The sequence below is a fragment of the Polypterus senegalus genome, chromosome 1 (genome assembly GCF_016835505.1).
Source record: "Polypterus senegalus isolate Bchr_013 chromosome 1, ASM1683550v1, whole genome shotgun sequence".
Lineage (NCBI taxonomy): Eukaryota > Metazoa > Chordata > Cladistia > Polypteriformes > Polypteridae > Polypterus > Polypterus senegalus.
The window spans coordinates 33,144,642-33,212,132 of NC_053154.1; the positions used below are offsets into that span (position 1 = coordinate 33,144,642).

At 38.3% G+C, this 67,491-nt stretch overlaps 1 protein-coding gene across 1 annotated transcript; it reads left to right on the forward strand.

Moving 5' to 3' along the window:
• The first annotated feature begins 2,104 nt into the window (after positions 1–2,104).
• On the forward strand, positions 2,105–54,803 carry parp2 (poly (ADP-ribose) polymerase 2). Its single transcript, XM_039745757.1, has 19 exons — positions 2,105–2,398; positions 2,805–2,991; positions 3,339–3,475; positions 7,695–7,901; positions 8,123–8,308; positions 9,621–9,691; positions 13,839–13,889; positions 17,925–18,021; positions 18,104–18,179; positions 20,472–20,571; positions 26,749–26,899; positions 28,380–28,518; positions 29,638–29,701; positions 31,521–31,655; positions 32,791–32,918; positions 33,032–33,131; positions 36,748–36,846; positions 44,007–44,131; positions 54,094–54,803. The coding sequence occupies exons 1-19, from the start codon at positions 2,350–2,352 to the stop codon at positions 54,251–54,253; spliced, it is 2,262 nt and encodes a 753-aa protein (XP_039601691.1). The 5' UTR covers positions 2,105–2,349; the 3' UTR covers positions 54,254–54,803.
• Positions 54,804–67,491: the final 12,688 nt, after the last annotated feature.

Sequence of the window (67,491 nt, forward strand, 5' to 3'; positions counted from 1 at the left end):
TGACCTTCAGCTCTTCTAAATTGTTGGGTCTGGCGTATTGCATCTTCCTCTTCACAATATCCCATAGATTTTCTATGGGGTTAAGGTCAGGCGAGTTTGCTGGCCAATCAAGAACAGGGATACCATGGTTCTTAAACCAGGTACTGGTAGTTTTGGCACTTTGTGCAGATGCCAGGTCCTGTTGGAAAATGAAATCTGCATCTCCATAAAGTTCATCAGCAGCAGGAAGCATGAAGTGCTCCAAAACTTCCTGGTAGATGGCTGCGTTGACCTTGGACCTCAGAAAACACAATGGACCAACACCAGCAGATGACATGGCACCCCTAACCATCACTGACTACGGAAACTTTACACTGGACCTCAAGCAACGTGGATTCTGTGCCTCTCCTCTCTTTCTCCAGACTCTGGGACCTTGATTTCCAAAGGAAATGCAAAATTTACTTTCACCAGAGAACATAACTTTGGACCACTCAGCAGTTTTGTCTTTAGCCCAGGCGAGACGCTTCTGACGCTGTCTCTTGTTCAAGAGTGGCTTGACACAAGGAATGTGACAGCTGAAACCCATGTCTTGCATACGTCTGTGCGTGGTGGTTCTTGAAGCACTGACTCCAGCTGCAGTCCACTCTTTGTGAATCTCCCCCACAGTTTTGAATGGGTTTTGTTTCACAATCCTCTCCAGGGTGCGGTTATCCCTATTGCTTGTACACTTTTTTCTACCACATCTTGTCCTTCCCTTCGCCTCTCTATTAATGTGCTTGGACACAGAGCTCTGTGAACAGCCAGCCTCTTTAGCAATGACCTTTTGTGTCTTGCCCTCCTTGTGCAAGGTGTCAATGGTCGTCTTTTGGACAACTGTCAACTCAGCAGTCTTCCATATGATTGTGTAGCCTACAGAACTAGACTGAGAGACCATTTAAAGGCTTTTGCAGGTGTTTTGAGTTAATTAGCTGATTAGAGTATGGCACCAGGTGTCTTCAATATTGAACCTTTTCACAATATTCTAATTTTCCGAGATACTGAATTTGGGACTTTCATTAGTTGACAGTTATAATTATGAAAATTAGTACTAGGTTGTTGTACCGTGTTAGCCATTATGAATGTAGAATCTTGCCTGAAGAAGGGGCCTGAGTTGCCTCGAAAGCTTGCATATTGTAATCTTTTTAGTTAGCCAATAAAAGGTGTCATTTTGCTTGGCTTTTCTCTACAGTCATCAAAATTAAAAGAAATAAACATTTGAAATACATCACAGTCTGTGTGTAATGAATGAATCTAATATACAAGTTTCACTTTTTGAATGGAATTACTGAAATAAATCAACTTTGTCATGATATTCTAATTTTATGACTGGCACCTGTAAGTGTGCGCTCGTATTCACCTTGCAATGTGCTGGCGCCCCGTTCAGGATGTGTTCTTGCTTCGCACACGATGCATGCTGGGATGGGCGCAACCCTGAATGGACGGCATAATTACAACAATACAACAAAAAATTCTCAAAGTTCCAAACACTCCGTGGTCTGAGTTTATAACTAGTTTTAATTTCACAAAGACGTTTATCGTGTGGTGATTGGTTATGTGGAGAAAGAAAAAGAAAGGATAGGAACTGAGGCGGTGATTGGTAAACATCGAGATTAAAGTGGAAATGTCGAGAATAAAGTCAATATATCGACGACTTTATTCTTGACATAGTTTTTTTTTCTTCACTGTGCCCGTATTTTCTTTTCTTCACTATGGCCCTAATACGTTTCCGTAGGAAAGTCGAGTGCGACTGGGATTTTTTTTTATTTCTGTTGATGACGCAACACGAAATAACGCGAATTAAAAATACATCATTTGATCGTTACAGATTAGAAACTAGATTTTTTTAAAATTCTGGGCTATTTACTTTTGTTTCTGTTGTATAACGATTTATGATTCAAATACAATTTGGTACAATTCCCCTTTAAAATGTTTTGTTGTATTCCAGTACAGTTTGTTTCTGGTTACCATAAAATGATGTAAATCTGTCCAATCAACACGCGAGCTCTGGATTAGACACGCCTATATCAAAAGATAATTGGCTACTTTTTTTGTGAGTAACGCCCATATACCTCCGTTCGTGTTTCTTATTTTCTTTTCCCTCCTTTCTCCCCCACGAGGTGGTTTCGACTTGTTCTAGCTCTTTCTTAAAGACAGTTGCACATTTTTCTTCTCACACTTGCCAGAATCGAGGCCGGTTTAAAGTAATGCTGCAGCTGTAGAACGTTGATGGTGACGCCGTATGTAGTGTAAACGGACCTTTATCAGGGAGTCACGGTTATTGTAGCGAAGTGAACACAGCCTTCCTGGTCCTGGTTTAACTCGTTAGCAGTGATGTCCCGAAGGAGTAGTCGCAGTGGAACCCAGGCGGCCACAGTTAGAGGTACGGGACTATAAAACTCTTAATCAACTCGTTGGAATATGAAAGATGTGGCAGATTATCGAATTGCGTTTAAACGTTAATAAATAAATACGAGGTGTTTTACTTACATAATGGTACTAAAAACCGCCCCACTTGTTGTGACTTGAATTATTAAAATTGAACTTGGTATTCTTATTTCAGTCTTACTAAAATATATTTTGTATAATACGGTAGTAATTTCCAACATGTAATAAACGTAGGTAAATGAAATATCGATTACGTATTTAAAGTTAGTTATATAGATTTTTGATTTGTAGATTTACGATTAAGATTTTGACAGGTTTACTAGGTTAGGTTTAAATTTGTGTACGCACATGAACCTTCTGCTGATATGATACTTATAATTTGCCAATTTTTAATATTTTAGCTGGGCAAAAGCGTAAGATAAAGAAGGAGGATGATGAAGATGTAAAACCCGCAGTGGTCGTGAAAAAAGAAGAGGATGACGACGAGAGGTCAAATTCGGATATGCGTTGGGAGTGGGAAGGAGATGAACCTGGTGACTGGAGTGTGTTCTCAGATCATTTAAACTCTCAGATCGCAGATGCCTTCAGGTAGGCTAAAGCTTAGTACAACTCTTGAAACAAAAGTTACAGTCAGCACTCCAGAGGAAATTAATAATAAAACCAAAATGACAAACTAGTTTGTTGGTGCAAAAAAGCTACATTTTATCAAATTTTTTTTCTGGTTTCTTACATTTTTTTAAACATTTTTTTAATAATTAATAACATATTTGAATTTCTCATTTCTCAGCCCATAAAACACATAAAATTGTGATTTAATCCTGTACAGATATAAAAGGTAATATAAAGTTATGCTTGGACAGTATTGATTGAGTCTTACACTTTAAAAAGTTTTAAGTTTTCTTTCTGTAACTTCTTTTTTTCTCTACCCATTTCAGAAGTGGGAAGTCCTCAGTTAGTTTGACACCTGACTCCGGAGACGGGCTCAAAGTAGATTTAAAGAATATGACCCAGCAGAACATACAGTCAGGTGTCAAAAGGAAAATAAGAATCGCAGTTCGACAGCACAGCAAATGTAAGAACAATTTAGAAGAAAAAGAATTATAAATATAGTGGTTGTTGTCAGGCTCTTTCAAATTGTGGAGTTATCAAAGAAACAAGAATAGGTTTAATATCATTTAATTAATGTGCTTATCCAGGACAAATTTAGTTCAGATTAGGATGTATCACAATTACTTGCTTTACTTTTTTGCTGTTCATAAATTGTTACATTTCACATATAGTTTATGTTATTAAGATTGTTTCATGATATAATGTAAATAATTCAGTATAGTAATTATTTAAATTTTTGGCCTTGTCCCTAGTTAATTGGAAATTTTAGATAGATCAGAAATTTTGAGAGTGTGTCCAAGTGCCCTCCTATCATCTTTCAGATCATTCAGACTTAGGTCTTGGTTTGCAATCCATACTGGTTGGGTAGGAAGAGTTCTGAAGTGAATCAATCCGTTATATCATAGCTTTTATTTTAATCTGAGTTCTTAAAGTACACAGATGAAAGTCACATAGGTTAAAACATGTTAAGGGTAAATATTGGTTTATATCTTGATATTATTTAATATGGTGGTGGCTCTGAGGCTAATGGTCTGTGCTGGTGGTACCTGAAAGGTTGCTGGTTCAAATCCTGTTACTTCCTGAAGAGATCTGACCCAGCGCTCTGATCTCCAAAGATCATGCAAAAAGACAGTTTCCTCTTGGGAATTAATACAGTGTACTAAATACCCAAAAAATACCTCTGAAAGTTTCCTTCATACATCCATCCATCTATCCATCCATTTTCCAACCCGTTGAATCTGAACACAGGGTCATGGGGGGTCTGCTGGAGCCAATCCCAGCCAACCCAGGATGCGAGGCAGGAACCAATCCAGGGCAGGGTGCCAACCCACCGCAGGATACACATACCCACACTCACACACCAAGCACACACTAGGCACAATTTAGAATTGCTAATCCACCTAACCTGCATGTCTCTGGACTGTGGGAGGAAACCCACGCAGACACGAGGAGAACATGCAAACTCCATGAAGCAAACCCGGGTCTCCTAACCGTGAGGCAGCAGCGCTACCACTGCTCCACCGTGCCGCCCTTCCTTCATACAGACATCCATAAATCATCTTTCAGCTGCTTCCATTAGGGGTTCCCATAGCGGATCATCTTTTTCCATAACAGATATCATTAAATACTTGGAATAAATTGCCAAGTATTGTGGTGGACTGTGGTAGTACTTTAGGGACTTTCAAAACTTGATTACATGTTATTCTGGGAAAATTGGATATTTATTATTAACAAGGTTTGTTGAAGACTAGTTCTTGTCAAAATGGTTCTAATAACACTTTTTATCAAAAAGTCTGATTTTTTTAAATGTATTAAAACGTCACAACAAATAATGTAAACATGCTTTTCAAAAGAAGGTATTACTTTAAAACAGAAGATTTAATGAAACAATTGCAAGTGTAAATGTGTGCTATATCCATTTGTGTGACAGTGTCACTTAAAATTAATAAGTATATTATGTAAGAATAAATTTTGTCTTAATTTTTAAAATAGAATTGTTAATTTCTAACCTTGTCAGGTGTGGCATATTAAATATAAATACAAGGTTTGTGGGCCTCCTTGCTCGCACAGGCCTTTTCAGTTCTGCCCAGAAATGTTCATTTAGATTGAGGTTAGGGCTTTTTGATAGCCACTCCAAATTCCTTGACCTTGTTGTCCTTAAGCCATTTTGCCACAACTTTGGATATATGCCTGGGGTTGTTGTCCATTTGGACAACCCATTTACAACTGAGCATCATCTCTATGTAGTTTTCTTTTCTCATGATGCCATCTGTTTTTTAAAATGCACCAGTCCCTCCCGCAGCAAAGAACCACCACAACATGATGCTCCCACCCAATGCTTGACAGTTGGGGTGGTGTTCTTTGGCTTGCAAGCCACACCCTTTTTCCTCCAAACACAAAAATGGTCATTATGGATAAACAGTTCAGTTCAATGTTGGATTCACCAGACTAGAGGTCCCCATGTGCCATTGCAAATTGCAGTCTGGCTTTTTTATGGTGGCCCTGTAGCATAAGATTATTTTGACATAGGACTTGTTTTACTACCTGTTTCCTCCAACATGTTCACAAGGTCCTTTGTTGTTCTATGATTGATTGGCCCTTATTGTGTTTAAGTACATTCACCCTCTAGGAGAGAGAATGGTTCTCTTTCCTGAGTGGTTTGATGACTGTCTGGTTCCATGGTGTTTATAATTGCTTAGTACCGTTGGTACAGCTGAACATGGAACCTCCAGACATTTGGAACAAATTTGAGAAGGTCCACATTTTTGTTTCTGAAGTCTTAGCTGATTGCTTTTAATTTTCACATTGTCAAGCAAAAAGGCAGTGAGTTTGATGGTAGGCCTTAACATACATCCACATGTTGACTCCAGTTAGGTTAATTGGCCTTCAGAAGCTACTTGTCTAATTGCTTAAAGGCTTGACATCATTTTCTGGAAATTTCGGAGCTGCTTAAAGGTACAGTTAATAAAGTGTATTTAAACTTGTGACCTACTGGAACTGTGATATAGTAAATACAAGGTGAAATACTGTCAGTGAACATTGTTGGAAAAAATTTGTTTTGCCCTGCACAAATGTGCCAGCTTTGTATTTTGTTAGTAATCTGTGGAGGGGTTGTAAACTGAGTTTTAAAAGAATTCACTCCAAGTGTATGTAAATATCTGACATAAGCTGTATCTTAAATCAAGGTTTTTATTCTTTGTTGTGAGAAGATGGTTTTAATGTGTTTGTGTGTGTTTTGAATAACATCTTTAAGGGTGTACTTGACTTTAGTAGCAGCTTTAATTAATTTAGCACTAATTCAGGGAATATTTCAACATACAGGTGCATCTCAATAAATTAAGTTATCATCAAAGTTAATTTATTTCAGTAATTCAATTCAAAAAGTGACACTCATATATTATATAGATTCATATATTATATAGATTCATTACACACAGTGATATATTTCAAGAGTTTATTTCTTTTCATTTTGCTAATTAAGGGACTACAGGTAATGAAAGCCCAAAATTCAGTATCTCAGAAAATTGGCATATTTATGAAAAAGTTCAATATTGTAGACTCATGGTGTCACATTCCACTCAGCTAATTAACCCAAAACACCTGCAAAGGTGTCCTGAGCCTTTAAATGGTCATGGACAACCTCCACAAGGGAGGATAAGCCACAAAAAGTAATTGCTAAAGAAGCTGGGCTGTTCAGAGTGCTGTATTCAAGCATATTAATAGAAAGTGGAGTGGCAGGAAAAAATGTGGCATAAAAAGCTGCACAAGCAACAGGGATAACCACAGCCTTGAGAGGATTGTGAGGCACAGTCCATTCAAGAATTTGGGGGAGATTTACATGGAGTGGACTGCGGCTGGAGTTAGTGTTTCAAGAGCCACCACACACAGATATATTCAGGACGTGGGCTACAACTGACACATTCCTTCTGACAAGCCACTCCTGAACTAGAGACATGTCTTACCTTGGCCAAGGAGAAAATGGACTGGACTATTGCTCAGTGTTCCAAAGTCCTCTTTTCAGATGAAAGTAAATTTTTGCATTTCATTTGGAAATCAAGGGCTCAGAGTCTGGAGGAAGAGCGGAGAGGCACAGAATCCCAAGTTGCTTGAGGTCCAGTGTGTGCAAACTCACCTGAGCTAAACCCCATAGAGAATCTATGAGGTATTGTCGAGGAAGATGAGAGACACTAGACCGAACAATGCTGCTATTAAAGCATCCTGGGCTTCCATAACACCTTAGCAGTGCCACAGGCTGATCGCCACCATGCCACGCTGCATTGATGCAGTAATTGTGAATTTCCCATTAGGATTAATAAAGTATCTATCGATCGAGCGCAGAAGGAGCCCTGACCAAGTATTGAGTGTGTACATGGACATACTTTTTAGTAGGCCAACATTTCTGTATTAAAAATATTTTTTTTTTATTGGTCTCATGTAATATTCAAATTTTCTGAAATACTGAATTTTGAGTTTTCATTACCTGTAAGCCATAATCAGAAAAATGAAAAGAAATAAACGCTTGAAATATATTACTCTGTGTGTAATGAATCGAATTACTAAAATAAATTAACTTTTCGATGATATTCTAGTTTATTAAAATGCACCTGTAGGTGGAATAGTAGTTCATATTGTAAATTAACATACTACTAATATGGAACGTAACCAAATCTTGTCTGATTAAGATTTTAGCTGGCAGTGGGAGGAATCTGATGGAGATTGGATACCTTATGAGGCTAGGACATCTTTGCAGCTTGAGCAGGCATTGCAGAAAAATGAGAAAAGTCTTACACTTGCTTTGAAGAGGAATCAGTATATAATGGACTTGGTAAAAATGGTGCAAGTAAACAAGAAGACTAAATTTGAACGGAGAATTCAACGTGTGGAGTCTGGTATGGTGAATATTAGACTGTTTGCTAATGATTTAAGTAGACTTCTTATATTTTACTTTAATTATTCTTGAAGTATTCTTTCTTTACAGTACATTTCAAATTAGTTAAAAAAGTTATTTCAGATTTCTCATTCAACTTGTAGTTGGTAGTTGAACTACTTCTCTGGTTTATGTAGATGTAAGCTCTAAAAAATGTGTGATCAGACCAATATGTTTTTGTAGTGGCAGTGATACCAATTTCCACCAGTGAGAATGGTGATGGCGTTACCCGTGTATCCGTCTCTGATTCTTCAAAAAATGAAGAAGATGATGGCCCCTCTCCGAAGAAGAAGAAGAAGAATGTTACTGGAAGAAGTGGCAAAAATAGAAGAGTCTCTACTGTTCCTGTTAGCAACACTGATAAGAATGGTAGTAAAACCAATCTATGAATGAATTACCAAAATCTATATTTTTATGTGTGTGTGTTTATGTATGCATGTGTGTGTTTATATATAAAGTTGAGTAGTGCATGCCTCCTTGTGTATGTACATTATTTTGGAGTTTGACTTTTATACTTTTGTGTAGATTGTATAGATCAGTGTTTCCCAAACTCGATCCTGGGGACCCCCTGTGGCTGCAGGTTTTTGTTCCAACCAGATTCCTAATCAGTGACAACACCTGATAAAACTGAACACTTAATTAGCTGGTATTTTTTTTTCTTTTATTCGACATTCAGAAAAGCACAGCAGCATGATTTGTACATTTATAAGACATTTAGAAATATTTCTGCTTTTGCTATAGATTTAAATGCTTAACTCTCTTTTTTGATTTCATTATACTTTGCCCTTTCTCTGTGCATTTTTCCCCCTTCATTATATCTTAATAATGACAATTAAAAACGAGCAGAGCAGACACGCGGTCAAACAACACGGAATAATCAAAGGCTGCAACTACGTTAGAGTCAGACCCACTAATTAGTAAATAATGGATTGATTAAACAATTAGAACACCTTGAAAAGTAGAATGAAAATCAAGATGAAAATACTGTTAAAAAGAAAAAAAAAGACATTATTCCTATATAACTGCTTGGTACATTTTAATATTTTTTTTTAGTGAACTCAGTTTTTTAATTTCTATATTGTTCCCTAAACCCAGAACCTGGGAAATATCATCAGTTCAATTAATTAGCCCAGGAGTTCAATTAAAAACAGAAGCTGGTTGGAACAAAAACCTGTAGCCACAGGGGATCCCCAGGGCCGAGTTTGGGAAACACTGGTATAGATTACCATATTCATTTAATTTGTAGTGCTAAACTGATCTTTTATAAGTGAAAGTTTTGTTCACTCTGTAGTTAGTTTCTGTCAACTATCCAAGCTCAAGTTTATTTTCATTATATAAATATGTAGTGTACATAGTACATTGTACAATGAAATTCTTAATCACCGTAGAACAGTAACAACAATACTTACATTAGTAGTTTCAGGAACAGAAAAGTTCCTGTACTATTTGAGAAGAAGTTTCAGAGGCTTGTTGGCAATACAATACGTTCAGTTCTTGCTTCAAACTGCCCACATGAACTAGAAGCTAAAGCCAGTCTGCAGTTTTCCTGCCCACGGTGCACTCTTTATTTACTTCAGAAAGATATTTAATGTTTTAGATTGTTTGTAGAATGTGAATTTTATAAAGTTGATTTTTCAAAAGGTTCAACTTGTGTTGGATTTTTTTTTCTCCCTCTTGGCAGAAGTTGTGAAGAAGGTCGTTTTAAAAGGGAGAGTACCAGTGGATCCTGAATGCAAAACTAAAGTAGGCAAGGTAATTTAATCCATGAATTTATTATATATTCTTGCCTCTTCATCTGAAACTTAAAAGGGGTAAGCTAATTTTGCAGATAGTTGTGACAAGAGTACAAATAAGTGCTGGTAAGGTGATTTACAGTGGGTACGGAAAGTATTCAGACCCCCTTCAATTTTTCACTCTGTTATATTGCAGCCATTTGCTAAAATCATTTAAATAAATTTTTTTCCTCATTAATGTACACACCGCACCCCATATTTATTAGAAATTTTTGAAATTGTTGCAGATTTATTAAAAAAGAAAAACTGAAATATCACATGGTCCTAAGTATTCAGACCCTTTGCTCAGTATTTAGTAGAAGCACCCTTTTGAGCTAATACAGCCATGAGTCTTCTTGGGAAAGATGCAACAAGTTTTTCACACCTGGATTTGGGGATCCTCTGCCATTCCTCCTTGCAGATCCTCTCCAGTTCTGTCAGGTTGGATGGTAAACGGTGGTGGACATCCATTTTTAGGTCTCTCCAGAGATGCTTAATTGGGTTTAAGTCAGGGCTCTGGCTGGGCCATTCAAGAACAGTCATAGAGTTGTTGTGAAGCCACTCCTTCATTATTTTAGCTGTGTGCTTAGGGTCATTGTCTTGTTGGAAGGTAAACCTTCGGCCCAGTCTGAGGTCCTTAGCACTCTGGAGAAGGTTTTTGTCCAGGATATCCCTGTACTTGGCCGCATTCATCTTTTCCTTGATTGCAACCAGTCATCCTGTCCCTGCAGCTGAAAAACACCCCCACAACATGATTCTGTCACCGCCATGCTTCACTGTGGGGACTGTATTGGACAAGTGATGAGCAGTGCCTGGTTGTCTCCACACATACCACTTAGAATTAAGGCCAAAAAGTTCTATCTTAGTCTCATCAGACCAGAGAATCTTATTTCTCACCATCTCAGAGTCCTTCAGGTGTCTTTTAGCAAACTCCATGCAGGCTGTCATGTGTCTTGCCTCTCCTCAGTGTTTGGAGACAACAAAAACCTTCTCAGGAGTGCTAAGGACCTCAGTCTGGGCTGAAGGTTTACCTTCCAACAAGACAATGACCCTCAGCACACAGCTAAAATAACGAAGGAGTGGCTTCACAACAACTCTGCGACTGTTCTTGAATGGCCCAGCCAGAGCCCTGACTTCAACCCAATTGAGCATCTCTGGAGAGACCTAAAAATGGCTGTCCACCAACGTTTACCATCCAACCTGACAGAACTGGAGAGGATCTGCAAGGAGGAGTGGCAGAGGATCCCCAAATCCAGGTGTGAAAAACTTGTTGCATCTTTCCCAAGAAGACTCATAGCTGTATTAGCTCAAAAGGGTGCTTCTACTAAATACTGAGCAAAGGGTCTGAATACTTAGGACCATGTGATATTTCAGTTTTTCTTTTTTAATATATCTGCAACAATTTCAAAAAAATTTTTTTGTCTGTCAATATGGGGTGCTGTGTGTACATTAATGAGGAAAAAAATTAATTTAAATGATTTTAGCAAATGGCTGCAATATAACAAAGAGTGAAAAATTGAAGGGGGTCTGAATACTTTCTGTACCCACTGTATTTGCTTCTAGGTTGATATTGAGAATGGAACACATTCAGTTTTTCTCTTGGGCTTTACTTTGATGCAATAAGGTTGAGTACCAACAGTGGTGTGGAATATATATCATTTGTTATGGTATTGGATTAGATTAGGTAAATGTTGTTAATCCTGTAGGTAAATTCAGATGCATATAGCAGCAGAAATAAAAAAAAACAAACATATGTATACTCATAAGATAAACAATACAGCTAATAATTTAATCAATTGGTACATGTATATTGTGCAGATAATTAATAATGACCTTAATGATTACATCAGGATGAAGTGTTGAATTGCCTGATAGCAGTGCCCAGCAGACTCCTAGAGTACCACATTGAGGAGGTATTTTTCAGTGGCATCCAGTTTTGCCACCATCCCCCTTTCCATAACAGCTTCCAGTGTGTTTGGGGTTTGCCTTGTGATTGAGCATGCTTTCCTGATAAATTTGTTCAGGATTATGCTTTTGAGCTCAAGATGCTTCCCCAGGAGAGTGCAGTGTAAAACAACACATTGGTTACTATGGACTGATGGAACTTTCCAGCAGCTTGCTTGCATACATTAAAAGACTTTACTTTCCTTAGTTGAGGTAGAACTTTTTCAGCTGTTTGCTGCGTACATCAAAAGACCGGAGTCTCCGTAGGAAGTACAGTCTGCTTTGGCACTTCTTGTATAGCGCCACTGTGTTGTCAGACCAGTCCATTTTGTTGATTATGTGAACCCCCCGGTATTTGTAACTCTGTACCACTTCCATGTCCTCTTCCTGTATGTTGACTGGTCTCGGTGGCTCCTTGGCACACCAGTAGTCCACCACCAGCTCTTTTATTTTGCTAATGTTGAGTTGCATGTTGTCCCTGCACCACAAGAAGATGTCATCCACTGCCTTCCTATACTCTGACTCCTGTCCGTTATTAATGCAGTCTCCTGCACCACAAGATGAAGTCCTCCAAAACCTTCCTGTACTGTGACTCATCATTATTAATTCAGCCTATGATGGATGATTGATCTGAAAATTTCTGTAGATGGCAAGGGTTGTTACTGTGCTTAGCAGGACTGTTGTGTAGAGGGTAAAGAAAAAGGGAGATGAGAGTCGTCAGAGGTGCCTCCAGTATTGTGCACCAACATTTCTGACACACAGTCTCTAGACCCATAAACGGATGTATTTTGGTCAGATAGTTCATAATCCAGGAGATTGTGCGGGAATCAAGATTCAATTCCTTGAGCTTATTCCCCAGTTGATAAGGCAGAATGGTGTTAAAGGAACTGCAATAATCAAAGAATGGTATCCCGACTGTGGTGCTGGCTTTGTCAAAGTCGGAGTAGGCTCTGGAGCATATAAATCGGAGCATCCTCCTCATCTATATTTGCCTGATGGGCAAACTGCCTAGGATCCAGATGTTTAAGGACCAGTCTCTCTAAAGTCTCCATGATTTATGAAGTCAGAGTAACTGGGCATCAACCCAGCAGCAGGACCGGTATCTCCTCCTTTGTGTGATGAGAAACATAAGGAGCAGTGCCAGAGCCCTACAAAATGACCTCCAGCTGGCTTCTGGCATGAATGTTTCTAAAAAGATTTGTCAGAAACGGACTCTGAGGGTGGCAGGGAGGGCTCAACGTCCTCTAGTGAAACCTGTGCTCACAGCTCTTCACTGTGTAGCATCTTGGAGAATTCTACAATTGGCAGCTCCGCCATTGGTGCCCCATTCTCTTCACAGATGAGAAGAGGTTCACACTGAACACATGTGACAGATGTGAAAAAGTCTGGTTACACCGTGATGAACATTATGCAGCCTGCCTCATCATCCAGCCAGTTTGGCAGTGGGTCAGCGATGGTCTGGGGAGGTATATCCTTGCAGAATGGCACAGACCTCCACAAGCTTGGAAGTTAGGTACTGTGGTGAATTCCTCAGAGCCATTGTCGGATGTTATGCTGGTGCAGTGGGCCCTGGGTTCCTCCTGCTGCAGGACAATGGCCAGCCTCATGTAGCCAGAGCCAATTGAGAACCACTGTGACATTATGTATTGGGTGTATCCTATAATGCCACAAATAGTGCCATAGAGAGTCCCAGAGCTCACTGCCCTCATTTAGGTCTGGGAGGAGATCCCCCCAGGACATCTGCCATCTCATCATGAGCAAACCTAAATGTTGTTGAGTGTGCATACATGCACGTGGAGCCCATACACACTACTGAGTCACATTATGAGTAGCCTTGATGAAATTCATGCAAGTTGGATCAGCTTATGATTTCAGTTTTTGTTATTGATTTTTAGTGTGATGTTAAATTCGGCCCACAATGGGTTGGTGATTTTGATTGGAGTTACAAGGTATTACTTGTAAAGATTTCCCACTTGAATATTTTGTTCATCGAGATCCATTGTGTAATTTTATTTGTTTTCTTTTATGGGTATGTGTGGGTTGTTTTCATCTAGGGTTCACGGTTTATTTGGGTTTGTTAGGGTTTTTTGATTATTAATGTTAAATTCAGTGAACTTTTTATGTTCATTTGACATGCAGTCTGTGATTTGCATTAGTTGTAAAAAATTTTTTTGTATTCCTAGGCACGTGTGTATTGTGAAGGTGATGATATATATGACGTCATGTTGAATCAGGTAAGAAAACCATAAAGGTATAGATTATGTTGAAATATTAATTAAACTATTAAAGCTTTAGGTACAAATTTTCATATAGAAAGCATGGTAGAAGGTAAATTGTAGTCTTTGTTTTGTGTGTCAGCAATAATGCTTTTAATAATTGTTGGCATTAAAATAAATTTATAGCAATAAGACAATATGCATATACTACAACATTCAAATATTTTTATGCACTTGTTAAAAAAATACCAGGATTTTCCCACATGATTACTTTTTCAATCTCCAAATTGGTGTATATTGTGTTGGTTTGTCTGCATGGAATGAACATTAGATCAGTGATTCAGGCGCCGCCGCGAGTGGGAGCATTTCCAGCAGCTGCGTGTATGACTTTATCTTTCTACCTTTTTTTCTCTATTTTTCTCCATTTCACTGTTAACTCCTATCAGTTTCTTTTATGTGGAGTCATTCCCTGGACACTTTTTACTACTTTTTATGTGAATTTCCCCTTGGAATTAATAAAGTATCTATCTATCTATCTATCTATCTATCTATCTATCTATCTATCTATCTATCTATCTATCTATCTATCTATCTTTGTTTTATTGGGTTGATAGGTAAACTGTCAGTTCAATAGTTTTATAGTCAATTGTTACTATTATAGCAATTAGCCATCATATCTGTGTATATGAAATGTTTTTTTCTTGATGTAGCCTACACAAATTTAAATTCTATATACATATTACCATCCATCCATCCATCCATCCTCTTCCGCTTATCCGAGGTCGGGTCGCGGGAGCAGCAGCTTAAGCAGAGAGGCCCAGAGTTCCCTCTCCCCGGCCACTTCTTCCAGCTCTTCCGGGAGAATCCCAAAGGCGTTCCCAGGCCAGCCGGGAGACATAGTCCCTCCAGCGTGTCCTGGGTCTTCCCCGGGGCCTCCTCCCGGTTGGACGTGCCCGGAACACCTCACCAGGGAGGCGCCCAGGAGGCATCCTGATCAGATGCCCGAGCCACCTCATCTGACTCCTCTCGATGCGGAGGAGCAGCGGCTCTACTCTGAGCCCCTCCCGGATGACTGAGCTTCTCACCCTATCTTTAAGGGAAAGCCCAGACACCCTCCGGAGGAAACTCATTTCAGCCGCTTGTATTCGCGATCTCGTTCTTTCGGTCCCTACCCATAGCTCATGACCATAGGTGAGGGTAGGAGCGTAGATCGACTGGTAAATTGAGAGCTTTGCCTTACGGCTCAGCTCCTTTTCACCACGACAGACCGATGCAGAGCCGCATCACTGCGGATGCCGCACCGATCCGCCTGTCGATCTCACGCCCATTCTTCCCTCACTCGTGAACAAGACCCCGAGATACTTGAACTCCTCCACTTGGGGCAGGATCTCTCCCCCAACCCTGAGAGGGCACTCCACCCTTTTCCGGCTGAGGACCATGCTCTCGGATTTGGAGGTGCTGATTCTCATCCCAGCCGCTTCACACTCAGCTGCGAACCGATCCAGAGAGAGCTGAAGATCACGGCCTGATGAAGCAAACAGGACAACATCATCTGCAAAAGCAGTGACCCAATCCTGAGTCCACCAAACCGACCCCTTCAACACCCTGGTTGCGCTTAGAAATTCTGTCCATAAAAGTTATGAACAGAATCGGTGACAAAGGGCAGCCCTGGCGGAGTCCAACTCTCACTGGAAACGGGCTCGACTTACTGCCGGCAATGCGGACCAAGCTCTGACACCGGTTGTACAGAGACCGAACAGCTCTTATCAGGGGTCCGTACCCCATACTCCCGAGCACCCCCACAGGATTCCCGAGGGACACGGTCAATGCCTTTCCAAGTCCACAAAACACATGTAGACCGGTCGGGCAAACTCCCATGCACCCTCCAGGACTCTGCTAAGGGTGAAGAGCTGGTCCACTGTTCCGCGACCAGGACTAAAACCACACTGTTCCTCCTGAATCCGAGGTTCGACTATCCGACGGACCCTCCTCTCCAGAACCCCCGAATAGACTTTTCCAGGGAGGCTGAGGAGTGTAATCCCTCTATAGTTGGAACACACCCTCCGGTCCGCCAATCCAGAGGCACTGTCCCCGATGTCCATGCGATGTTGCAGAGACGTGTCAACCAAGACAGTCCTACAACTTCCAGAGCCTTAAGGAACTCCGGGCGTATCTCATCCACCCCCGGGGCCCTGCCACCAAGGAGTTTTTGACCACCTCGGTGACTTCAGTCCCAGAGATGGGAGAGCCCACCTCAGAGTCCCCAGGCTCTGCTTCCTCATTGGAAGGCATGTTAGTGGGATTGAGGAGGTCTTGAAGTACTCCTCCCACCGACCCTAACGCCCCGAAGTCGAGGTCAGCAGCGCACCATCCCCACCATATACGGTGTTGACACTGCACTGCTTCCCTCCTGAGACGCCGGACGGTGGACCAGAATCTCCTCGGCCGTCCAAAGTCGCTCTCCATGGCTCTCCAAACTCCTCCCATGCCCGAGTTTTGCCTCAGCAACAACCGAAGCCGCTCCGCTTGGCCTGCCGGTACCTATCAGCTGCCTCCAGAGACCCACAGGACAAAAAGTCCTATAGGACTCTTCTTCAGCTTGACGGCATCCCTCACGCGGTGTCCACCAACGGGTTCGGGATTGCCGCCACGACAGGCACCACCACCTTGCGGCCACAGCTCCGGTCAGCCGCCTCAACAATAGAGGCACGGAACATGGCCCATTCGACTCAATGTCCCCCACCTCCCTCGGGACGTGGTTGAAGTTCTGCCGGAGGTGGGAGTTGAAGCTACTTCTGACAGGGGACTCTGCCAGCCGCTCCCAGCAGACCCTCACAACACGCTTGGGCCTACCAGGTCTGACCGCATCTTCCCCACCATCGAAGCCAACTCACCACCAGGTGGTGATCAGTTGACAGCTCCTCCTCTCTTCACCCGAGTGTCCAAGACATATGGCCGCAAGTCCGATGACACGACCACAAAGTCGATCATCGACCTGAGGCCTAGGGTGTCCTGGTGCCAAGTGCACATATGAACACCCTTATGCTTGAACATGGTGTTCGTTATGGACAATCCATGATGAGCACAGAAGTCCAATAACAAAACACCACTCGGGTTCAGATCGGGGCCATTCCTCCCAATCACGCCCTTCCAGGTCTCACTGTCATTGCCCACGTGAGCATTGAAGTCTCCCAGCAAAACGAGGGAATCCCCAGAAGGTATGCCCTCTAGCAACCCCTCCAGAGACTCCAAAAAGGGTGGATACTCCAAACTGCTGTTTGGTGCATACGCACAAACAACAGTCAGGACCCTTCCCCCACCCGAAGGCGGAGGGAGGCCACCCTCTCGCCCACCGGGTAAACCCCAATGCACAGGCTCCAGTCGGGGCAATAAGTATGCCCACACCTGCTGGCCTCTCACCGGGGCAACTCCAGAGTGGTAGAGAGTCCAGCCCCTCTCAAGGAGATTGGTTCCAGAGTCCAAGTTGTGCGTCGAGGTGAGTCCGACTATATCTAGCCGAACCTCTCGACCTCGCACTAGCTCAGGCTCCTTCCCTTCAGAGAGGTGACATTCCACGTCCCAAGAGCCAGTTTTTGTAGCCGAGGATCAGACCACCAAGGTCCACGCCTTCGGCCACCACCCAACTCGCACTGCACCCAACCTCCTTGGCCTCTCCCATAGGTGGTGAGCCCATGGGGAGATACATATTACCTATAACATTAAGTTCTCATTTTTCAGCAGAAAAAAGCTGATTCAGATGTAGTTACACATTCTTGGACACATTCAGTTGTAGAACGAGTTACACAAAAAAAAAATGCACCTGCATTCCACTTCTCTTAAAATCGCATGTGATTTAAACTGATGAATAGTTTTAGACCAAACTTGAAAGTAAAATTATTGGAACTGTTATTGTAAGAGGGTAATGGTTAGCTGTTAAAAAAAGTATAGTGTGCCCATATTGTTTTTGAAGTGTATTTCTGTTTGAATCTTTCTTTCCTAAAAAGAGAGAAAAAGAAATTGAGAATAAACAAATCTTTTCTGTGTCCATATTAGACCAATGTCCAATACAACAACAACAAGTACTACCTCATACAGCTACTGCAAGATGACAGTGAACTTGTGTTCAGTGTTTGGATGAGATGGGGAAGAGGTAAGGATATTTAACACAGTCTGTGTGAGTTATTTAATGATCATTGATCCATCCTTGATTCTTGACTTTTTATTTTCCCCAGTTGGCAAGGTTGGACAGTCCTCCCTAGTGACTTGTGGGGGGGACCTTCTTAAGGCCAAAAACATATTTAAAAAGAAGTAAGTTGTAAATGTCTATTGAAAGTTAAATGTCATCCCTGTTTTAGTAGTTTTTTTCTAGTAATTTACTGAAAATGTTGCCTATGCTATATGTACAGTATGAAGTCTTTGTAGGCTTTTCTGGAGACTAAAATTCAAGCTTCCAAAGAATATCCAAAAGTGCACAATAAAAAATGAAAATACAGATTTAAATCCAAGGTTAATAGTTGTTTCATCTTGTTGGAAAGTTTATTGAGAAAGAGTTTGGCAGAATTAAAGCATACATTCAGCATTGTTGAAGTTATTTCTTCATAGTCAATGGTATATGTTAATTTGCCACATAAAAACTCTGTTCTAAAGTGAAGCATTTTTTGTAAATTTTAATGGTCAGTTCTTGCATGTTATAATGGGGCTCAAAGGAAACTCTTGTTCATACATGACGAAAAAGAAAAGATGTTCTTTGTAAGATTTAAAGCTTTTTTTTTTTTAGCCAAAATGTTATTGAGCATTGATTTGCATATTGAGGTTACGCACACATTGCATAACAGCATTTCCATGTTCTTTTAAGAAGGAATAAAGCTAACCTTTTTTGTGAGATTGAGCCATTTTAAAAGGAAACTTGGTTGTGCGCCTCACATCTTCACCAACTTCACCTTTTGCCTTACTCTGTGGTACCCTTGCTGTATCTGTTTTGTAGGCAGGTAGATAATAATAATTTAAAAATTCACAATTATAATTGCATATTTTCTTTCACTATATGGATAGACTGTTTGCTCCAGCTTGATTGCTAAAGCAGGTGTGCTTCAGTGAGAATACTAAGCTTGTGTAGCAGGCAGTGAAGTGACAAGAACTGAGCAGACATTATAGGCGTGCATCCAGTACTTGAACGGGAGAAAGTCAGTATGGGGTGTTGGTGTGTACTGCCCCACTTCAAATCCTGCATACATTCATCCATCTTTTTAACCCCTTTATCCAGGGCAGGGTTGCTGTCCCACTGGAGACTATCCCAGAAAGCACTGGATGCGAGGCAGGATCAGTCCTGGAATGGATGACAGTCCATCACAGTGCAAACACACAAACACTACAGGGCTACTTTAGCAATGCCAATTCACCCAAGTGTAATCTGGTTTAAGTCTGATAGTTCAGTGTAGATTTTTTAACATAGGCAGAGTGGTCTGTCCTTCCTTTTGCAAAGCCAAAGTTTTATGTTTTTTCTGCATGTTTTTATAGATTGATTACTACGAAAGTCAATGAATTTACATATTTATAAACATTGTGCTCGGTCCTTTTATTACAGTCATCTGCATAATTGATTCGTAATGCACTAAAAAAAATCAGTTGTTTTGGCCGTTTCAATCAACTTTTTTCTGATTTGTGATTGTGCATATGCAAGACGCAGCAAAAGTGGCTTGGCACTTTAAAAATATAAGGCTTTTACTAAAAATGCAATGCAGTGTAATCAGCTCAGTTCAGAGTTTCTGTTATGTGTGTAAAATATGATGAAACTCCTACATTCTATTTTCACTGTGCTGCCACTCATTGTGCATCTTGCTTTGTATCCTATTTACTGTATAATAAAATGTGCCAAGGTTTGTGTGCCCAGTTTCTCGGAACAATCTGATTGGCTAAGTATGGATTTGGTGTGATTAGTCAGTTTGGCTTTGGTGACATGGTGAAAGAGGAATTGAGAGTGTGAGATGTACGTGGAGTAGTAGTGGTGTATGGGCCATGCAGGAAGAGTCGTCAGGAAAGGCACTAAAGGTACATGTAGGTCTAGAGATAACAAATATTTTTATAAATACTCTTAACCCGTCAGTGACGGCTACTGTAGCTAGTGAAAAATGACTACACAAATTGTAATGAGCTTGGTGTTATTATAACGTTGCAGGCAAATAAAAGAGCAAGAAATGCATCTTTACCTCGAGAAGGTTGGACTAAGAATCTGTAATCAATTGGTTATTTCTAGCTTCATTCTATTATGAGGATGCATCATAAATGTAAGGGCACGTTTTCATAAATCAAAACCTTTGCCACTTCAAATTTGTTGTTATTTGGTTAATTTTAAGGCTTTTTCAATCATGTTTGGACTTAGGGTTCTGTAAGCCTCATTGTAAGATGCAAGAACGGAGTATTTTTGAATTAACACACATGAAAATGGTTTTATGTGGCAAATTATACGCTGATTGTGAGGAAATAACTTGCCCTTGAAAAATACCAAATTTATAGTTTATATTTAATTAAGGCTGACAACAATTGTCTGAATTGGAATAAAACAAACTGAAGTTTGATTCTTTTTTTTTTTCTTATAAAAAGATTTCTTGATAAGACTAAGAATGAGTGGGACAACAGAGAACATTTTGAAAAAGTTACTGGTAAATACGATATTGTAAAGATGGACTACAGCACAAACAAGGTAAAAAATTTGAGTTTTTACAATCTTTCATTTTAGGAGAAACCACCTATTTAACCCAAATAATTTAACTCACTAGAGTGTAGGCATGCCCAAAGCATCAGGCATTGTGTGCTGAAATACAGTTCACTTGGATAGCCTTAAAGGTCAAGTGGGGTTGCTGCCTGTTACGCGGGTTTATTAACACTGCTTGCTCATGTGACAGATCGACGGATATGAAACGGGGTCTTTTAATGCAGCCACTTAAATCATGTAGACTAGATTATTAAGTATGTACTGCAGTTAAATACTTTGCAATCATCAACCCAGTAGTGGCACCGATAACTCGCTTACATTTTTTTTCATTAGTAGTTTAAAACTGTTAAGACCAAAAAAGCAAAACATATATAAATGCAAATTTTATATATGATACATAGGGGTCAACAAAATACCTGAAACATAATGTGTAAAAGGAGTTTAACTTTTAAGTAACTAAACCCCAGTTAGAAATAAAAGTTGCAAAGGTGAGTCACATTAGGTTTATTGCCAATTATGAAATACAATTTGTGTTCTGACAGTTACCACCTTGATATGTAAGCTTTCATAGCAGCATAAGGGAACTAAAAGTTCCAAGTAGACCAAAATTTCAGTGCCCAAAGTCAAAAATTAATTCATTTATCATAGGTTTGTGACTGAGAAATAATGACACCATGTACAGAACAATTGAAAAACTGTGTCAGCAAAGAGAAACCGTGGTCCCAGGTCAAAGTTTGCAAATAGGCTTAGACAATTCAAAGAATAGCTCATCATATACTACAGCAAATGGTGAACCACAACCTCTGTGATCTGGTCTCAACGAAAATGCAAGCTTCACAAAGCTAGAATATGGTGTTCCCTATTCCAGGATGACTTACCAAACTGTGTAGTAAACAAGAGTGGGTTCATGAACACCAGAATGAGTTCAAATGCTTTCCAAGGCCATAGTCTGGTGCGATATATAAACATCATTAAACGTTTGTTCCAAGTAAGATTTCCATCTCTTCTTTCTTCTTTAGAGACAGGTACAGTACCCCACTTAACACAGTTCAGGAAGTGTGTGACCAAATTCCAAAAAGGAATAAAGCTGTTCTGAATGCAAAGGGTGTTCTTTGATATTAATATATTCTTAAGTCATTCTGTGCCTTCCCTCTGTATTCAAAAGTCAGTAATTAATTTGACCGCATGGGTGGCTGTTATGTAACTACATAACTATGTGACTTGTGAAAAAAAACTAAATAAAAGGTTGTTTTTGCTGCTTGTTCAATACACAAGATATTTAATTATTTTTCAGGTTATTTTAAATAGTTGAGTTTGGTATTCCTTGGTTTCAGAACATACACCCAAAAAGTATCTGATTTAAATTTTGCAATACAGTAATCCTTCCTCAATCGCAGGGGTTGCGTTCCAGAACCCAGTAATCCCTCCTCGATCGTGGGGGTTGCGTTCCAGAACCCCCCGCGATAGGTGAAAATCCGCGAAGTAGAAACCACATGTATGGTTATTTTTATATATTTTAATAATCCCTTATAAACTCTCCCACACTGTTAACAATATTAGAGCCCTCTAGACATGAAATAACACCCTTTAGTCAAAAGTTTAAACTGTGCTCCATGACAAGACAGAGATGGCAGTTCTTTCTCACAATTAAAAGAATGCAAACGTATCTTCTCTTCAAAGGAGCGCCGTCAGGAGCAGAGAATATCAGAGAGAGAGAGAGCGTGACAGAAAAGCAAAACAATCAAAAAATCAATACGTGCTGTTGGGTTTTTAAGTATGCGCACCGATAAAGCAGCCGCAAAGAAGGGAGCAATGTGAAGGTAGTCTTTCAGCATTTTTTAGAGTAGCATCCGTATCGTCTAGGCAAACAGCCCCTCTGCTCACACCCCCTCCGTCAGGCGCAGAGAATGTCAGAGAGAGTAAGAGAGACAGAGAAAAGCAAACAATCAAGCACCGCTCGGGAAGCACATCGTATATCATTGAGGAGTTTTATTTAATACGTAATACATGCTCTGATTGGGTAGCTTCTAAGCCATCCGCCAATAGCGTCCCTTGTATGAAATCAACTGGGCAAACAAACTGAGGAAGCATGTACTTTAAATTAAAAGACCCATTGTCCGCAGAAATCCGAGTTCTTATAATAAGTTATTATTATTTCTACAGATAAAAATTATAATAACCTAAAAAAAAACTACCAAATTAATTTTTAATCTCATGATTTCCATTTTTAAACTCTTAATTCAGAACAGCCATCATTAACAGTGAGGCATAGTACTTCCTACCATGGACTTTGTTACCATTTTCAATCAATTTGCACTTTTCCTGCAGTGAGTTACCTGCAGGCAGCAGGCACACTAAGGTCGGTCTTAAAAACCCACTGCTTGAAAGTTTCTGTCCCAAGTATACCTCCCAGCTGTGCTGTCACAGAAGAATATCTGCTTGCTTGACACTCTTGGTGATCCCTGAGCAAAGATATGGCACATGTTACTGAGTGTAACACACAGCTGTAAAATAAGCGCTATTGCAGTTAAGCATCTGTCCATTTAGCTGAGGATAGGGAGAACCTGTTTTTATTTTTTGATTTCCTGGCATCCAACTCTTAGATACTGTGTCATTATCAAAAACAATAGAATATTTGTTTAAGCTCAATGTTAACATTCAGTTGAGGAAAGGGAGAACCTGTTTTTATGTTTTGAATTCCCGGCATCTTATGTCTTCCTTTCTGCCATGTTGTCTCCGGTTTTACATCATTTGGGAGGGATAAATAACACTCTTGGATATCCCTCAACAAAGACAGCAATCCCTGTTGTGGGATCAATCATCAATTAGTGGTTGCTTTTTGTGCCATTACCATGTCTTTTCCAACTCTTAGACATTGTGTCATTATCAAAAACAATAGGATATTTATTTACGCACAAGGTTAACATACAATTAATCCTGTGGTTCATTTTAGTTTAAATTGTGATCTTATAATTTAAAGTACCATAATATTGCTACACTGTTGTTTTAAGTTTATAATAATACATATTTCCTTTCTGGACTTTATCAGTGCCAAGTTATTTACTAAATCAGGTTATGTAATTATCTTTATTTTAGTATAATGCATACACATGTTTAATTGGTACACACAAGCTTTAAGCAAGATTTTTAAATGTTATACCTTTCAGTGGTAAATGTGGCATGCCAAAGTAAACGCTTCACAAAACCTAGCTTTCTTTTGTAGTATTGCAAATTGCAAAATGCAATCTGATCGTTTAAGAAAATTCTTTCAGCAATATTTAATCCACAGAACTGCCAAGTTTTTATAATTGTGCCACATTTGATATATGATTGTAGTCTGTACTTAATTGAATGTTACAAGCAGATTTTTAAATAAAAAGCTACTTTTTCTGAAACTTTTGGAGTTCACGTGCCAATTTATACTGCAGAAAGAAACATGTTTTATGAATTGAAAGCAAAAATATGAGCTAATGTTTCTTCCTCCATTGTATTTTAGCTGATGAACCACAGGCCGCCTATTTAGTTTATGAGATTTAGAAGTGTGGAAAGCAACAATAAAAATGAACAAGTTGCTTTAGAGATGGTGATTTTAAAGTTTTGTAGAGTAAAAACAAAGGTTTTAGTGTATGGCCATTTAATACAGAAATATTGTAAGAAACTAAATGGCAATACATAATAAAGCAAAGTGAAATTTAGGTAAAAATAAGCTGGTGGTGCATAATCGTACATGCCATTTACATTTTTGGCTAATGCCTTTAACCAAAGCCACTTTGCAACATTTGAGATACAGTTGATTACATTTCTTTTTGAATTTGCAATTACAGCTTAGGCAAGTGAAGTGACCTGCTCATAGTCCAAAGCCACAGATTATTGACAACACTACTGTAAGAGTCATTCGAGAATCTTTATAGAAGTTGATTCAATCATTTCCTGTACCAAAGTCAGTCATTTTCTAATCTGCTTAGTCCTGAGCAGAGTCACAGGTGTCTGCTTAAGCCAGTACCAGTTAGCATTAGGGTATAAAGCAGGACAGACCCTTGGACAGGGCGCAAGACTATTTTGGGGTGAACACACAAACCTCAACCACACACCAGGGCCAAGTAGGATTGCCAGTTCACCTAACATGCACATTTTGAGACTGTGGGAGAAAACCAGAGCACCCAGAGGAAACCCATACAGACACAGGGAGAACATGCTACCTCCACGCAGGGAGGACCCAGGATGCCAACCTTGGTCTCCTTACTGTGAGGCAGCAGCACTGCCTGTACCATGGTGCCAAAACATATTCAAGTAGCACCAAGCAAAATGCACAAACTAAATTAGCAATTTTACTTTATATGCAGTAATTTTTTTTTTTTTTTAAAAAGATGTGATTTTAAAAATAATTATGTTACAAAAATGAATCTGCTAGACACAAGACCAAAACTTGTGCTAGGTAAGCCCAAGAAGGGTAGGCAGAAAAACGGCATTATATGTTTTTTGTTAGTCATAGGTTTGTAATGATACCAGAACTTCAAAGTTCAATTTCAATACTTCAAAAACATATTTAAATCAATTCTCTATAAATTAAAATCTTACCATTGATAAATAATAGAAATTTTAGTCATTAAATGCAAGTACTTTTAAGTACTTCAGTCCTTTATAAAAGTGTTGTAGAGTACAATTCTGTAAGCAATTAAAAGTAATACATGGAAACAGATACTCTTGCTGAGGTAGTACAATGAAATGTTACAAATGTCATTAACTGTTAATTCAATAGTTTTGTAAGCAGTATACATGGGATTTTTAAAACCAACATTAAAAATATTCCAATGAAAAGGTTATTAATGTGGTCTTTTGTTCAGAAAACAACACACTTAAATTGTGCACATTGCATTTTTTGTGTAAATAAACTCCAATTGTAGAGGTTTCAGTCATTTCAATGTGGTCCTCTGTGTACTTTTGTTAAGCTGCAGATGTGCTCTAACGTACTAAATATGCAAACTGAAGCACAGCTGGAAGTAGATCAGCACATAGGGGCTTAGCACCACTGTTTATGTAGTTGAGCACTGAAAGTAGCAGTATGTTACATTATATGGTAAATACAGTGCCCTTCATAACATTTGGGACAAAGACACATTTTTCCTTAATTTTTACCCCTCCACAGTTTAAAAGGGGTTGTCATTTCTATATACTGTGACTGAAATTATGCAAATACCCTTAAAATGATGTCTGTATTGTGCACTTTTTAATCAAGTTTGAATTGTTTGATTTGCAGTTTTAAACTCCTGAGCAGGTGGTCAGTCTAGGAAAAATGTGATTCTATCCCAAACATTATGCAGGCCACTATATGATGAAATACATAATATTAGAATCACACACAACAAAAGAAAGTAACGAGTTACAGCAGCAGATTTAATGGCAAAGTTTTAAAAGTTTGATTGAGTCCCTATAGTGCTATAAAAAGTATTGGCTCTGAATGAACTGCACAGAATAAAATTGACCTGCAGGTAAAAGTAATCAAACCCCAGTCTTGGTGTGTCAATTGTTTAACTGGCTATTAAAAAAAAAATAAAATAATAAAAAATACTTGCCACATTCCTACTGCCAATGAAATAATTTACAGGTTTATTCTTATAATGTTCCCATAATTTGGAAACAAGATTCCTTTCAAAATGTTTTTTGTTGAGTTTCTTGCAAATCTTGCATATGGGCTTGCATGTATATGGTTTTCTGTTCGGATTTGCCACCACTCTTGTTGCCCTTTGTCCATTAAGTTTTCCAGTGAAGGCTCCAATACTGCTGAAGCTGCCATCTTAACACTTGAGTGTATAAAAACGGGGCTGCAGTTCGAGCCATGCCAAACTGGAAGTGCATTCTTAGTGTACACTGTGAAATTGATACCATGAAAAATGGAGCAATTTTAAAATGTTAAAATTGATACTTTTTGATATTTCAATACTGTTGACAACTCTATTAAATTATTAGAAATGTCTTAAAGATTTGTTTGTAGCATTTGGTTTGTTGGTAGCATTTGGTTTGATTTTTTTGTCTTGAGCCACCTTGAAAATTTATTAACAAGTATTCACAAAGATCTAAAAGTAAAATTATAAATCCTTGTGCTTAATTTGCCTTATCTTAATTTTTAACCAATGCATGTTTAATTTTTTGTGTTTGATTTTTCAGGAAGAGGAAAGTACCTCACTAAAACCAAAGAAGTATAAAGACTCAAAACTTAAAGCCCAAGTGCAAGATCTCATTAATCTTATCTGCAACATTCAGGCAATGGAAGAGTGCATCTTAGAAATGAAGTTTGACACACAAAAAGCTCCTCTTGGTAAGAAGTTTAGTCAAATTTCCAACTGCTCTACTTAAAAGTTTAAACTAATGAAGTATACTGAATTTTATTTTTGTTTCATTTTCCTTATATTTTTACATTTGGAGTAAATGTAGCATTTCAGCCATTTCCCGTGGTGTTCTATACAGGAATTCTGTTAATTTTCAAATAATTTAGGTAATTTTGTCTTATTCTTGCATAAAATATGGCTAAAAATAAAAATGGCAGTAATTCTTGTTATATGTAACCCCCTCTCAAGCCATCTGCTATAAAGAATTACCATCCTGTCTCCCTTCCGCCATTCTTGTCCAGCACTCTAGAATGCATAGTACACAAACAACACTTGTTTTTTTTTTCTATCTGACAATAATGTACTTGACCCTGTTCAATGTGGATTCTGTAAGGGCAGTCTACTGAGACTGCACTGCTTTGAGGTACAAACGTTCTTAGATGCTCAACCTACTTCTCCCTTGTTTTCATCCTTCTTGACATTTCCTTAGCATTCAATACTGTTAACCACACCTTGGTTATCTCTTACTTCAATAAGCTCTGAATCTGTGGTTCTGCTTTGGACTGATTCAAGTCCCACCTTTCTCACCAGTTTCTTTTGTGTCTGCCTTCTATACAGAAACTCTCCACAGGCATACGTCAAAGATCAGTGCTGGGTCCGCTTCTCTTTACACTCACTACACTTTGTAGGCATTATTTCTTCTCATGGCTTCTCTTACCACCTCTACCACTTCCATGCTGATGATGCTCAGATATTCCTATCATTCCTCTCTTACATCCCACAGGTTTAAGCACAGATCTCCAGCTGTCTCCCTGCAGTCTCATCATGAGTGATTGCTCATTACTTTAAATTTAATCTTTCAAAGTCACGCATCTTGTACTTGCCTTCTGATTCTCCTTCCTCAGATTTGTCTTTAAGCATTGCTCTTAAACATTTCGCCCTTTCACCTTTATCCACAGTCAGGAATCCTGGCATAACTCTGGATTCCTCACTTTTAAAAATCCTTGAATGACACAATCGTGTCATTTCTTTCTTCATAATCTCATTAATTTGCCACACAACTCCTTGTTCAGGCACTGATTCTCTTTTTGCTGGATTATTGCAACTCTCTTTCCAGTGTTTCATTCAACTGCTATAAGACATCTTCAACTACTCCAGATTAAAGCAGGTCAACTGGTGTTCTCTGCTTCTCATTTCAGTTCCGGTACTCTTCTGCTTTGGTCTCTTCATTGGCTTCCTATTGCTACTAGAATCCAGTGCAAAACTCATTTGTCTTGACCTATGGTTCTCTATTGAGTTTAACACATGCAACTTATATTTCATTCTTGTATAAATTCTAACGTGCTTTGTAAGTTGCCTTGGATAAAGGTGTTGCTTAATAAATAAATTAATAAACATGTTAATATGTAACTTTAACATTTATGTGAGTGTGTGTATCATAAGATTAATGTTTGCCCACATTGTTTGAAGGCAAACTTACTGAAGAACAAATCAAGGCAGGATACATGTCTCTGAAGAAGATTGAAAACTGCATCAAGAAAAATGCAACAGGCAAAGAGTTGCTTGAAGCCTGTAATGAATTTTATACCCGCATTCCTCATGACTTTGGGTAATGTATTTGTTATATTTTCAGTCTATCCTTCGGGTATATTAAAGTTAACAAGTATATCAATAGTGATAATTATGCTATAGTTTGCTGTATTTGTTTGTTGCCAACCAACCAGATTTCCTTCTGTTTTGACTTGAATTTATTTTTGTCAAAGTAGGAATTTTTAAAGTAATACACTTAAATTTGAGTCTCATATCCTGATGAGATTACACAACTGTCATGAGTCAAATTGGAAACATTAATCAATTTAAGCTACCCATGCTGTGTGATTAAGATCTTCAAAGTAATGTTGTGAAATAGTAATTTTAATCCTGGAAAGAGCTACCATTGACCAAAAATGATCTCTTTATCCTGGTAAAAAGGATTGCATTCTTTATCAAGCATATTCCAGAAAATGTGTGGTGGTGTTGATGATATTTGCAAATATTTTTATAGGTTTACTGATGCTTTAGTGAGTCAAAACTAGTATTTTCCATTTACATGTAATGGTATATGTTCCTCTTTACCTTCTGAATATTATGGAGATAGCTATTTTTATTATTCCAGTCACCATGTTTTCTTGAGGCCCTGATCAAGATTAGAACTGACAAACCCAACAAACATTTCTGATTTTACTACCTATAAGCCATGTAACTTGAATATCTGAACCATCACTCCTGATCTGTTGAACTCTTCTCTTTGCTGTTTCTCTTCAGTTTCACAATTTATGCAAACAGCACAGTTTTGTGGAGTCAGTTTAGGCCTATTGGCAGGAACAACAGTTATGCTTGGGTCATATGTTTACTCAGTAACTGCTGGTGGTAATGGTATGAACAACATGTGTTTCTTATGTGTTTTGCCTGATGTGGCAAATTGGACTTAATCTTGTTGTAGTAATTGTCTGTTTGTATCTAGTCTTGTGTAAGAATGAATCTCATGTGAAACTTTTTTTCGTTTTACTCCTGGACATATCTGACCTCTGTGTACAGTGCAGTTTTTATGTTTATAGAGCTAAAACAAAAAAGTGATAAGCCTGCTCAGATAAAAAAAAAAAAAACATGTGAGGAGTATCTCATATTTTACTTTTTAAATAGCTTCTACACAAAGCAGATTTTTACTCAACAATGGTATTTTTTTCAGGTTACGAACTCCACCTATTATTCGAACAGAAAAAGAATTACAAGAAAAAATTGAACTTCTTCAGGTAAATATCACTACTACTTTACTAAATACCAATAATCATATTGTTAATAGTTTTCATCAATCCCCAAATAGTATTTGCCTAACCTTAAAGTTACCTTGCCAGTTGACTAAGGCCTTGTCAATAGCTAAAGCTGAGTATTTTCCTCTCCAATTCTGTTTTCTTGATGGAAGTCCTCATCTGTATATTCTGTACATTATATATTGTACAGGTATTTATTATCTGCTACTACTGAACCAAACAGTAGAGAGAATAACAAAGAGAAAGATGCAGACAGGATTTATTCTAGAAGACAGGACAACACAAATTTCATAGTGAATACAACAGACAAGGGTCCTAGCATTAAAATGTCGAAGCTTCCTCTAATAATAAGTGAGGATATCAAAAGACAAAACAGAATTTAGGCAAACTCAAACAAGCAAATGTTGTAACATGCCACAGAAAAGACAAAAATACTGTTCTTTAAAACCATATATACTGAAATGAGAATCAAGTGAAAAGAGAGCAAGCAAAAAAATTCTTTTGAAAGATTGGTATGTAAATTTATCTTCATCTAACTAAAAAGACACTTTTTATTGTCTAAGTAAAGTTACTAAGTAAGTCTGGTATTTTGCAGACATAAACAACATGCCATCCCATACCAAAATAAAGTAGCTCCATAGCTATTTTACTATCATGGCAATTAAAATACAGTACTTTAAAGGCTGCCTAAACTAAACGTTCTGTATAAATCCACAAATGGGGAGCCTAAAACTCACATTGCAAGAATAAGATTCTACAATTAGTCAAAGACTTCTTTTGAGATTGAAGAGTTTCACAAAAATGTAGCATGGACGACATGAATATGCTGTTTTACAACATGACCAATCTCAAGATGTGGATCAGTGCTCAGGAATGTTCTTAGCTTTATAATGAACATATTCAGTAAATTTTAAGGATTTTATTTTTAAATTTGGACTGTAGCCCCATAGACTACATGTTAAGCCACAAGAACAGTCACAGTATTTTTTTAAGTGAAGCAGATTTTATTAATCTTTAAAGAGATTTACCAGTTTCCCACAGCACATAAATGATTGTGAAAAAATAACTTTAGCTTAAAAATGCTGAAATATAATTTAATAGATTTGTCTCAGCTGAAAACCACACAGAAAATGATTTACAAAAAACTGTAGGCAGGTACAATATTGGGCAAATGCAACTACTGCTTTCAGCATTAAAAAGAAGCCATGTATTGAAAGGAAAATACCCAATACTTAATTGTTCTTTAATAGAATGTCATAAAAATAAAATTGCTTAAAGATGTTATAGCCAGTAATTGTAATAATATAACTTGTGATTTCAAGCCATCCTCACAACATTGCAGCTCTATCATAAAATTCTGCCATTATTACATCTTGGAAGATTTCTGCATTTTATGTGGAAAATTCTGTATTAGAGAGGTAGTATGCTGTTTCAAGGATCCCTCATTGCTTCATTGCTTGTTTATTGTTTTTTGAATTGAAATGTGTAGATTTACTTCATAGTTAATGTTGTATAACCTATTTCAGAAAAAAAACTGATTTATTTATTTGCAGGCTATAAACAGCGTAAATATAGTAATTTCTAAAACCTTGTGTTAAAAGAATAATTTAATTGTTTCACGTACATTTTTATTGTATATTTCACTTTATAATTCAGTATGTGGTGTATGTATATATATATATATATATATATATATATATATATATATATATATATATATATATTTGTGAATTTAGTTTAATGTTTTCCAAGGTAAATGGTAAAGTTTTTGAGAGTCTATTACCTGTTTTTTTTTCATTAGGCCCTAAGTGATATTGAATATGCTATCAAAATGGTCAAGTCAAGCTTGGACAGCTCTGAAAATCCACTTGACATACAGTATCAGTCACTTAAGTGTAGTTTGGAGCCTTTGGATCATAACAGTAAGGAGTTCAAGGTGAGAGCTGCTTCAAAATTGCATTTTTTTCAACCTGTGATTAATTTTACTTCAATTTAAAGTTTGGGTAATTTTCAAAATAATAAAAGTTAATATTAGCATGGTGTCTTATGTGGAAAACTTTAAATTCAGGTCTAAATATGACCGTTTTCATTGTCATTTTTATTTATTGTTTTTTTGTGTAGTGTAATGCTACAGGATGACAGCATCCTAATCAAAGATGAGACATACTAGAAAATGTAGTGTTTGAGATATCTGCCCTAAAATCTGACACCTATGTACTTTTCAAACAAGCTGTAAACAGGCTCCAGGCCTAGTTGTCTAATTTGCTCCTCTACGTAACCCCATATCCTTCAAAATCAGTTGTTTCTGTGGCCAACGATAACTGCTGTAGAAACTACTTAAATTAAATTCTTGCAATCTATTCTATTTAATCATAGGACCAGGCCTACTGATTAGCAAAATTTTGGCCTGAGTAGTTTTGAGATACACAATTTATTTAAATATACTGGTTCATACACCAGGAGATACACACATACAGAAACTACTGTGACATAAATTTTATTCCAGAATTTCTGTCTTCTCTTTATATTAAGTCAACAGTTGGGAGTCCAAATATTCTAAACCTGTTTAGATTACAGTAACATAGCATTCAGAATTATGTCTGTCAAATGTATGAATATATATACATGGCAGTTATATAATGCTCAATAAAAAAATAATTGGATTTGATATGGTGAAGCATATGTGAATCAAAACTCAAAACATTCAACATAAGAAAAGTGCTAATAATCATTCCCCAACAGCCCTGATTATAAAAAGTTTGATATCGCTTTATTAAAGTTATTCTTTTTTAGGACTGTCTGTTATGTTTCACTGAGCAGCATGTCATTGTAATGTTGTAGTTTTTGCCAAAAAATAAAAAATATATTCTCCCGATGAGATAAACCATTAATTGCTCAATTGCAATTTTTTTATATATAAATCAATTTCATTATGCATTTTTTGTGAACTGTACATTTGTCTCTATTATGCATTGCAGTTTTGATCTGCCTTAGCATATGTTAGTATTTGGGTAAAACACAGCAAGCTTAAGGAACCCATGTCATTTTCTCTTTATTATTCTCTTATTTAGATACTGGAGAGATGTTTGCTGTCAACTCATGCCTGCACACACTCTGATTACACCCTTACGCTTCTTGATGTCTTTAAGATGGAAAAACAGGGTGAGAAAGATGCTTTTCAACAAGACATTGGCAACAGGTAAGCATCTGTGACTTGTATATTAGCACACTTCTTTTTAAATTTTATTTCATGATTTGCATGTTTGTATGTGGTCTTGAAAACCTCTGTGTAATTTTTTTTTCCCCTGGCAGAATATTATTATGGCATGGATCACGTCTATCAAACTGGGTTGGAATACTGACTAAAGGCCTGAGGGTAGCACCACCTGAGGCTCCTGTTACCGGTTACATGGTGAGTATGACATGTCTGTCTTTCTGCCTCGGCGAGTGGTCGTTTTTCATGTTTCAATCTCAATACTAAATTTAAGCTATGCCTTAGTAGGATTGTCAAAGGTTATTGTTCCTTTTTAATAAGTTTGAAAAGCAAATATTAGAGGAGTTTGTGTTTGTTACTTAGCTTGCAGTGATCAATAAGTGAGGGGGAGGTGGGTCTGTTATCCAAACACTATTTCATCTCTACTTGCTTCATTATCGTGCATGAGAGGACTTCTAGAAATAGATTTTCTAAGAGTATTTTAGTAAACCTATACTTTGAACGTTATGAAAAAAGGACTTGGATACCTGTAATTTTTTTCATCGATATTATGATATCTGATTACAGATGTTCTTCAGCTCTCAATTCAAAAGATGAGGTGAATAACAAGATACAAAAAATATTTTTTTCAGTAGAGTATTCTGCTAATAGTAAACTACTAGAAAAATGTATGACCCATTAAATGAATTTGTAATCTTTTGTGGAATGAATTGAGAATTACAGAAGGGTCAAGAAGTAAGATTCCAGCAAATGGTGATTCAGTGATGATTCAGTCTTTTTTTAATTCTCTTGTCCTTTATTATATACAGCAACTTATTCTTACAGCCCTGATATTCCTAGTTATTTGTGTGCTCTGTCTTTATCATCTGTGAATAATTCTGCATTTGGTGTTAACATTTTCTGCTCAGTAGGAATATGCTTAGGTTTGGTGTATCCCACCAAGGGAAACTGGCTATATATTCTATTACATTGAATATCTTTACACCAAACTTTTCATCACAGTATTTTTATGGCCCCCACAGTTTCCCCATATGACACAAGTCTATAGAAATCTGGTTACTACGAAGTACATTCAGCAGATACCTTCATTACAATGAAGTGTTCAAAACACCTTGAAATGAATGAATCATCCACAGAGCAGTTAGTTCTGTGGTTGCAGCTCAGTTGTGCACAATGATCCCCGAACAGAATTTTTTTTTTTTTTTTTTTTAACAATGTTTTTCTTCGAACTTTGCTTGTACTGTTTTTTTGCTGTTTTTGTTTTTGGTGGTTTTCAGTGATGCCTTTTGCTTATTGCTCGTCAACATTTCAAAAACATCCATTGGAATTTAACTCATTGTCGCCCTCCTATAGAAATGGCAGACATGAAAAATCGATAACAGTTCATATTAGAGAAAAAAAACTTGACATTTTTCCAGCTCTCGATTGCGGCAAAAAGAAAAAAGACGTTGCCGTTAAATTTAGAATTTCGCCATCAACACTGTCAACTTTCCTGAAAGACTGAGCAAAAAAAGAAGTCGTCTCGGTATGTAAATGTATGCGAATGGCTGCATTTGAAGACATTGAAAAAGCAGTTTTTATGTGGTTAAGTGATGCTCATTTAAGAAACATTCCTATTAATGTGGCACTCATTCAAGAAAATGTGAGGTTTCTAAACTCTCTTGGGACCTCCGTCAATGGGACAACATGCCGAAGAGCGACCCGAAGTGCGATCACTGCGTCTGTGGAAGACAGTTTATCCATTGCCAGGGCAACAGCAGGCTCACGACTCTGCTGCGTCTCTCCGCCAAAGCAAACTCTATGGATGATGCAAGGAACATTGTAAATGCAGGGAATTACTTGGCCACTAACCTGGCCACGACCCTGCCTGACTGCTGTGTCTGTGTATAGGAGAGTGGCAGATCCCGCTACAATAAATAACTGTCCTGTTTCAAGCTGAATAAAGCTGGTTTTGCTAAAGTACTGAGACTCAGCCTCATGTTTTTGGGTACAAGACAGGGACTTATAGCGTGACCCATATCTTTTAGGATTCGCTTCAGTGGCCCATTCCCGTTGGGTGGGGGGGATTGGGGGGGAGGGGGGATCCCAAAAGAGTTCAGAAACCTCACAATATGAAGAAGAAGAAAAGGATGATTCTGATTGATAACTGCACTGCCCACAACATGCTTCCGTATTATAATGTTTGCGTTGAGTTTCTCCCACCCAATTGCACAGCAGTGCTTCAGCCATTGGATTTGGGCATCATTCGTATCCTGAAAGTGTATTATTGCAAGGAAATGCTGAAAAAAATTCTCTTCAGCATAACTTATAGACCGGAGAAGATTAAAATTAACACATAAGAAGTGATTACAGACGCCTGGACACAAGCTAAAGAAAGCACTATAGCAACAAATACAGAATCTCATTGTAACGAAATTTTCATTGCAACAAAATATTTTTCATGTACCTGGAAGTTCGTTGTAATGGAATTTTACCTGTATTTTTTGTACTTTGTTACAACATGAATTTGCAGTGTTGTTTTTATATTTTTCATTAATCATCATCATTTATGTAGATGTTTTAAATACAGTGTATACTGTAAACAGTCTCCTGCTCAGCCTGTTATATTTAGAAGTTACAGTTGTTTGAATAACTGTAACTTATATGACTCAAGAATATCTTGCCTGCCATTAAGCACTAGTGGAATATGTGTGGTAGACAGTGGAATAGGAAATAGTGTTTAGACAGAAGGAAGAAAGGATTCAGCTGAATACCTTTAAATCTTGGAAGCTAATTTCAGAGTTTATGTGGCTTGTATTTTCCTGCCTTGGACTCGAAAGGGAAACTTTTTAAATTGTGCCATATTGTTATTTTGTAAGATGCCTGATAAAGGCATCAGACCAATAATAATGTATCTAGTTATTAATTCTGAAACTCAGTGTAACAACACACACACACACACTCAGCATTTTTACATAGCACAAAACGTGTTTGCTCAAACTTTATTTAATGTTGCAGTAAAAATTTCAAACGAGATTTCATTTTTGTGTAAATGGCTAAAAAGCTTACTTTTAGTAATTGTTTGAAATATTAGTGGAAATGAGACATATCATTTAATTCACAAACGGTTGCTTCTTTGTAATTTGGTGGAAGTGATACCTGTCATATTTAATACTTAAACTGTTACTTCTTAGTAATTCAGATAATCCTTTTCCTATAGGTGGAGCTTCTATCATTTTTCACAGATGTTTATCATTTTATCTATAGAATTATTCTCTAGAGGCCACTGACCTGTTTAGTGGGCTCTATCTAATACTTTAAGGCCATGTCATGTTACCCAACTTTATCAAACAGGTTTGGTTTTTGTCTTAAGTCATTGGAGAGCTGGCAACCAGTGAGCTCTTAGCTTGTAGTACAATGCATTACAATTAGAAACTAACACAGGTTTTTTGGGCCTGACGCATAAACAGAAGAGAAACTTGTGTATCAGATTTATTTATTTTTTATTTTACACAACAGAATGCAGGAGGGGGGAAAAAGGGGCAGAGGTTGTGGCTAAACTTGCTGTACCAGTAAAGCCTTCACACCAGCACCAGCTAGTTAGGCAGTACATTATTGATTGGAAGAAAAAGACACAAACTTGCAATGTTCTGAGATGGGAGACTATGGTGGAAAATTGTCAAGAGTTTTGTAATTTGAAGTACCCTTTTTTGGACATTTTGAAAACCATCATTAAGAATTTCCAACAATGACTGCTATTAGTTATTTTCTCATAATTATTATACACAACAGTTAATTTGAAACTAATAAAGCTAACATAATCTTTCTTTTATAGTTTGGCAAAGGAATCTACTTTGCAGACATGTCCTCGAAAAGTGCCAACTATTGCTTTGCTAACCGACAGAAGAATGTGGGGCTGCTACTCCTTAGTGAGGTAAGGTGCTAAGTTCAGCTTGTTTAGCTTGTAATACTAATATTGTCTGATTGTAGTAAGGGAGAAATTTAGGAAATAGAGTTGACATTTGCACCAAAGAATTAAGAAATCCTTTGTATTTATTTGCAAAATTAATGATCTTGTCTTTTTTTCATACTTTGCAATAATACAATTTCTGCTGTAATTTAGTTAATTACCTTGTATTCAGATTCTGTCATTTAAGTGAATATTTGAACAGTGTTGTAAACCTCTTTCTAAGTTATTTACGTATTTGTAGTTAAGGGAAAAATGTGTAAACAGTTTTTATTAGTGTAAGAGTAGTTTTTGATGTTTACATACTCGGAGTAGCTATCTCCTACTGGCAAACATATACCTGAAATATATATAAAATGAGTAAAAACTTTCCTGATAAGGAGCAAATACCCTTTATCTTGGTACACAGTAAATCACAGGCTACTGTTGTAAAAATAAAATGTGCTTTTATTCTGCCCACTCTTCTTGAAAGTTGTGTTAACCTTAGCTAAGATATCCACAGTGGTTGGTGGTGACTATGCCCAGACCTTTTGGGCCAAGAGATTTAAATGAAGCCTTGCTCCCAGGTAACATATATGAGGTGGTGGTGTCATTATGAATACTACACCATGAGAAAAAAAAACCATCATCTTCAGTAATATTTTTCAGTTTTTAAATTGTAAATACTTCTCTGCCCACAGAGGTCTAGCATATCTGCTCAGAGACATCTTGAGTATGCTTGAAAGCTTGTGGTATAGCAGGTCCACAGCTAACTGAGTAGGGGCCATTCGTTTTAAATAAATAATTACCGCTCTCGCTGCGGCTTAGCGAGGAGTCTTTGGGCCATAGCATGCTACGGGGCGGTTCCACGGTGTGGCCGTTTCTCACCGAGTGCACAGGTGAGGAACTGCCCACATTCGTGATTGTCCCGTGGCTAATGCGGCAGCTGCTGTGGCCCTCGTCATTTTTAAAAGCAGTGCGAGCCGGTTCTGAGGGGAGATCAAGATCGAGGACGGAGAGAGAAGGAAATGGAGGTTGGAAGCAGGAAGGAGAGAGAGGAGAAAGAGCGCGAGCAAATCGGTGCAGCAGAAAGGAGGCGTGCAAATGCTTGCAGGCAGCTGAAGGCCGCCTGGGTGTTTGGCCAACACCTGGGAGAAGTGGCTGTGGTCACGCCCATAGAAGTTTGTTTTACAGGGCGGGAGTGACAGGGAAGATGCGGGAATCTCCGCAGACGGTAGCGGGAATCGGGACTTGGGAAGTAGTGTTCCCTGTGTGAGAGCCTTGGCCACAGTGTAATTCCCAAGTCATTGTCAGGGGAAAGCCGACCGGAGCTAAGGATCGGGAAGGTGACTGGCAGTGGTAGTAGCAGGTGTGAAGAAGGTCAACTGCAGAGTGAGCGTCTCCCTTGTTGTGGGGCCCTGATGGGTGAAGCAGGAGAGATGCTAGTTTTAAACGAAGGCACCGGGTTTGTCATTTGTTTTAAGACTGCTTCCTTAGAAACATTTTACCTCATTTTATAGGAGTGTGTTTTTCTTATTGTTTTTACCTCCACATATTTATATTGGATTATTTATTTATTTAATGAAGAACTTTGGCACTGCAATTTATTTATTTGAGCACTTTTGTTGGATTTTAAATAAAAGCACTGTTGCACTTTTTGCACCACCCCTTGCTCGAATTGTTTATTTGCCTTCACTGACTAGCTCACTTGGTTTCATTATTGACAGTGTTGGGTTCAAGTGCTCCTGTATAGCAATGGGAGTGTGGAGCCAGAACCCGCATCGTCACAAAGCTGTGTCAGATAATATCCTAAGGAACCGAAAAGAATGAATTTTTAGGACCTGCCCACATAGTAGAGCATAGTAACACATGATGAGGTATATATGGATAAGTACCCTGCAAGGTGTGTTAATTATGTAGTCATATTTATTGAGATAACAACCATCACTTAAATGCAAGTCGCTAGCATGAGGGCTATCTCTACTGAAATGAAAAATTTAATTCTTCATCTGCAGATATTACCATATTTCAGATTTTATTTAATACAGGGGAAACAGTCCATTTCAGAGTGCTTCCATATTTGTGCATATACTAACATAATTGTTCTAGATGCATGCTCATCTATGAACAAAGAACATTTGTTTATAGAATCTATTTCTATATAGGAAAGTCAAGTCTCTGACTGCCAAGAAGAATCATCGCTAGAGTGAGCTCACAAATACAGGAAAGCAAGTTGCAGCACATGTGACATTTGCCACAGTGTCTGGGGAAAAAACTTTGAACACATTCCAAACTATGAATATCCAAGGAAATATTAGATACAAAGGTTTGTGAAAAATTTCACATGCGGCATCAAAAGCAAGTCAGGCATGGCAATTATCTGAGATTCATGTTTGTAAAGCAGCATGCACATATATTACTTGGAGATGCAGTTTTATGTGTGTTCCAGTAATGAAATCAATGAACGGATGAGGGTATTTACAGTCATAGGAATCCTCTTGGTCCCCAGAAATATTTGTGTACAAAAACACTAAAACAAAAATGGGTTGGCCTGAAACTCTGGTGCTGATGAATGTGATTGGTTACATAACTTCATAAACTCCATCCCATGTATTATACACGTTGAGCCAAAATGAAGTACCCCACTTCTCAAGGTCATTGCACGAGGTAGAGACAGCTGAATGGGTTGGAGTGGGGGTCCTTTGATAGGCGATCCCTTGTAGTTTTCAGATGACAACATGCCTTGGTCTGGTGCTCTCTGTGCTTTCACTTTCAAAGCATTCTTCAAATAGAACAAATCCATCACTATGCAACGCGCCTTCCAAACGCATTTCAGTATTCCTCCTAACGGTGAGGTCCCAAATCGGGAAAACAATTCTTAAGTCGTTGGCTAAATTTAGACAGACGAGTATAACATAGAACAAAAAATCTCCAGACTGTCCTCGGACTGTATGAATGCCTGAAAACATCCAAGGTGTAAGGGCATCAATTTTGCAGTCTCCTAGACATTTAGCGCGCAGCACGTCTTTGAAGAGGATTTTGCATGAGGACCTTAATTTCAATCCATACAAAATGATGGTAGTGCAGGAACTCGCTAACAGAGACTGGGAGAGCCATAGAGAGTTGTGTGTGAACATTCTGCAAACTGCATCAAGATGCCATCGTCCTGTGCAGCGACGAGGCACATTTCCATTGGAAAGGTTGCATAAATAAGCAAACCGTTCGGTACTGGGATGAAACCAACTCTTGTGGACGTCATCAGAGGCCCCTGCACAGTGAGTGTGTTACAGGTTGTAGAATTTGGCATTGTAGGCCTTTACTTTTTTAAAGAGGAGTAAGCAATGATCACCGTCACTGCAGAACATTACATTGAAATGCTAGAGAACTTTTTGCGGCCCCAACTGGAAGAAATGGATGTGGTGGATGCCTGTTTTCAACAGGATGAAGCAACAGCTCATACGGCACAGAGATCCATGCAAGTTTTGACAGGAGATGTTTCCAGTGATGCTGATCTCCCTGCGCAGTCACGTCGGGTGGCCTTCACGTTACCTGATCTTGCTCCATGGGACTATTTCAAGTCTAAGGTATACACACCATCCTCAAAATCGTGAAGCCCTCAAGGTCACTATTTGCCACAACATCGCCGCTATTCCCCTTGAAATGGACGAATGAGTCATTCATGTGTTCAAAAATCGTCGTAAAGTGTGTATCGCTAATGAAAGACTCCCCCTTGAAGACTTAATTTTTAAAACACAGTGAAAAAAATCTATTTTGTATACCCTTTCTTGTGTTGTAATGAAATTTATTTTATCTTGTAGCGTTTTTGTAAAATAAATGTTTGAAATGTGGTGCTTCTCTTTGACTCACCCTGTGCTTTAAACTACTATATGATGCAGGCCATTGGTTGCCTCACAAATTGTAGTGCTTACTAGTTTAAAGTTATTAGAATTGCACATACTATTTACTTAAAATTTTACAGTAAAGGATGTCCGTCATTGCCGCAGTGCATAACCACTTTAGCCGAGATGTGACTCATTATAGAGCCTCGTGGCTAAGGATAGAAACATTGTCAAATAGTACTTCTTGGAGCAAAACATTTTTTTCAGTCTGTTACTAAATGCACTCCTGTTTACTAATATTTCATAAAGGGGTGAGAGTCATTGTCCAGGGTAGTAAGTAAGTACAGCCAGACTTGTGAGATTCATGTAGCCTTTTTAATCAGTTTATTTAGTCAGGGCATCACCTACGCTATGCCATTTTCCCAGCGCACTACTGCCTAGAACAATCCACTGGCTGCCACTACAGACTGGTAAAAAAACATGTAAAAAGGGCCTCAATACACCAAACAACCTCCACCTCCTTCGGAAATGGAGGCAACTCTGACCCTTCTTTTATACAGCCTGTGTGCTGGGACTCTACTCAAGCCTGTTGTTCAGATACACCTGAAGTATTTGTGCGTCTTCATCACCTCCACATCTTCACCATCACCATCACCACTGCTGATGCAACCCAATTTTGGCTGTGTTGCATCTGAAGTCTTGAGTGTAAATGGGAAGGGAGCCAATACATTTCTCTCTGGAATCACCTCTGCTGCTGAATGACCATGTCAGACACATGATTCTTGAGCCTCAAAAACTGTGGTCTACCAGTTGAGTAGTCCATTATCCAGGGTACAATGGTATGATTAACCTTTGTTGACTGGAGCTTCTCTCCCAGCAACTTTGGCTGTATGAAGAGAAGTCACAGAACAATATCCTCTCCCAGTTACCCTGTTTCTCTAAGTGGGAGTAAGATCTATTGAGTAGATTGATTACTAACTGTAGAGGGTTCAGTGGTCTTCACCAGGGCTTGCAAGTGAACCAATATTAGCTTTTCCAAGGTCTTAATATTGTGTAAAGTGAGAACCGCCCAAGGAACCAACTTACCTGAACCATTCTTTAACATTTCAGTATTTATTGCTCTGATGCTGATCCTTCTAATCATAAAATGGCTCATTACGATAGCAATTGACGAAAAGAGTACATAATTAATTGCAGAGTTACGGTATTCGAGGGTTTCTTTAGAGTGCCTCTTTGTCTTACACGATTTGGCTCAACAACTAATCGGCACATTGTCATCTCATAACAGGCTTAAGTTTCAAGTTTGGTATTTTTCCTTCCAGCTGTTTTAGCTCTAGACCATCCTCAAGAAATGTTGACATGCAGAGACACACCCATCATCGAGATATCAATGTTTTTGGTAGTGGGAACCTTACAAAGTCAAGATCCGTTGGAAATTGGAGAGAGAATTTTTTTTATGAATTTAGCGTTTTCGCTCCTCTCCCATAGATGATAGGTTATGGTTGGGGAGGGTGCAAATCATTAAAACACAAGAAGAGGATAGTCCTGAGTAAAGCACAAAGTACAAAAAAATTTTAATAAAATTATACCTACTACCTAACTAATTAACTCTGTTGGATGGAGCATCTTATGCCAATATTTACACTATTGTACTGTCGAAATTGCTCTACCAATTACTCCACCTGTCTGTTTGCAAATCCAAAGTGCTCTTAAGAGGAACATTGTATGCTTATTCCTTTAATACTTTCTAATGCAGGTACCCTTTATGTTTTTATTGTGGAATTTTTAATATACATCTGTAGCCCCATCTTCCCATAATAACACATGCAGTACTTCTGTTGTGTTTGTGACTTTGTTTTCTTGGGAGCAGTGTGCTCTGTATAACTCTAGTATTACCCATGCCCTTGGAAATCTCTTTGTCAATTGGACTCTCATTTTCAATATCTTTGTATTTTTATACATACTTGTATGCTAAATATGTTTAACATTATGTAATAGCTGTTAGTCTTGGACTTCCAAGATGTTTATAATAAAGTGAAGAAAGTTATTTAAAGTCTTCTTGGTGTGTCTAGTTATGTAGTATAAACTTGGAAATGCAAATACAAATTTAGGTAGAAAGATTTTCCCCCAAAGTCTCGTCTACTGGTCTGGTGTGTGTGGGTGTGTGTGTGTGTGTGTGTGTGTGTGTGTGTGTGTGTGTGTGTGTGTGTGTGTGTGTGTGTGTTTGTTTGTTTTCACCTTATATCTGTTTATGTAGGGTGTGTGTGTGTGTTTTTCACCTTGTATCTGTCTGTATGGGGTGTCTCCCTGGGTACACCAGAAGTACCACTACATTTAAATGACTTAATGCATAATTGACCAGTCACTCTAAATTGACCTTTATGTGAGTACAGATTAGTGCATATGAATCGGCCCTGCTCTGATGTGGTTCTCTGTCCAAAGTTGTTTCTTCCAATATATCCAGTGTTTCTAGTATACTTGCTTCTGGTCTCCTGTGACTCTACAATAGTAAAAAGCATGTATACACTGTATATGAATTGAAAGATGTAAATAGTAATTCATGAATAATCATGAGGTGGTTATCTCTGGGTGTTTCATTCTACATTCTAAAACCTTATACTGTAGATATTTACTTATGCTTACCTTGCAGTATGCTAAAGAAATGTGTTATAAATTTCAGTCGTCCTGAATTTGAGTAACCAAGCTTGTATGAATGAAAATTTCTTGATATAATAATGGCAAACACAGCCTGTCAAATGTTTATCCTGTACATAGTGGCTGTTAATAAAACTTTGTTCAATTCTTGTTGAAAATCCATCCAAAAATGCTCAGATTCCTTAGCTATAGGTTGTCATTGATTATAAATCCCTACATAACAATTCTTCATTTTAAATCATCCATTTTCTTCTTTATATACTTTTATAAAAATGTGGTTTTGAAGTCAATACATTCTCTTGTCAGTGCAAATAGGTGAATTGTAAAAGCCATTTTGAACCAGATCATGCATTCTGTGTGTCTTTCTCTCATTCTCTGGCCATTTTAAAATTATTCTCTTTTGTTTCAAATATTATCTGACATTAAGATTTATTTTGTTTCTTTCTTTCTCACTTCTTTTCTCTTTCCCAAGCTGAGAGTTTTAATGGATTAAATGAATGTAAGGTAATTTTAATATAATACACACATACACACTTAAGAATGTGTACCCTATACACACAGGAAACGTAGGTGCAATCAAATTACTGTGATAAATTGGCTATTTTATTCCTACATTATATTCCATTATATTCTTTTTCTCTTTTTGGTTTCTAGGTGGCTCTTGGGGAATGCAATGAACTTCTTGCTGCAAACTATGATGCTGCTAGTTTGCCTTCCGGCAAGCACAGCACCAAAGGTTTAGGGAAGAGAGCACCTGATCCAAAAAACATGGTTACACTGTGAGTTTTTTTTCTTCCAGACTATGTTTGTAAGAATCAAGTGTAAAATGTGTGTTCATTTCAAAGACATGAAGGTGACTGTTAATATACTTTGTTAAAACTGAACTACATCTGGACAACATACATTTTCTTTCCGCTTTCTCACATTTAGGTAGAATTCATATTAATTGTTATTCCAACAATGAATTGTGAGTGATAATTGTAACACTTCTTTCTAAAACATTTAGCAAAAGCAGAAATTATACAGATTCTTTGGGGTACACCTAGTGAAGGTCTGTGTCAGCATGTATCTGTAAAGGAAAAAATTAAGTTATTCCCAAAAAAAGAAATGATGGTAAAAGACACACAATGTTTGCCATCACCGACAGCTGAAACATTTTCAGCATATTCTTTTCAGTGTCAGGATTAAATAATTGGAACTCAGTTTAAAGTAATCAATTACAAAAACCTCTCCAGGAATTGCTGCCTTATCGCAGTGGAGTGTTTTGTGTACTCCTGTGATCATATTGTCTGGAGCGGACACTCCTGGTAGGGTCTACCAAACCAAACTTTATCCCAGATGAAGGGTCAGACAAAGAGCAATTGAAAGCCCCTCATGAAGCAGAGACAAAAAAATTTGACTGCTGTGGCTTCTACGAGTTACCAGGGCCGCTTCCTGGAGCCAGGCCTGGGAGGAGTTTACTCAGGTGAGCACCTGACAGCTGGGCCTGCTGCGGGTCCAGTCAGGCATAGCCCAAAAACACAAGTTGGGACTGCCCTCCTGTGGGCCTAACACTTAAAGGTCGAATAGGGGTCTGGTGCAATGTGACCTGGGTGGCAGTTGAAGGCAGAGGCCTTGGCGGACTGGAACCCAGGCACACAAACTGGCTCTTGGGACGTGGCATGTCACCTCAGAGAAGGAGCCAGCGTTATGTGATGCAAAGAACTTCCAGCTAGATATAGTTGGGCTCAAGTCCACCCAATTCTTGGTTCTGGAACCAGAAACCACAAAAGGGGCTGGACTCTGCTTTACTTTATAGTTGCCCAGAGAAAGTGTCTCGGGTGAGAGTGGACTTTTATTGAGCCTTTGCGTAGTCAATGCCATGCTGGAGTTTGTCCCAGAGAACGAGAGGGCTGCATCTATGCATCTGAAGGACGTGGAGGGGAGTACTGTGACTGCTATATTAGCTTATGCATCAAATGTCAATATCAGTTCAGAGTACCAGGGCTTCTTCCACTAGATCCTTGAAAGGGTCCCATCTGGAGACTTTATAGTTCTGCTGGGCAACTTCAGCACCCAGCTTGGGAAATGATTGAGACACCTAGAGAGACATGACTGGGAGGGTACAGCCTTCTGTACTAGGCAGGGTTTGTCAATAACAAACGCCATGTTCGAACATGAGGTGGCTTGTAAGTCTGCTTTGTACCAGAACACCTTAGGCCAAAGATCTGTAATCAGTTTCATAATTGTATCATCAGGTTTGCACCTGTGCGTTCTAGACTCATGGGTGCAGAGAGGGGCAGAGCAGTCAGCTAATAACTACCTGGTGGTGTGTTGGGTCAGATGGTGGGGGAGGCTCTTGGATAGACCTAGTAAGCCCAACCGAGTAGTGAGGGTGGATTGGGAACATCTGGGGGAGACTGAGACCCTTGTCCAGAAGACTTTCAGCTCCAGCTGAAAGAGTTTTTCTTGCATCCCAGGGGAGGCAGGAGACATAGTCTGAATGGGCTTCGTTCAAAGCCTCCATTGTGGAAGCGTCTACACAGATCTGTGGCTTGAAGGTCATAAGTGCCTCTCAAAATGGCAACCCAAGGACGCGAATGGAGACACCAGGGGTTGAGGGTTGCTATCAGGCTGAAAAAGGAGGCCTTCCATGTGCAGTGGCGTGCAGAAGTATTCATGAAGTCATCACAATTTTCTGCATGACAAAAGATTTGTACATGTATTTATCCATTCAGTATTTTCATGTGAACTCTTGTGCTGTAATAATACCTTTTTAAAGTCAAAATAAACCATTTTCTTTAGATATTTAACTGCAGAAGAAAAACTCAAAAAAAAGTTCATGTTTGCATAAGTATTTAAACCTCTTTGTGCTTTGGAAGCTCCTGATTTACACACGTGATAAATTATTCACAAATGACATAAAGGTGACAGTCATTTGACCATAATTTAACATGGGTATTATTTGTAAGTCCTTTATCAGAATCCGAATCAAAATTCTCTTTCTTGGCCATGTGCATTAATGTGTATTGGGATTTTGATATGATAGTATTGGTGCAACATATAAGGAAAACACAGAATACAAAAGTTAAACGAATATTAAATATAAAATATAATATGATGCAGCATACAAGGGCAACACAAAAAGGAGAGAGTAGGTTTACATTTTCCAGGCAGTCTTTTGTGCAGGTATATATATAGATGCTAAGTAAAAGCTCAGACTTGATTAGTAAGAATAACTGCACATGGAAAAAAAACTGTTTAGATTACGTTGTGTTTTAGCTTTCACTGCACAAGGAAGTTTGTCGGATGGAAGTGTTTGGAACAGGTGATTATTCCTTACCCTGGACTTGTATTGGACTCAAGTTTACAGTACGTTACAGCCTATGATCATTTCTTAGGCATTGATGATGCATTGCAGATTGGCCTTAGCCTAAACAGAAGCAGCACCAAACCAGACAGTTGTAGATTAGGTCAGAATGGACGCAATGCTGGCTTGAGGGAGATTAAATTTCCACAGTTTATGCAAAAAGAACATTCTCTGATGGGCTTTCTTATTAATGCAGCTGATGTTATTGTCCCGCTTAAGGTTTTGTGACAACACAGTGCTCAGCAACTTAAAAGGATTCTGCCGTCCCAATTACTGAGCCATTTATAACAAATGTTCGTATGAGCAGGTGACTGTTTCCTGAAATATATGATCATCTCCTGAGTTTTTTCTAATGTTATGGTCCAAATTATTATGGCTGCTACACAATCTCAGATTTTCTACCTCTTGTCTTTATATTTTTTTGAAATTTGACATATTAGTATTGTGTCATCTGCAAATTTAAGATGTTTGACAGACGAATCACCAGAGAGAGTCATTTGTATAAAGTGAAAAGAGTAGTGAGGAAAGAGCACATCCATGCAGTGCACCAGTACTAAGAGTTAATAGAACAGACGTGTGTGCCAAACTGCATATACTCTTTTCTGTGTTTAAGAAAGACTGTGATCCAATGGCATATTGAACTTGGCATGTTGAAGTAGGCGAGTTTCTTATTTGGGAGTTCTGGGGTGATTGTATTGAGAAGGAGAGCTATAGTCCACAAACAAGATCCTCATATATGCCCCTGGTTTATCAAGGTGTTGTTAAATAAAGCTCAGACTTAAATTCACTGCATCACCCACAGACTGGTTGGCTGTATATGCAAATTGAAATGAGCCCAGGAAGTCTTTTGTAACATCCTTGATGTAGTTTAGAATAAGTCATTCAGAGGTCTTTATTACTGCAGTGGTTAAAGCTGCCGGTCTGTAATCACTGAGGCCTGTGACCTTTGATTTTTTTTACTACTGGAATGATGTTGGAAGTGTTGAAGCAGGCAGGAAAAGTGCACAGATATCCAGAGATTTGGTTGAAAATGTCTGCAAATACTTTGACAACTGTTGACTTTTTCAGTGATGACAGGAAGGGGAGGCTGAGAAGAACAAGAGTGTAAAGTAGTAACAGCGAGACCATCAGGAGTTTTTATGTCCCATTGTTTTTCAAAGCGACCATTAAAACTGATTTAACTGATTAGCCAGCCTGGGATCAGTAGAACTGTTTGGTGTTTTGTTTCTTGTACAGTGGAACCTCGGTTCACGACCATAATTCGTTCCAGAACTTTGGTCGTAAACCGAGTTGGTCATGAAACCATAGCAATTTCCCCCCATAGGATTGTATGTAAATGCAATTATTCCATTCCAGACCGTATGAACTGTAAATATGTAAATATATGTAAAAAATTAAGCACAAATATAGTTAATTACACCATAGAATGCACAGTGTAATAGTAAACTAATGTAAAAACATTAAATAACACTGACACAAAACTCTCTCTCTCTCTCTCTCTCTCTCTCTCTCTCTCTCTCTCTCTCTCACACACACACACACACACACACACACACACACACACACACACACACACACCGGGTAAACACTTTTTGTAAAATGAGTTTTAAGCACAGCGGAAAAAAAGGAACATTAGAACAAATCCGAAGTGTATTTAAAAAACAACCACAAGTAACCAAAAAAGTAACAAGATCACGCTATTTTAGCCTTATAGCCCGATCGCTGTAAACACTTTTTATAAAATAAGTTTTAAGCACAGGGAAAAAAAAGAAACATTTGAAAAAAAAAGAGAAAAGTAACATTGCAACAAATCACACGATGAACTCCTCCATGTAAACAATGTTTTTTAATGAGTTTTAATCACAGGGAAAAAACCGAACATTTGAAAAAAAGAGAAAAGTAACACTGCAACAAATCACACTACGAACTGAAAAATTACCTTTTGAAAAATCCGTAATACAAAAACTACAGTATAAACCACCAGGAAAACTAACCTTGCATGAGTCAAGTTCTGGCATGAAGTGAGGAGGAAACGAGTGGAGAGGAGGTTACAGTTTTGAGGGAGAGTCTGGCTCCGCGATGGAGGGATGTTTTCTTTCAGGTGTTTTCTCTGTTGTGATTTCTTGGGTTTCTGGTGTTTTTAGCTGTTTAGCTGGTGGATCAGACTTAGTGAAATAGCGGTCTAATGAGACTTGCCTATTCCTACGCATTAAAATTTTTCAGAAATGCGAGGCGACATTGTCATTCATCATGTTTATCACTCTGTTCGTAACCGCTTTGTCAGGGTGGTTCTTTTCCAAAAAATCCTGGCACTTGTTCTATCGCATCACTTTTTATAACCGTCCTTTCAACCTAACCTGGAGTGCAGCGAGTTCCTCCGTCATCCGCTCCTCCTTGTGATCCAGGACCAGCTCCTCGATGTCCTTATTGTCCACTTCAAGACTCATGCAATCTCTTCCACATCTCATCCTGGCTTTCTCGCATAAATAACATTGCCTCACTTGCGCTATCCCCTGCAAGTTGCTTCTCGTTCAGCCACACTAGCAACAGTTTTTCCACCTCTTCCAGCACTTGAGGCCTCTGTCTTTTTAACGCTGTAACGCGTTTTGCAACATCAGCTGCTTTAATAGATTCTTTCTGCTTTAGAATAGTCGAAATCGTAGATTTTGACTTCTTGTACTCGGTGGCAAGATCAGTAACACGAACGCCATGCTCAAACTTTTCAATAATTTTTTTCTTCACTTCGATTTCAATTTTCTTCAAAACTTTCTTCTCACCACTCTTCACTTGCTTAGAAGCCATGGTTAACTGCAAAAGCCCACGAAATATAGAGCGCAAAGATATCACAGGTAAAGCACGCACGCCTGACTGAGAACAATGAACAGGGAGCGGCTCAACATGTGCTTAAATACAGTAATCGGCACGCAAGTGCAGGCAGGCAGACAGACACGCACGCGCAGGCAGGCACGTCTCACCGAGAACAATGCAACACGTGCGGAAATTATCGGCGCACACAAACCGAAAGGGAAACTGGCTTGTTCCTATACCGAGTGTGTGGTCGTGAACCGAGGCAAAAGTTCAGCGAACTTTTTGGTCGTGAACCGAGTTGTACATGTACCGAGACGCTCGTGAACTGAGGTTACACTGTAGTTAGTAACCAGACTTGTAGGTTTTCTAGACTGATGCGCTGCCATTTATAGACAATTCTTCCGACAGCTTTTCTGAGTACTTTCTTTTCGCAACTTTGATCCATTTCTTCAACACATACTTGGCTTTCCTGTATCCATCATGATTGCCAGATCTGAAAGCACACTCTTTGTCATGGTGCAGTTGTCTGAGCTCTGGGATGAACCAAGGCTTACTATTGCTAAATTTGGCAAACATCTTCACAAAAACTAATATATGAAATTACAGCATCAGTGTATTTGTGTATGTTGGTGGTGGCAGTTTTGAAGACAGCTCCAGTCTGTAAAGGTAAAGCAGTCCTGAAGCTACTCTTAATACCTGGCTGGTCCACATTCTAACTGGTCTTTTTTAATGACATGACAGTTTTCAGCTTTTGTTTGTAAGCAGGAGTAAGGCGAATCCTAGATTGATTAGAATTACCAATGGGGGCACGGAGAAGGCATGATAGGCGTCATTATTAGCTGCGTAGCAGTGATCCAGAATATTTCCATCTCTGGTAGGGTAATTTATTTGCTGTTGATATTTAGGAAGGACCTGTTTAAAATTGACATGGTTAATATCACCCAAAATAATGATTTGCAAGTCTGGGTTGTCTTTTTCAGTCTCTGTGATTACATCAGCTAGATGCCAGTGCACTTCGTAAACATTAGTGCAAGAGCAAATGTAAACACTGTCTATAATTACTGAGGAAAACCTGTGTAGTAAATTAAATTACTTAGAATTAGAATTGCTTATAAGTAATTCTGGGTTAGGAGAACATGATTTTAAAAACTGTACATCGTTACACCAGCTTGGATTTAATACAAAAACACACTCCTGTCCTTTGTTTTGTCTCAAAGTTAAATAACACGGTCCACTCAGTACAATGTGAAGTCGGTACAGAGTCATGAAGAGTCATTCAACCACGTTTCAGTAAATCAAAAAGCAGATATAGAAAAGTTTTTTAGTACGTATTAACAGATGCAAGCTTTTCTGCTTCTGGTCGTCCACCATCAGGCTACCTATTTAGCTGCATAAGCACCTGTGATAAACAAAGTTGTAAGATCCACAGATGTAGTTATAATATCTGGAGTTGCATTAGGTGGCACACTGTGACTGATATTCAGAATCTTTTCCCATGTATATGTTGTATGACTTTGGCATGATGATGATGAATTTATCACAAAAAGACAGACCAAGACAGAGCACCAAACTACCATGGCTGTCATCCGAGGCACCATCAGAGTATTTCTCTCTGGTTATAAAAAGCACCCATTGTAAAGGCCATTGTCTTTGTTGGACAATCACTGCCAAAATGAAGACAAATTAACTTTCTGCTGATGTGAGAAACAGTTATTGAAATGCACAAAGCAGGAAATGGCTACAAAAAATTTCAAAGTTTGAATGTCTTGTTCAGCACTGTTCCATCATCAGAAAGTGGAAGGTTCATCACAGCATCCTGACTCTTACTAGAACAGGCCGTCCCTTAAAAATAAAAATCAGAGCAAGACGTTGAATGGTGAGAGAGGCTACTAAAAATCGAACTGTCACTCTCAGGAGTGTGCAGTTCTCTTTGGCTGAAACTGGAGTGAAGGTGCATGGATCCACAATTTCAAAAGCTCTCCATAAAACAGGCCTCTACAGGCAGGAGTGTAGCAAGAAAGAAGCCATTCCTTAAGAAGGTCCACATAAAAGCATGTATGCATTTGCAACAAAGCACGAGAAAGACCTAGTTAAGATGTGAAGGTTTTATGGTCAGATAAAAACCAAAATTCCACTTTTTGGTCAGACTAGAGATGGCATGTGTGGGGTAAAACTTAACCCTGCCCATGTTTCAAGAAATGCCATATGTTCTGCGACATAGGTGGTGGCAGCATCATTCTATGGGGATTCTTTTTCATGTGCTGAATATGGGAATCTTGTCAGAATTAAAGGGAAAATGGATAGACACACATATTGCACAATATTCCAGAAGACCTTGTTCCAGTCTGCTATGAATCCACAACACAGGAGAAAAGTCATTTTTCAGCATGACAATGACCTGAGCATAAGGCCAAAGCAACACAGGAATGGTTAAAAAAACAGAAAGGTGAATGTTTTGGAATGGCCAAGTCAAAGTACTGATCTTAACCCTATTGAGAATGTCCAGAGGCGCCACCCCACCAACCTAGAAGATCTCTATAAACACTGCCAAGAGCAATGGGGAAGAATCACTCCTGAACAGTGGAACATACATACCCCAAAAGAATCAATGCTGTTATTACAGCAAAAGGGTTCTTGAGAAAGTATTAATGTGTAGGGCTTTGAATACTTAGCATACACTAATTTTTTAATTTTTCTTATTCGGTTAAATAAATATCTACAGTAAATGGTTTATTTTGACTTTGGAAATGTATTGATACAGCATAAGAACTTGCGTTAAAATTACTGAATAGATAAATATGTGCACAAATCTTTTGTCATGCAGAAAATTGTGATGACTTTAATGGTGATTGAATACTTTTTCACACCACTGTATGGTTAGTGTGGGAGACTCCTGAAGCAGTAGAAAGGTACAGGCTTAATGGGTGTCATCCTTGGCAGTCAAAGAAGCATAAAACCTGGGTTTTGGAGGAGTTCAGAGAGACAACGGAAAGTGCTTATCGAGGTTCTGGCAAACCATCAGGCGGCTTGGAAAGGGAAGGCAGAGACTCACCCTGGCTGTTCTCAGCGAGAACCAGACTAAGGATGTCTGGCAGTGAAAGGAAAACTTTAAGGCGCTCCTGAACCTGATGGACACGCCTTCTGTGGAGAAGGCAGAGCCAGAAGTGGATGGGGGATCAATGCCCATTTCTCTTAGCGAGGTCTCTAAGTTGGTCATCAGGAGTTGTTCCTCTAGAGTGGCAGATGAAGGGGGACAGGAGGGTGAATTCCAGCTATCGGAACACACTTCTCTACCTCTGTGGTAAAGCTTATGCAGGGTTACTAGAAAGGAAGCTCTGCTCAGTTATGAATCCTCTGATCCAGGAGGAGCAATATCCAGGCCATGGAATGGTGGACTAGCTGTTTACCCTCCTGAGGATTTTGGAGGGGGCATGGGAGTACGCCCAGTCGGTCTTTTGTGGAGTTGGCGATGGCGTATGACCGTGATCCTCAAGGGATTCTGTGGAGGGCACTGAGAAAGTATGGGGTTTCTGGGGCTATTTGTTCCCTGTTTAATCACAGTGAGAGCTGTGTTCACATACTCAGAAAAATATCAGCACCATTTCCAATTTGGGACTCCACCAGGCTTGTGCTTTATCTCCTATCCTATTTGTGATTTTCATGGACAGGATGTCAAAGTGCCATGGGAAGGATTGCCCAGTTTGGTGGCCTTAGACTTGCATCACTGCTTTTTACAAATGACATGGTTCTGTTAGCTTTATTGGGCTGTGAGCTTCAGCACACATTGCCTGCAACCAAGTATGAAGCGGTAGGGATTAGGATCAGCACCTCTAAATTTGAGGCCATTATCCTTAGTAGGAAAAAGGTGCACTGTCCTCTTCAAGTGGGGAGGTGAGTGACTGCCTCAAGTAGAGGAGATGAAGTACCTTGGGGTCTTTTTCACGAGTGATTAGAAAAGGGATGGTGAGATCAGCAAATGGATCAGGACAGCGAGCATAATTGTATGATCACTATACCAGTCTATAGTGGTGAAGAAAGAGTGGAGTCAGAATGTTAAGCTCCTCATTTGCCAGTTGATCTATGACCCTGTCCTTATTGGTTGTGAACTTTGGGTAATGACCGAAAGAATGGGATAGTGGGTACAAACTGCTGAAAATGGCTTTCCCTTAAGGATTGCTAGCTCTCCCTTAGTGACAGGGTGAGAAGAACAGACATCAAAGAGAGGCTCAGAGTAGGCCCACTGATCCTCTGAATCAAGAGGAACCAATTGAGGTGGTTCTGGCATCTGATACGGTTTTTTGGGCATGACCAGCTAAGGGCTTACTGAAGGGATTATATTTTCCAGATGGTCTTGTAATACATTGGGATCTCACAGTATAAGCTGGCAGGTGTGACTAGGGGTAGGGATGTATGGGCCTCACTGCTAGGACTGTTGTCCCTGTGACCCAGCTTCGAATAAGCAGTGGAAAACAAATGAATGAATGAACAATTACTAAAACAAATCTTATGTTCTTCTCAACATGACTGAAATACTGAATATGTGTGTGTTAATTAATGGATATCTGCTTTTCTTTACTTGAACAGAGATGGAGCCTCCTTGTTAATGGGTCCGGCAATCAACACTGGAGTAGGCAACCCAGGTGGTTACAGCCTTCTCTACAATGAATATATTGTGTATAACCCTCAGCAGGTTCGCATGAAATACCTTCTAAAAGTGCAGTTCAACTTTGTGTCACTATGGTGATTACTAAACTGGCAGAAATCCATCTACTTTGACCAAGCTGTAAGAAGAGGAAAAGAGGAATGAAAATATATAAAGGATACATTTTCAGGTAGTTCCATACACCTTGTTTTCAACCTTGTTTTGTTAAAGTAACAAACTTAAATCCAGGAAATTCGTGAGGAATTTATGAAACTGCAAATCAAGGGGCAGAGTGTATTCCTTTTGTGTTTTCAGGATATTTTTTATTAAAATTAAAAGCAGGGTTTTTCAGTTTTCTGCTTTGAACATCTTTAATAACAAAGATTTAACATTAAATTGTATATGTTAAAATATATTGTTCTTGATTTGTTTTCTTAAAAAAGAAAAAAGTATGATAAATGTTAACTGCAAGTTGTTCTTTATATAATATTTCATTTGTTTGTTTGAGAATCAATAATACTAACATTGTTTCAAATCCCTGTTCTATAATTGTTTGATCTAAATAGTAGTGACAACATTGGTTTATGTACATTATGTTTTAAATCATTCAGGAAAGAATTAATAAAAAAAAAATTGTTCATTTTTTAAATTGTTTTAGCTTAATGCTTCTACTTATTTTTTTGGCTGTTTTGTTAATTTTTTTGACTTGATGCTTAAACAAAGGAATTTCTTCACTCTTCTTAAGTCTTATCTTTGAAGTTGTAACATTCATTGTACTGTACTGTTTATTCATACATGTGTGTTCTTCTGTAAGGGCAATTGTAAATCCATTTGTAAACCGGCTTAGTTGTGGAAAGCTTGACAAAGCTGGCAACTAGAGTTTTCTCAGTAGACATATTGTGGATATATTGTTTGCATGGGGGAAAAATATTCAGAAATTAACAGTAATACTAATATCTTTTTCAGTAAGTTTGTGGTATATTCATAGTACATTTTTAAGCAATCGTTTGTGAGTTTTAACTGTGTACTCCAGTGCTTCTGTTCCTGGCAATAACAAAGGTATGTGTTTTAGCTTCCTCCTTCAAATATAAGCTAAACGTACAGGCAGCCTTGACCAGTGTTCATGCACATTGATAAAATGTTAAGACTACTATTGTAAAAGTAATTTGCGCAGGAAATTACCAAAGACAATGTTTTTGGTTTCTGCTGAACTATTTGCATATAAAACTGAGTTTTAATTACGAGTTCAAGAATTCAGGTTTAGTAAGTAAACCCAATTCAGTGGTAAAATCAGCTTTTCTATTTTTTAAAGTTTTGTGTATGTTCATACAAATACTACTTATTTGTAGTTAGCATGTTTTATGCATCAAGTTTACCTGTCTCTTTCTCAGGTATCAAAGTAAAAGGTTTGGGGACAATGGTGACTTTTAGGGTTCACTGCGCAGTTCCACACCTTTGAGCCCAGCACCTGGGGCCTCATGTATAAACGGTGCGTACGCACAGAAATGTTGCATAAGAACGTTTCCACGTTCAAATCACGATGTGTAAAACCTAAACTTGCATAAAGCCACGCTCTTTTCCACGGTACCTCATACCCTGTCATACGCAAGTTCTCCTCTCGGTTTTACAGACTGGTGGCACCCAGCGTCAAAGCACTGCTACTGTTCACGTGTGGTTTATCCTTCTGTTTCAGATCCACATTACTGACGTGGCTTTATAAATACACTGAAGTTAAGCGCATATTGTTTATTAGTTTAATGCATGTGATTGTAATTAATCTGTAACAATATAATGGTCCATAGAATGGTCAAACTATTGTAAATACCATAGCTGCTTTAGCATTGTTACTCTCACTGCACCTTCTTCTTCATCTCTCAGCTGCTCCCGTTAGGGGATACCACAGTGGATCATCTTTTTCCATATTACTCTCACTGCACCACTAGGAGCAGCTGATCGAAAAGAGAATTATCCGTATACAGCATCAAGCACACGCTGCCTCAGCCATGCTTTCTATTTGACTTGCTTCTCACGCGGCAAACGCTTCAAAACCTTTACTGTATGGACCTTGTGGTTCAGAAACAGTTTCATCCCAAGAGCTCTAAACGCAATTAATCATTTCATCAACTGCTCCTTGTAGAACTGTTTGTACTTATAAGTACAATTACCTCACTGTAAACTTGTGATACAGTTATAATATTGCACAACCTGAGCCACTTTAAAGCGCATATTTACATATGATGACAATATCTTTTTTAGGATGAAATGCGGCAAAATATGTTTATTATATTATACAGATAAAACTTGGAACTTTATTTAAATAATCTATATTTTTGATAATTAAAGGAAACTATCACTACGCTAGCAAGGATCTGGCGCTCCATTCACAGATTGTTCTTGCATTCCTCGCACTGTATGCTTCACTGGGACTGGCGTGAAGGACAGAATAATTAAACATGTACTATGAAGATATTTCAATGTTCCTTAAAAGTTTTGAAGAATCGGTGTTATAAGCTTACAGATGGCTTAACATCTATTATAGAGCCGATTGTGTGGCGATTGGGTATTTGGAGAAAGAAAAGGAAGGACAGGAATTGGAGGTTAGTACGTTTGAAAGAGACAGTACTGCTACAATAAATTATTTTATCGAAGGTCGCGCACAATCACTGCGCCACCGTGTTGAATGTAATGGATTCTGTGTCCTGTCAGAGGTAGAGAAAGAAGCACGGTTTAAGAAGCACATAGTGATTCGCACACACAGAGCACATGAGAACATCAAATACAAAGTAAAGCATTTAACGTACTACTTTAGTTACGATGGGATGTGAGAAACTAGTGAATTGAACGATTTTAAGATTAAGTTTATGATGTTCTACTTTAATGACCAAATAAACTACGTGATTAAAGTGGAAATTATGAGATTAAAGTTAACATTTCCTGCTTTTTCCCCACTGTTTAATATGACACTCAGACGGTGGGCTACAACTCGCCTTTTCACTGCGACTTTGATGTGCGACTTTTTTTTTTTATTTTGGTCACTGTGCGACTTTGTGAACTTGAGCTTTCGAGTTTCTCTGACACGCTATGCCATTCGATCAGCTTCCTTTTCTTGTTTATACCACTGTTTAAACCAACAAATAGTATGTTTTTCCTTTGCCTCCACTTGGTATTCGCTGAAATTCTTATATTTTCCCCCGTGCTTTTCCCATTGTCTTTTTACAGAACACTGAGCTTAAGGGCTATTAATATTGATTTACATATTCAAAAAGGTGCAATTCTGGGAGGAGTTGGGGCGGGACAGCAGGTGCGTGCATGTGCGTTACTTTTCACGCTGATCGGGATTTATGTAGTGGAAGAACGTAGAAGTTGGACTATGCACAGATTCCTGCATCTGGATTTTTCTGTGTGGCTTTTGTGCTTACGTAATGTTATAGTGTGAATTCTACGCACGGCATTATGCATGAGGACCCTGGTGATGGGGATTTACCAAGTTTTTTTTTTTTGCATTTTGTAGGCCTAAAGCCCTTATTGTCCTGTAGTTCTGGCTCCTGCTTAACTCTAACCCCCAAAACCCCCTCTCCATCCCTAAACTAGTGCACTTGAACCTCTGACACCATAAAATTATAAACATTTTGGACAAGTTAGTGTAAGAACATACAAAGCAAAGTATAACAAAAAGATAAAAGTTTATTCTATCTCAAGATAAGATACCTTTTTGTCACTGTACAACACAATGAAATTGCTCCAAATTATTTGAAGCAAGCCCGTAGATGCCTTAGATAAAGGTGTGTAAGAGTATATTTTAAACTACAAGAAACACAAATTTGTAAAAGTAACCATTAAACTATGACCAGCATAGTTACTATTAACAGTTCCAAATATACACAAAGTAAAAGTGAATATGTAAGCATAAATAAATACATAATAAATGAAGTAGAGTAGGTGTTGGTTACACCTTGCCTGATGAAGGGGCCTTAGCTGCCTCGAAAGCTTGCATTTGTAATCTATTTAGTTAGCCAATAAAAGGTGTCATTAACACTAGAATTAGCAGAGCCTACGAAAAAACTCGTAATTCCGTCACACCTTAAATCGCTTCTTAAAATCGTTCACAGCTCTCCACCAGCGTCTTTTGTCATCTAAATGTGCTGATAAAAATCAGGCTGCAAGCAGCCGGCTATTCCATCCCCCCACCGACTGTGGTCCCGCAACAGTTAAAGCAAGGACAAATTGAATTTCAAAGAATACACAATTCGGTCAGGTGTATATTTATGATCACGGAGAAGCGATGCAAATTTTAACAAGCAAAAAGTAAGGTAATGTGTTTATTCCGCGAATAACATTACACACCAAAGGAGATTGTGATATATGCCATTCGTATTAAAATGTTTACAGTTTACTGTGAGAATAGCTTTTGCTATGACAATAAATCACAGGGACAAATGTTAGAAAAAGTCAGATTATTTATTAGAGAAACAGAAACAATATTCACTCACAGGCAGTTGCATGTTGCGTTGTCACAATGTGTCTCCAAAAAATGTTGTTTTTAATGAAGCTTTAAAGTAAAAGTACAAATAATGAAATTGAAACAATTCCAAAGAAAATAAAAATTAAATTGTATATCTGATTACCCAAACACAGGGGATGGTGAGCGAAGCGAGCAGGGGGCAAAGCCCCCTAGTAAAATTGTTAAAATTATTTGGCTAAGCTTTATCTTGTGTGCCAAATTGACTTGTTCTCCTGACAAGTTGAACTTGTTTAAAGCTTCATGGTAGTGCATGTAATTATTTTTTACATGCACACTGGTTGCCAGTTTGCTGTTTTAATTTTGACTAGCCAACCCGCGGCGTATCATACGCCGCATAATCAGGCCGGTTTTTTTAATGATTTTTAAGCACAGGGAGAAAATTAACATTTGAAAAATCGGTAATGTAATAAATCAGCAAGAAAAGCAACATTGTAACAATGCACAGAATGAACCAACAAACAATCGTCCGTGACGGAAAACTGGGGGACCGCCATCGCTCATGTGCCCACCTCCAACTCATCACGTGAGTCGTTGTCGTCTTTGCACAGTCCAGATGCACCTGTGACTCACGTAGACTTTCCGTGTTCCTGCAGGAGCATCTAAGAAGACGCATGTTTGTCGCGGATGTGAATTGCTGTATGTAGCGTGTAAAACAGTTTGCTATGGTGCATGCGGTCGTGCGCCGTAACCGAAAACTCGGTTTTTAAAGACTGCTTAATTCATTGTGTTTTAACCTCAGTTGTAAAGGATTGTTTTAAGGATCCCATGGTATACCCCTCGCAAACCGTTTTACACGCTGCATATGGCGATTCACCTCCGCCGTGGCTCCTTCCTGCATGCACCATAGGTGTCTTACTTGTCGGCAGCTTAGTGAATCCACGCCCCTTCCGGCGTGCTTTCCATGGGTGTCTTGCCTTAGTGAATTATATATACTGTATAGATGCTGCATATCAGCAATTTTAAATACACTGCTGATCCTGCAATTAGATTTAGTTATGTCAATGTGTTGTTTCTCTCCATGGATATGGATTTTACATATTATCCTTGTGCCAAGAGAGGAGTTACATGTAAACTAGTATTAGTTTTTCAGCTGATCTTACTTCCCTCCTTACAAAGTTATGTTGATATTGGCATGACTCCATAAATCAGCATGTAAGAACATTCTGAACTCTGAAGTTTGATGCGTTTCATAACCTGTAATGCTTTTGTTTTATGTTCCAGTGCCCTGTTGGCTGCAACTGCAAGCTGTGCTTTGGGTTAATTCACAAAGCCTTAAGTGGTGCTGTAACCTTGATGAAACATTCAGGACATTCTAGGTAGCTTTTTTTATATGTGGTGTGCCTTGCTTGTTCATAAAATGGCATATTTCCATAACTGTAAACAGTGAATGTTATCCCTGTTATCAACCACAATAAAAAAGGATTATGGCTATTTTAAGGCATTTTTTTTCCCGTTAGCCATACCAAGAACGTGCTGTGCATCCCATCTGGGGATGTTTTAAAACTGAGTGAATCTAAGTTATAGATTTAACTCTACCTGAAGCTGTCATGCCCAGATTCAAGCTGTCTTACCACAGACAGTACCCTTGTTAGAACATACCTTATTCAAATGTAGTACCCTCTTTGGCGTTAACCCCAACCTCCACTCAGGCTTAGAATTCTTTGTAAATACAGTTAATCCCAAGTCAGACTCGGGTGATGTGTAATGACCTGCTTTACAGCATTAAGCCTGAATAACCATGGGGGACAGTATTCTGCTGCCATCTATGGGATGGAATAAAATTCTGCTGTGGAAAATCGTTACTTTAATGGGAAAACAACAATGGTAATGGGGTAGTGGAACCTTCAACCAGAAATGCAATGTCAAACAAAACGCTGTAAAGACAGTTTTAGAACAAACTTCAATTAAAACAATGGTTCAGTTTAGCTATGATGACCACGTGTATTAGTCATCAGCCATTGTTATGGACTGTGAATCTGATGCCTGTTAGGTAGATTGTGACCAGCCAAGTTTTAATGTTTGTGTTTGGTGCCCACTTGCGGTCTAAAGATGTCTGTTGATCATGATCATTATTTGGTCTGTTAACAAATGTTTGATAGTCTGGTGGAGGCAGTAGTTGTTGAATTGAACCACTATACCAAGCAGTGTCAGAAAAGTTACAGGAAACAATTTACTCGTCACAGTTGCTGGCAACCTGTCACTGCAGATTACATGTGGGTAAACCAGTCAAGAGATGGTAAATTGGTCCACAGACAGTTGGAGACACCCATTTTCAGCAAAGTTATGAGTGAGTATTATTTTTCACTCATTGTCTTATTTTTTCTGATATTTATCATTTAAAGCTTTTGACTTGTTTTCAGGGAGTAAACATAACGCTAAGGAGGCTATACGTAAACTGTTGATCAAACATCAGCCCACCTGCCTATTATGGACATACATAAGCTAGTTAATGTTGCACTCCTCTGCTACTCATTAAAGTTTTTGTGAGCAGCAGAGACAACCACAGTGTTGCTCCATCGATGCTGGTATAAATGCCATTATCTAACACAGACTTAGAGCCCTTTACCCTATTTGCTAGGGCAGTATTGGCCCTTCAGATTCAGTGCCTAAATAAAGTATTTACCCCCCCATGAACAGTTTTACATTTTATTGCTTTACAACGTTAAATCACAGTGGATTTGATTGGACTGTATTGATGCTGCAGATATGCACAGAACCACCTGGATCTTTGTTTTGAGATCTTTTAATCTGTGATAAAAGAAAATGTAGCATTGTAAGCCCCTCTATTTTACAGTCTGTTTACCATGCGGAATCTGACTTGAGTAGCAACCAATCCACTCTTCTTCAGTTACCTAGCACTAACATTCTTGGCACTTGATGCAGAAATTAAAGCCTTCAAATTTAGTACAAGGTGAAATTTGCCTCCTGCTGTGGGCTGGTTTGTTTCCTGCCTTGTGCCCTGTGTTGGCTGGGATTGGCTCAAGCAGACCCCCATGACCCTGTAGTTGGGATATAGCAGGTCGGATGATGGATGAATGAAATTTTCCTCATCTGCATTTCAGTCATGTTTCCACACTTAATACTCTTTGGACACTTCAAGCAGTTTACTGGTCAAGCAGATGTTGTTTAAGTGTAATACTTTGACCAAATTTTAAAAAGTGAAATGGATTATCCTCTTATCCTCTTAACTAATAATTTTTTAAATGTGATTTGTTTTTATGCTTGTTGATTATATACATCCAATATGAGTAATTAACTAATATATTTCAGAAACAATGCCTAATTAAGTATTGTATTCCTATGAATAGCAAGGATTTCTTTGTTTATAGAAAAATGCCCATGATAGCATTGTAACTCTGAATTAAAGCAGAATTAGTAGAATAAGAAGTCCAGTCTACAATCAACAACTCCTACTGTAGACAGTAATTTCTTTCTTGTTTTATCCACTTGTTTTCTCTCTCAATGTCCCTAAATGCAGGGTTGCTCTTCGATTTTCCTGTATGAAAGTGGCTGCAGCTCCATCTGGTTCCTGACTCAGCTGGCCTCCAGACTCTGCCTGAATGGGCATTATTAGCAGTGCATGCAGTGTCTTGGAGCAATAAACCCTTTCCTCTTCAGTTAAAATTCGAACAGTAGTCCTGGTCAGATAAACTTTATTTTATTAGATCAGATACCCTCATAAGCTGTGCTTGTGGATTGATCTGTTGTCATCAGTGACGAAGAATGAATTTGTTAAAAAGGGTTTATACCTGTTCTTTTCATTTAATCAGCTGGGTTCTTTAACCTTTTTGAGGTACCTGTCTGAAGTAGAGCCATTACAAGTTTTGTCACTTAAGCACTCTGTGTGGTTAAGCTAAGAGTTAAGCTACTTCCTTTATTATTACACCTTTAAAAATATTTGCTGTGTTATGAAGGAGGGTAAGTTTACAGATGTAAATGCACGTTATGTTGTTTGTTACAGAGCTATATAAAGATTTTAGCTAACCTGTGTGTCTGCTGGTAAACAGCATGCTTCTCACACACCATGTGATAAGTTCAGAAGATGTTATGCTAACAATATTCCTTTTCAGATTCATATGCTTAACTGCATTTTACTTTAATCTTTTCACAGAAAAACTAGAAAAGATGAGTACCATTATTTGTCTTGCTTTGCAAAAACCAGTTTCCTTCATTTCTAGGTTTTCTCTTACATTTGTAGTGTTGTCTCATCCACTGAAGAAACCTTTAATATTCAGGTTAAGAACTGAACCCAGCCTGGCATTACAGCATCATTCATTTACATTGACCTCCAATAGCATGTACCACAGTAGAGTGGAAATTCCTTGTGAGGTTTATCTGGGTTGACAAATCATTTGTGGTGTTAAGCCTTGTTGATCTGTGTGCATCATCACAGTGTGGACAAGGTTATGAACCGTTTAGCCATCTTATCTAGACTACAGATAAAGTAACTGCTTCTACGGGAACATAGAAAAGCAGACTTAGATAACAACCCTGCAAGTTTCTTGTAAAGCTAGCCTGTCCTCAAGGTGGAGATTTTTTTAACATAACAACCCTGCAAGTTTCTTGTAAAGCTAGCCTGTCCTCAAGGTGGATATTTTTTTTAACATAACAACCCTGCAAGTTTCTTGTAAAGCTAGCCTGTCCTCAAAGTGTATATTTTTTTTTAACCATTCAAGTCTCATTTACTAGGTTTTCTCCTTGAGTGTTTAACTGCTGACATCATTGTGTGTTTTGAATGAGTTTATGAATGTTATTGGCCACACAGCATGCCTCAAAATGAAAGAAAAAATCAACTTCTGTTAGTTCTAATTCATGGAAGCAAATTAGTTTTTTCTGAACCAACATAAAATTTCTGACCCATTCAAATAAAACATCTGCTGTTGTGTGAAGCCAACTGTAAATACTGGGCAAGATGTGCTGAAAATGATTGGTTCCAGAGATTGTGTGCCCAGTTCAGGGCAGGCCCTTAGTAAATATTAAATCCGGGTCAGCCTCATTTTTCCTAATGGCATACTGTGCTTGATCGAGGCTAACTAAGCTAATGAAAAGCTGATGTGTGCTGGCACTGATGTGGAGACAACCTTATGTGTGCGTTAACTGTCTTGTGTATACATGTGCCTTGTGCTTGTTTTACAGCTGTGAAAGGTAAATCTGAAAGAAGTCTTTCTCAAGCATATCAACAGATGTTGGCATTTGCATGGGATGTTTCCCTTTAATTATAACAAAACAGCCTGTTGAATTAGTTGCTTACAGTGGCTTTTTTTTTTTTTAAACAATGGCTGATATGCATGCCTATAACATATACAGAATTACGTTATTGACCATAGGCCTGCTTGTTAGTGACATGGACATCCGATCCTCTGTTATTGTGGTTAATAATAAATTTTGCTCATAGTTTTTCACTTTATTCCATGCTTTGAATATACACTCTCCAGAATTGTATTAGTTTTAACCCATTTATGCCTAAGGTTGAAATTTTTGAGTTTGTGCATGAAATTCACATATGTTGCATAGAAAAATATAAGGAACAAGAATTTGAAGAGAAAAAAAATGTATTACATTCCATTGTTGAGTTATGTGGCGTTCCAAAATTGGAACACTAGGCAAATCCACTTCTCACATTGTACATAATGTATAAAATTATCTGACTATCGTTCCAATAATGGAACACGAGGCAATAATGGGTTAAGTCTCTATACAAATCTTTTCTTGATGCACTTAATGTTTTATGAAAACAGTGACACATTTCCTTAATGTTTAAGAAATATTTTAAAATTCTTATTGTAAACAATAAGGAAATATCTGTGTGACTCTGTATACAGTATTGGTACTGCAGTTTTCAACAGTTTTGTTATTTTATTTTTAGTGTGGCAACCGCGGACCTATTTCTTGAAATTTTTATTCTTATTTAAAGTGTATTTACAGTATTGTTTTTTATTTGAAATTTAAATTATTAACTTTTGTTTATCTACAAAGCCTAAGCACTAGTGCTTTTAAATGTAATAATTACTATATATCGTAGTATGTCTTAATTTAACTGATTTACCCTGTTTTGCCTGAGTGAAAATGTGCAAACACAGAAAAATAAACTGTAATTACACGTTAAGTATTTATAGGGCAACATGGTAGTGCTGCTACCTTGCAGTAAGGAGATCTGGGCTTTCATCCTGGGTGCTCCTTGTGTGGAGTTTTCATGTTCTTCACTTGCCAATGTGGCTTTCCTGCCAGTATTCCAGTTTTCTCCCTGTCCAAAGAGGTGCAGATTCAGTGGGTTGGCAGTGCTGAAATGTGTGTTTTTCTGTGTTCATCTTGTGATGCACTGGCACCCTGTCCAGGTGGTGGTCCTCCTGCCTTGTGCCTGATGACTACTGGGATAGACTCCAGCTTCCACCTGACTTTACCCTGGAAAAGTAGGTTTAGAAATTGAATGGTTACATTACCCTCAGACTTAGTGTATTTAACACGCAAGTATTAGTTAGTAAGTAAGTTAGTACTAGAAATTATCATTGTATATAATATTCTTTGTTTTTCCTTCTGGTGTAGAGAATCCCAAACTAAATAACTCTAGTGAGAGTATGGCAACACACACAAATTAGAGTGGGAAGTGTTTGATTAAAGAAAAAGTTAAATGGAATAGGTGGGAATCAAACCTGGCAAAAGGCAAGTATGCCACCCATCACTCCACCACCATCAAAACCTGCATGGCACTGTTTTTCTTTGGATAGTATTTTGAATCTTTTGCTGTTTTTAAACTGTTGCTGTTTTTCTTTATACTGAGTATTTTCAAACTCATTATCTGACAGAGTATGTAGTACAACTCCTGTTCTAGGTTTGGTCATGTCATGTCTGGACTACTGCAGCTCTCTGCTGGCAGATGCACCAGCATGTGTCCCCAAACCAATGCAGATGATTAAAAATGCAATACTACATAACAAAGGCTGTTTTATTGGGAATTCAGAAATTATCTTAAATTGAATAGTTTAATTTTGCAACGGTAGCCATTAAGTTGGGACAGATCTAAACAAAGAGGGGAAAAACTTAAAGCATCAGGAGTTTGGCACAAATTGGAATTTTATGTTGTTCTTCTGTTCGTGCTTGTGTCCTCCAAGCAGTGCTTCAATCTTAACAATAAAAATCTCAAACCTGACAGACATTTTCTGAGAAAACTGAATTAAAATGTGCTGTTATAACAGCACCCGTAAATATTCTGAATTATTTTTATATTTACCAATTCACTTGGTAGTGATGGAATAATGTATTTTTGTATTGGTTTTAGTCATTTTTATTTTTCAATTAGTGAACAGAAACTTGAAGTGACTTAGTTTAGTACATGCATGTGATGAGATAAATCAGGTAGTCCATGACAATATCAGTATTTGTAAATCCCTCAAAGCCATTACAAATCCCATTTGTTGTTATACAGGGCGAAACCCCTGTTCCCAAATCCCCCCCGAGGCAACACGTGTAGTTCACACTCTGACTGGTACAATTTTTGTAGATTAAAACTAAGAAATTTTAGGAGTTAGTCTAGTTTGGTATGGAACTTAAATCACAATTATTCATACATTAAAAATAATTTATTAATGCAATGTACATAAGAAAAATCAAGACATTTGGACACAAAAATACCTGTGATAGCTTGTTACAAATGTTTTTGGCTGGAAAAAATTTTATCCAACAAGAGTTCAGTATTTAACAATTTAAGACAGAAAAAACGGTGGTTCTACAGGGCATTTAAATTCCTGGAGGTGGTGTGCCAATACAAAGTGTTGAGTGTGCCTTAGAGGTAGCTGGCCCACCCAATCAGTAAATGCAGTAATTTTACTGTTTATTGATTACATGTTTGTAAGTGTCATGAGTATTTTAGTTTTTTTGTTGTTTTTTTACAAATTACTTTTGTGAATTAAAAACCTCTACTGCCTGGTTCATGTTTGAAGAGGCATGTGACTAATGATGTAAATTGTGTAGTTTACTTAACTCAGACTTACCATTACTCATCATATCATCATATTAAATACAGAAAATACATATGGGTGTTATCCTTGTATTTTCTAAATGCCAAAAAGTTAGGGATTTTTTTTTTTATCTCCGTAGAATTTCCCCTTTTGTATTATTAATATGTAGCCTTTGTCAGAATGCCTCTAATCTCACAGACTCACTGTTTATAAGGTATTGTACCATATAACCTCTCCCCACCTTCACTTCTACATTTATAATCTCAAGCAATTAGGTGTAGTAAAAGACAAACAGGAGTTAAGTTACAATTTAAAACAATGAATTATTGATGATACAGTGATCCCTCCTCGATCGCGGGGGTTTTGGTTCCAGAACCCCCTGCGAAAGTGAAAATCATGAGTAAAACCATATGTTCATATGGTTATTTTTATATATTTTAAGCCCTTATAAACTCTCCCTCTTATGAACATTTCCCGCACAGCTATACAGCATAAACCCTTTGTATTCTCTTAGATATTAGGTAAGATTTGTTGAAATTATACATGTGAACACACTGTTTATATACAGTAAAACCCAAATATTTTAAAGATATCGAGCGTCTCTGATATCACATGTTACAGCCATTACGACAGACGGGCCACCAATAAACACATACAATGCAAGAAAAATTGTATACAGTAAAATGTGTGTACAGTGACACTAAATGTATGCACTGTACATGTAATACAGTGGGGCAAAAGTAAGTACTGTACGTAGATAATTAATTATGGTTACTCACCAACAATGATACGATGACTTGTCCGATAACGATGACATTCTTTTTACTGCACAACAAAGGAGAGCATTACAGCTCTTCTAAAGG

Coding starts and splice junctions, on each gene's coding strand:
- parp2 (XM_039745757.1), top strand. CDS start 2,350: ATGTCCCGAAGGAGTAGTCGCAGTGGAACCCAGGCGGCCACAGTTAGA. Junction 36,847..44,006: donor GGCTGCTACTCCTTAGTGAG/GTAAGGTGCTAA, acceptor TTTGGTTTCTAG/GTGGCTCTTGGGGAATGCAA. Junction 44,132..54,093: donor CCAAAAAACATGGTTACACT/GTGAGTTTTTTT, acceptor TTACTTGAACAG/AGATGGAGCCTCCTTGTTAA.